General features: G+C 31.9%; 5 protein-coding genes, 1 long non-coding RNA gene and 1 pseudogene across 9 annotated transcripts; 1 reads left to right on the forward strand and 6 right to left on the reverse strand.

Annotated features, from left to right (window-relative positions):
- Positions 1–4,499: 4,499 nt before the first annotated feature.
- On the reverse strand, positions 4,500–12,009 carry LOC111018377 (WAT1-related protein At5g40230-like; annotated as a pseudogene).
- Positions 12,010–15,035: 3,026 nt separating this feature from the next.
- LOC111018345 (DNA repair protein UVH3) lies at positions 15,036–27,792 on the reverse strand. The gene is given in 20 exon segments (XM_022294389.2): positions 15,036–15,819; positions 16,493–17,035; positions 17,189–17,273; positions 18,553–18,689; positions 19,785–20,064; positions 20,163–20,248; positions 21,009–21,203; positions 21,642–22,169; positions 22,247–23,199; positions 23,202–23,251; positions 23,412–23,596; positions 23,984–24,037; positions 24,132–24,209; positions 24,676–24,790; positions 24,874–25,001; positions 25,079–25,150; positions 26,190–26,298; positions 26,384–26,565; positions 27,311–27,561; positions 27,637–27,792. Coding segments are annotated over 20 exon segments (4,737 nt in total). The 5' UTR covers positions 27,725–27,792; the 3' UTR covers positions 15,036–15,201.
- Positions 27,793–31,862: 4,070 nt separating this feature from the next.
- Positions 31,863–35,747, reverse strand: LOC148207956 (uncharacterized). Of its 2 annotated transcripts, XM_088118173.1 has the most exons (7): positions 35,424–35,747; positions 35,277–35,357; positions 35,009–35,185; positions 33,527–33,697; positions 33,158–33,367; positions 32,985–33,073; positions 31,863–32,499 (listed from the first exon to the last, which is right to left on the reverse strand). In XM_088118173.1, exons 1-7 carry the CDS (start codon positions 35,503–35,505, stop codon positions 31,957–31,959), a joined length of 1,353 nt encoding a protein of 450 aa, XP_087974299.1. In that variant the 5' UTR covers positions 35,506–35,747; the 3' UTR covers positions 31,863–31,956. The 2 variants fall into 2 exon arrangements, with proteins under 2 accessions (XP_087974299.1, XP_087974298.1); XM_088118172.1 differs by having other exon boundaries at positions 35,277–35,747.
- A 5,037-nt stretch (positions 35,748–40,784) lies between these two features.
- Positions 40,785–46,723, reverse strand: LOC111018367 (potassium transporter 8). 2 transcript variants are annotated; one of them, XM_022294414.2, is made up of 8 exons: positions 46,020–46,723; positions 45,425–45,914; positions 45,269–45,322; positions 43,186–43,446; positions 43,052–43,104; positions 42,667–42,790; positions 42,327–42,581; positions 40,785–41,990 (listed from the first exon to the last, which is right to left on the reverse strand). In XM_022294414.2, exons 1-8 carry the CDS (start codon positions 46,056–46,058, stop codon positions 40,948–40,950), a joined length of 2,319 nt encoding a protein of 772 aa, XP_022150106.1. In that variant the 5' UTR covers positions 46,059–46,723; the 3' UTR covers positions 40,785–40,947. The 2 variants fall into 2 exon arrangements, with proteins under 2 accessions (XP_022150106.1, XP_087974302.1); XM_088118176.1 differs by lacking the exon at positions 46,020–46,723 and having other exon boundaries at positions 45,205–45,322; positions 45,425–45,596.
- Positions 46,724–57,518: 10,795 nt separating this feature from the next.
- On the forward strand, positions 57,519–59,966 carry LOC148207957 (uncharacterized). The gene is made up of 2 exons (XR_015787554.1): positions 57,519–57,668; positions 59,507–59,966. It is a non-coding gene; the product is annotated as an uncharacterized LOC148207957 (long non-coding RNA).
- A 6,798-nt stretch (positions 59,967–66,764) lies between these two features.
- On the reverse strand, positions 66,765–68,079 carry LOC148207958 (V-type proton ATPase subunit d1-like). Of its 2 annotated transcripts, XM_088118175.1 has the most exons (3): positions 67,981–68,079; positions 67,254–67,388; positions 66,765–67,123 (listed from the first exon to the last, which is right to left on the reverse strand). In XM_088118175.1, the coding sequence occupies exons 1-3, from the start codon at positions 68,047–68,049 to the stop codon at positions 66,992–66,994; spliced, it is 336 nt and encodes a 111-aa protein (XP_087974301.1). In that variant the 5' UTR covers positions 68,050–68,079; the 3' UTR covers positions 66,765–66,991. The 2 variants fall into 2 exon arrangements, with proteins under 2 accessions (XP_087974301.1, XP_087974300.1); XM_088118174.1 differs by lacking the exon at positions 67,981–68,079.
- Positions 68,080–68,326: 247 nt separating this feature from the next.
- LOC148207959 (V-type proton ATPase subunit d2-like) lies at positions 68,327–70,678 on the reverse strand. Its single transcript, XM_088118171.1, has 6 exons — positions 70,489–70,678; positions 69,466–69,586; positions 69,254–69,361; positions 69,016–69,118; positions 68,491–68,570; positions 68,327–68,405 (listed from the first exon to the last, which is right to left on the reverse strand). Exons 1-6 carry the CDS (start codon positions 70,676–70,678, stop codon positions 68,327–68,329), a joined length of 681 nt encoding a protein of 226 aa, XP_087974297.1.
- Positions 70,679–72,089: the final 1,411 nt, after the last annotated feature.

The following is a 72,089-nucleotide window of genomic DNA, read 5'->3' on the forward strand; positions in this document are numbered from 1 at the left end:
TTCCCTTCTCGGTAAGGGTAGCAGGGGGTAGTGGAGTGGTGAGTGGCAAATACTGATGGAAGACATTATCTTGAAATAGAAAGAGATATCTCCGACATCGGATGAAGTAGATGTGGCTTTTCTCGACAATAACACTGCTACAGAGAAGATGAACGACCTTCGGAACTGCATCCTGGCGAAGGTTAAAACAAGTAAGCTCATTAACATTGAGGCTTTTCGTTCAGTTATGAAAGATGTGTGGAACATGCATAAGAATACCGTTACAGACTATATCGGTGATAATTTGTTCATGCGATTTATGAACCCAATAGAGCTGAGAAAGAACTGTTAATGGTGGCCCGTGGTCTTAGAAAAACCAATGAATACGTTACAGCCAGGGAGATGGAGTTTAGTCATGCAGCTTTCTGGCTGCCATTGGGGTGTATGAATAAGAATACACTTATTGCTATTGTGAACAAGGTGGGAAGAAGTACTGGAGGTGGAGCACAGTCAAAGCGGTGAATATTGGGAAAGTTTGCTAGAGTTAGAGTTAAGCTTCACATTTCTAAACCTCTACGTTGGGGTGTTTTAATGAAGATGAATGGCAGTGAGGATGAGTTGTGGATTCCACTACGGTATGAAAAATTGCTCGTCTTTTGTTACTTCTGTGGTTTGATTGGTCATTCTCATAAGGGATGTGTTGATGAACAACGACTTCTACTGTGATTTTGAAATAATACAATAGACAATATAATAATCTCTATAGAGGTATCGATAAAAGTCACCTAACTTCTAAGAGAAACATGAATGTTCACTAAATACACACGAGAAGAAAAAATAGAATGTTCACCAAATACACACGAGAAGAAAAATATGCACCTACATGTTATGGCCGCCCCTCAAATGTGCAACAACACAAATTGATTATAACCTAAAGAAAACGAATGTTTTAGCGTCACACATGAATTTGACCGCGCACCTCATTTTTTTTTTCTGTTTAATTTCCTTAGCATCTTGACGTTTTCCATTCAGCCAACTTGGCTGTTGCAGTGTCCCTCTTGACTCAGTTCTGACTGCACCAACTGATCAACGTCCTCTTGGCACCAACCAAGGCTCGACTCCCACTGCACCAGTTTCTAACATCGATCTTCTTGGCACCAACCAAGACCCCATCTGTGATTGCTCTGGGACTAAGAAATCTTAGTGGTCTTGTCTCCTAGACGTAAAAGACATAGCCACGTGCTCCCACTCTAACTAAGTGGTTCCCGACGTTTCCTTCCTCACTCGCACCCAACGACTCCTAAAGAAAGATTTTCCTTCTGATGACTTGGCACTCCCACCCAAGTCCGTTGCCACCCTAGAGACCTTACCCTCGACTTCAGCACCAATTATAGTCTTTCTCCTCAATGCACTCTTTCACCTACGCGACTTCATCAGCTCACTAATCTGTCTGACAACTGGGGCTTTATCCTAACAGTCTACTGAACACTTGTTGCGTATCCACAACTTACGTGAAAACCAGTGCAAGTGTACACCAAAATAATCAGTTGTAGTATAAAACAATGTCGTTTCCGTAGGAACTAAAGCTATACTTGAATTACTAAAATAAAATACCAAAACAAAATTTAAAACAAATTGATGAAAGTGGCTTGAATATTGTAAAATCAAATGGTAAAAACAGTAAATCATCAAGAACATAAATATTATGCAATTTTGTGCTGAAGCATCCAAAACATAAAACAAATAGAAATGCATTATGTGATGCGATATAAGGTAAAATCAAGGGGGATCACTCGAATTCTTTCACTCACGACTAACTAATGCTTTAGCAACCTATAATGCTAAATGCCTAAACATACATAGCTCTCTCTTGAGATACCCAAACATACTTGAACTCAACTCCCGATGTAGCTTAAACACGAAATACAACTAGTTTATAGGTACGAAAGGGTGAGCCTCATCCCTGAGGCAGTAAGTTACTATGCAATCACATATGCTAGAGAATCCGACAGGTTCCCACAGGCTCCAACACAGCGACTCTTCCTCTCAGGCTCCAATAACAATTCAACAATCTTTACAACTGTCAGCTTAATCATCCTAAATTCTGCAATTCCTATCCAAAATATCAGAAAATAAGTTCAACTTCATTCAAATCAGGATATTGAGAATTCTAACATCTTAGGCCCCTAATTCACTGAATTCTTTTCTTTTCTTGCTATTTTTATCCAGGACTCTTACATTTGCACACCAATATTACCCAAATTATGCCACAAAACACTCGATTATGGAGAGGTTATCGCATTCCCAAACTTAAAACATTGCTTGTCTCGAAACAAGATTAACTCTAGCATCCTTGAAATATGCAAAGCACCTGCATCTAATGAACATACATCTTGCTTCAAGCACTGCTTTTTATCTATTCTCCTAACGAAGACAAAGGTTAAAGATGTCCCATGTGGCATTAGCAAAGATGGAAACTATTCTATAAAGAGTGATTATTAGGTTTGTCTCTCAAAATGATTGGCCAGATCAGTCTTGTAGTGAGGAGATGGAGAAGTGGTGGTCTTCTTACTAGCGCCCTCAAATCCCTCCTAAAATTAAGATCTTTGGTTGGAAAGTTTTAAGGATTATATTCCTTCTGGAGTAAATTTGGGAAGAAAAGGAATTGGAGAGGCTGAAAGATGCGAACAGTGTGGACATTTTGGAGAAGATTCTCTACATGCATTGTGATTGTGTAATCATAGTAACAACCTACGGAAAAAAACACCGCTTTTTATCACACTCAACGGCCAAAAACGATTGCTACCCTTAGTGATTTGATATAGTGGTTTAAGAATAGCTGGAGGAACGAAATTTCAATTGCTTTCTAATTATGTTATATGGGTTATCTAGAACCAACGTAATAAGGTGGTATTTACAGGGAGCGCGCATTAAGGAGCAACATTGTGTGGACGAGCTTTATGGGAGTGGGTTCAAACTTATGACCAACAATATACTTTAGCTAATGAAAAATCTAGAGGAGAAAATCAAAGGTTATATCTAAAAGAGATGTGGTGCAGAATAACGAAGGTCGATGGACCAATTACCATGGATTTCTATTTACAACTCTGGGTAGCTCAGACCAGAGTCCATTTTGATAAGAGTGACAAAATATGGATACTCTCAAAGTAGGCGGAACATTTTCAACAAAACTCCTACTTGGAGAGTGGAGGCAACTGTTATGGGATAGATAAAGTCGAACCTGACAAGCTACGGAGTAAATTCAGAACAAGTCCAAGTTTGAATAAAGGAAGAAAAAGCCCAAGTCCAGAACCCCAACGGAAGCGCAGGGCTCAACCCACCAAGGTCCAACACTTGAGCAACCGAGACCACGGCTGACCAGGTGTCAGTGCCAATATCTTGTCAGTGTTGACCCTGACCAGGTCTCAAATGGCAGCCATCCGACATCCTGCAAAAATGGGCCCTGAACCCATCATTATATGATAGAGTTCTGCAACGGGTCGATGACCTTCTTCATTCAACATCCCACCCAAGATGAGCCTAGGAAGCTAGGTTTGCTGTGAGTACAAGGATTCAACCCCTATAAATAGAGGGAAAGGCCTCGAGGTACACAAAAAGAACCTTACTCTTAACTACACATCTTTTAACCTCCGATTCTAACTTAAGTATCGGATTGTGTGTGGCTAGCACCACATCGTTTTTCAGTTTTCTTTGTTTTGCAGATCATGCCGAGTCCCTGTATTGTGTTATTTGGTCAATAGATTGAACCAAATGTACGCATAAACACGTAGTCTTGCAAAATCAACCAACAACCACTTATTCAATGTTCAAATAGATGAAATTGAAAGTGAAGGATTTAATTAACTCACCCATTCAAGTTCAAGTTCAAGGGTATGAATTAAAGTTTTCTCATTTAAATATTATCATAGATAAAAGTTAAAATACAAGCATGTTCCCAAACCTTTAGAATTATGTCTAATGCTTCAAAATGTTCTTAATAGGTCCTTAAAACTAAAAAAATATCTATTTAGTTACTATATTTTTAAAATATTATAATACACCCATAAACTTTTAATTCTAGGTTTAATAAATTGTTATGGTTAACATCAGTGTTTAACGTTTATGCAACCGTCAAACCATCACATAATTCTTAAATAATACAATCAATGTGTCACATAAACATTAAATTATTGTGGTTGACTTCGAAGACTTATTAGACATAAATTTAAAAGGTCAATAACCTATTAAACATTTTCTAAAGTATACCCGGACTAGATAACCTATTTTTTTAAAATAACTCTAAATATTTTGGGTATCAAACTTGTAATTTAACCCAGAAAAATATAATTTTCAAAAGTGTTTTATAGTATTCTATATGTTCTTAATTAAGTCATCAGCTGGGGAAATCACATGATTTTACTGCACTATCTAATTTGTAATTTAAACACAAAATATAGAAGATAGAAACAAAAAAAGAATACAAAACATTATCTATTCAAACAAATCAATCCATCTTACTATACATGTAGAATCTTTGATTAAATTTTCTCCAATTGAATGGGTGACTCAATCAAAAATTGATCTTCAACTCCATCCACCATGAACACTTATATAGACAAACATATACTTACATTCTTATTGGACAGATAAATCATGTCTAATATATTCACAAAATACTTAGTCACTTTGGACTTTAGAGCTTTGCAACAATGGAGTCTTATCTTTGGATGAAGACTCCAAGCTTGAAAACCCACACTGTTCCATCAAGTCTCCTTCTTTTACTTTTCCCCACATTATAGAGTAAAACCCACTTGCTATTATTATTGCTCCAATAATACTGCCACAAACAAGAATGGAATGGAAATTCAATCCCTTCACTTTTATTTTACTAGAGAAACTCAATGTTGGAAGCATAACTTCCAAAAGTGGAGCGAAGAAAGTTTGAGTTGATAGTCTTCTTTTTTTTTAACTATTTCAAGGTATGGATGAAATGGCCATTTCCATATGTTACAATAACAAATATTTTTCTTCTTTTTTTTTCACTCTCTTAGGAAAAACGAACCTTTCATTGAGAAAAATAAGGAAAGAAAATAAGAGAACAAAGAACAAGTCAAGGGCTATGAAAAATACCAGCCTATGAACCAGGAAACCTCCCAACAAACTCTACAACAGAAAGCTCCAAATAAAACTAAGAGCTAACGGAAAATTTATAAAAGTGGAAACTGAAACTGGCATTAAACCTAGCCACGGATCACACCTCCCAAGATATCTTTTCATCTCTAAAAATTCTATTATTCCTCCCTAAGCACAAGCCCACGATAACAAAACTAATTAAATAACTAGCATAGATCTTTCTCTTTATCCTTAAGTTGAGGAATCTTTTCCATCAAAAAAGTCTTGATGTATATTCTATTTATCATTGATTTACTTGACAATGATATTCAAGTTATTGTTCTCTTTTTGGAGCAATCTATTAAAAATGTGAATACGTGAATATAGTTCCACATCTATTAGGATAGTGCATGGATATTCATATTGTATTAGTAAGGACAACATCTACATTAATACGAGGCTTTTTGGATGAAACCAAAACAACTATATAAACTTGGGCCTAAAATAAACAATTATCATATTAATATAAGGTTTGTTATCCTAACAAGTGGTACATAGCTATGATCTATGGGTTCAGCTCTATCAAAACTATCAGCCTGCAAAAAGCTATTGATATAGTCAAATGAATGACTATTTGAAGGAATACTTAGTTTTTTGTTCCAATGGAAGATTCGGTGGGGATACAACCATAGGCCCACATCGTCTAAAAGAAGGAAAGATCCATGAAATATTTTAGCTGAAAGCAAAAGAAAAATCATTATGGTTTAAGTTCAAAATGGACAATACATACCATTGTATAATTATGAAGGCGTTCATGACCCTAAAACAAGTGCTAATTTACATATTTCAAAATCAACCTAAATATTTATTGAAATAGTAAAAGAAATATTTATTGAAATAGTAAAAGTAATGGCTAACTAACGACAAATTATTGAATACGACCTCCACAGTGTAGCTATCCTAATAAGATGTAGGTTCGAAAATCTATAAACTTCCGATAATCGTTTGAAATATGTCTTGTAATTTCTCCCTCATATATCTAATAGGATAAAACTACCAGCTGCACTATTCTAGCCTACTCTAATCATTTCTCCCTACTGACGTTCCATTTTACCCATATTTGTAATTACTTTTTCCATCTCTACCATATTTAACTAACATTCACTATATGTTATATTTGCCATGAGCCACAAAATAATAGTGGAGAAACCAGAGAGAACCACAAAAAGAGAGAGAGAGGCACCTTCCAAGATAGAGATCATCCCCAAGGAAAATGACACCAGTAGCAGCTGCAATGGCAATTGAGAGTGGCCTAAAACTTGATACATAAACAGGCCCTTTGACATGTACACCCCATGTATGAATTGCAGAGACTAAGAGTTGGCCCACACATCCCTATCAAGTACAAAAACAAAAACTCCACATTTAAAGCAAACCACAATAATCTCTTCTTTTGAGCTCACCAGAAAATCTTCCAAGTCCTTTTCCCTTCTTGATTACTTACCATGTTCAAAACAGCAACAAATTCCAGACCGCTTTTTAGCTTCCAAGCATTCAAGTTTCCCTCTGCCAATAGGCATATTGGTGCAGCAATTATGGCCTCGAAAACATAGAACAACCACACCACAACTAGTTCATCTGGATACATCTTCACCGCTTGGGTCTGTAAATAACACTCGTTTAAGTATAATTATCCATTATAAAACATTAGACTCAAATTTACTTTCTCATTTCAAAAGTTAACTCAAGAGGTAAAATTGGTTTTTCCTCACACTTGTAAACCAACTTCAACGCCTTTTACAACTAATAGTGATAATCCAACAGATTTTCTGAAGGTCATCGACCGTGCGGGAAACTGTGAGGCCCCGGTTGTTAATACTTACTCTAGGAGGAGTAAAAATGGAATTTCTCACTCATAGCTAGTTACGCTGCAGCCTGCAGGAGAGTTTTCCAGCACTCTTGAGTCAACTGGTGTTTCTTTGTTGTATTGCCTATGGACTTGCTCTTTCAATACCACAACGAGAGGTTTACAGAAACTAAAGGTTCGTTTAGTAACGTTCTTGTTTTTTGTTTTTTGTTTTTGTTTCTTTATTTTTAATAAAAAACAATGAACTACATGACCTCAAGATCCATGAATTCAAATATGATAAAAGAATCTTTCTATTTGTGTTTTGCAACAAATTAGAAATGGAAACAAGAAAGAATAAACTTCTTTTGGTTGTTTCCAAAATTTCTATATAATTTTAAGAATGTTCCTAAAAAATGAGAAACATGAAACATAATTAGTTGCAAAATGCTTAAATTTTTTATGAAAATTAGAAACAAGAAAGGGAAACATTACCAAACAGACCGTAAAATGTTGCATTGCATATACATAATTTGTAAGCAGTATATGAGAGATGCTGCATATACAAAATATACATGAGAATACTTGCAAAATCTTTGATATTTTTAGCTCTTGGAATTAATAGTCTCTGCGCTAACCTCTCTATTAAGCTCAGCAAATTAACAAGCCATTCATTATTCAATGATACATGTTCTTTATTACACAAGAATAAAGGGAGGTTAGAGGAAAATTACCAGAATAATGTACCATAAAGAGTTGAGAAGGTACTGAGCAAAAAAGCAGAGGCCACCCCATGATCCAGTTTGGTTCAGAAGAGGCCAAAGGATGAGGAGGAAGATTCAATTTTGTTGGCCCAGAAAAGGGGTTTGATAGAACGACTGGACCTTTATAAAGAACCACTACTAGTGCACCTGATATGGATACTACCGAGCCAATGATTTTGGCTATGCTGCTTGAGCTTTTTATTGCTAGTTTCTCCATCCTTACCAAAAAGGAATGACACCATATTTAGTATATATTTCTTACATTTGATTATAATTATAATTCTTTCTTAGCGTAAATCTTACATTCCTACCCAAATTATAATCTTGTCTTAGAAGAAACAATTTCATTGATGTATGAAATTACAAAATAGGCCAATAGGATTGAAAAGAGCTATAGTTGTGGGGAAGGGGAGCATTTACCACACGAAATGACCAAAAAAAATAATAGATTCAAAAAATCGGTCAAAAGGTAGCTCTTTTCCGTTTGAAGATTTGCTAATTCCTATCTTTCCATGTTATTCACAAAACAGCTCTAATAACGGTAACGGGGAGTCCGAGTTTTGCTCCCTATATCCAGGGCACCTGTGCCTGCTCCAAGATCCAAATCTAAGAGTCATTAAGGATTTTGAATATTAAGCTCACTGGAAGGTTTGAACTTGAAATCTCTAAATTAGTATGACCAAAAGATCAAAAGTCCTTGCCACCAAGGCTGCCACCGCTCACAATTTATAATCTTAATTCTCTTTTAGCTAATTGGAAAGTTTTTTTTTAACCTTCCTTAAACTTGGGTTTTTTCTCCATTGGCCTTTTGTAATATTCCATACGTAAAATGTATTGTTTCCTATAAATAATTTTTAAAAAAAAGGTCTACAATTTGATAACGTTGAACTTTTTACAGTTTATTTGTAAAAAAATAAAAAATAATAATAATAATGCTGAAAAAATATAAATCAAACAATCATATAAAATGTAAGAAGGTATTTTAGGGAAGGAGACGAGGTAAAGGCAGAAAATGTATATTACTATCAAAATGTGATTGAAAAAACTCATTTGCAGACAAAGATGGTTTATTTTCACCCCTTAAAAGGAGACCTGGATAAAAAAAATTATTGAAATGATATGATTCTTTTTACCAATCCAAAAATAAAATAAAATAAAATAAAAATCTAATACATTTAAGAGCGTGTTTAGTCTAGCTAGTATTTTGGACGGTTAAAACAAGATTTGAAATGTCAATGTCAATGAAAATGTCGACATTCCAATCTTACAGAAATGTTGACATTATTGTAATTGTGAAAATTTATGGAAATTGTATGAATTAGTAAATAAAACCTTAGTTGTAGCTTAATTAAATTATAATTGATTACTTTTAACCATCAAATGTAAAAGTATGACTAACTTGCCGATAAAAATTTCCATGTCAATAGAAATGTGTCGAAACAAGATGATGAAGATTGATAGAAATTTTATGAATTAGTAAATTGAATTGTAATAATGCTTAATTATGTTTTATTGATAATATATATATAATTAATTAATTAAATTGAGTTATTAAAAATTGGAGGATATGTTTGGAAATTTTGTAATTAAATTTAAAAATAAAATTAGGTAAAATTAGGTTAAAATAAAAAATTCAAAAGTAATTTAACATGAATAAAAAAAATACACAGGTCTATTGTTACAAAAATAATCTCAATAAGACAGTGGCATTGTTGCAAATATCAAAAAAGTGGTATCTAAAAGGTTAATTTAAACAAAATACGGAGGCACAAATTTGAAAGTCTTTTAGAACCATAATTATTTTTCATAAAGGTATATTTAAAAGAAAAAATATAAAAATTAAAATAAATGAATAAAAAAAAAAAAAAAAAAGAAGTGCAGCACTCTCCATCCCATATCGAAAACTTCTTGGGAGGGGAGGGGAGCGCCTCTATAAAAAGCCCCTCCCGCTTCCTTTCCCTCATCAATTTCTTTGGTAAAATTAATGGGCTGGGCTTCATTTTTATGGGCCCGACTTTACGTTAAATTCCTTTTTTGTAAATGTAGTTGTTTTTTTCAATTTATAATTACGAATTAAAAAAATTCAAAAAAAAACAAATCAACTTTAAAATATTAAAATAAAATAAAAACACCCGAGAGTTGATCGCTAAAAAAATAATTTTAAAGTAATTAATTTTGTTTCCTTCTTTTTTTTCCAACATTAACTTTTTTTTCTCTCTTAATTATCACTGTTGTCCCCGATTTTCTTAACCTTTTTTTCTCTCAAGTGTAATGTTCTCTTAGTGATATGATGATTCTAAAATTACTTTTTAAAATAAATATTAATAATTCGTTCATCTTAGTAATATGATGATTCTTAAATTACTTTTTAACAAATATTAATAATTCAAAAGCAACTTTAGTTATTTTATAATAAGAGTGAACTTTATATGGTCTTTTAAGCACTTCTTTTTAAGTTAAAATACTTTTTTTCTTCTTTGATCAATTCGTTATTGATTGTTTGGTCCCTACTTTATAGTAAAAAGTTACACGATTTTTAAAATGTAGGACAAAAAATATGCTTTTCCCTTAATATTTTTACATCATATATCAAACTCAACCCAATCATTTGCCCTATCAAATCTAATAAACTTTGAAATTTACTTTTAAAGCAATTTAAGATTTCGATACAAAAAAAGCGGACATGTCTTATTCCTGTATCTTTTACCCACCTATTAAAACATGAAAATTGTTTCATATTTTTCAATATATTTTGGAAATTTTTTTTATTGAACTTTTTATCTAGTTGAAAGAATATTGGTTAAGTAATGACTTACAATTATTTTCTGGTATCATTATTAATTTAAATTATTAATAAGTTTTTAAAAATTTCTTCATCATCATTCTTTTCAAAAAAAAAATTAATAATAATAATAATATCACCATTAATGTTAAGAACAAAATTCAATAATATCACTGAATACTTGTAGAATTTTCGCTATTTGATTTAAAATTAAGTTTAAATATGTTTTAATTCTAAATATTTGGATGTTTAGTTTTTATTTTAGTCCCTTATATTTTAATATTTTCAATTATACCTTTCTTTTCTTTTTTTTCCATTTTGAGTTCAACCATTGTGGGTGGAGGACTCAATCATCCACTTTTAGAATAATAATAGATGTTTTATCCGCTCAAATCGGTTTCATTAATAGATGTTAAGTGTTTCGGGTGGTAACCTTACATGACATGTTACTTTGTGAATTGACATAAATTTAAAGGAGAAATTAGGTCATCTGAGAGAAAAAAAAAATTAATTTCTCCAAATTTCTAAGTTGGCAAAATTTTCGATTACTTTACTTAATTATCATGCCACGTAAACTTACCCTAAGTCACATTTAACATCTATTAACAGAGTATAATAGAAAAACATTAAAATGTAATGGATTAAATCAAGACTTTTTAAAGAATAAGGATTAGATTGAAAAGACAGTCAAATTGAGAGATTAAAACATATATTTGAAAAATTGAATAACAAAAAATTCTTTTAAATTTATTATATCATTCTTAATGAAATTGAAACTCTTAAAATAAAATATAAATAAAAAATAAAATTTATTTTGAAAATCTTTTTCAAACGAATAAAATAAGAAAAAAGAGTTAAAAATAACTTTTAATCCCGATACTTTAATTACTTTCAAAAATGTACTAAAGATTTAGTTCCTAAATCTAAATTTGTACTGATTTAGTTTCTATGCTTTTTGAATTTGTAACAATTTAGTTCTAAAATTTAATATGCAACATTGTTTCTTATTTATATATCTCTATAAAATGATGAGATACCAAATGTGTTTTTTAAGGCCCATTTGATAACGGGTGTAAAAATTATCAAAGTGAGCATAGTTCAATAGTAATTGGACTATATCTTCAATCATAGGTTCTGAGTTCGATCTCTACTCTTACATGTTGTATTAAAAAAAACCAAATATTTGTTTTGAAGGGCCGTTTCATAATATTTCCATTTTTGTTTCTATTTCAAAATAGAATTGCGTAGGCAAGGATCGTTGAAATATTTTTATTTATGTTTTAAAACAAATAGAAAACCGAACAAAGAAAACAAAACAAGTTTTCAAAATTTCACTGAATTTCGAAAGAGAGAGAGAGAGAGATATAAGAAAGGGGAAGAAAATTATACCGAAACAGAACAGCTAAGATGAAGGTGAGAGCGGGAATGAGGTTGCTAATGGCGGAAGCAAGCGTCGGCGAACTGTACTCGAGACCTTTATACGACAACAACTGACCTCCCACCCTTCACAAGCACAACAGATTCAGAAATCGCACAGAAAAAAAAACAAAGTTCGAATCGAATCGGAATCGAAATCGAAATTGAAATCGGAAGTTTGCAATAAAATTAATTCTCCGGCCTACCCGATCGAGGAGAGGATTCATTTGGGAATGAGATAATTGTCAACTTGGTTTCCAAACACATTTTTAAATTCTAATTAACTCGTAGTTTACTTCTTACCTACTTCTCTTTTCAAATTTGAATTTACACATTTTTCAAACACATTTTCAAATCAATCATCAATCAAACTTTCCAATCAAATTTACACAATTTTCAAACACCTCAACCTCGTGATTGTGTCATTCATCAAAATTATCTACCAATGAGATCTATATGTGCTTCATATTCTACTCATTTTAGCAACTACCTTCAAAACTTTCAATCTAAGAAGGCTGGGGAAAACTATTGTAATTTATATCGAAGTTATCAAGATAGTGCACTAGATCGTCTGAGATCATCTTTTTGGTATTAATTAAGTTACCTATTCTAATTCATGTTTCGCCACTATTTGTATATAATAATATTTTATTTTTAAAAAGTTCTAAGATTATTTCAATCTTTATTTATGTCAATATTTCACATATACTGTTCAATCGTGTAAGTAAAGATTAGATTGGATTAGAAATTATCAATAAAGCAAATTTCAAATCTGATTAGTTATACTTCATACAGTATTAAAATTCGAATGTTTCATTGAATAGACTAAGATTACAATCATCGAGGTTGTGAGAAATTATAGACTGCAGTGTATAGTAAGAACATGATGAAAATAAAATAACCTTAAAGAAGAAAAAAAAAAAAAAAGACATGTCGACATTTGAGTCGACATGTCGATATTTTGTCGACATTTCGACATGTCGACGACATAAGGGGAAAATCGATTTTTCCCCCTATTTCGATGTCGACATGCTCGACACGTCGACATGTCACGGACATGTCGACATGTCTCTCGACATTTTGAACTATGATTATAATATTAGTTCAAATACTATTCTAGTTCGCTCTTACTTTTAACTTGCATTGATTTGGATCACTTTTCAATCTTGTATCGTAACGTTCTCGATTCATGTTTCTGTATCTTATTTTCAATAAGGAGAAATATAATTTTTTTTTACTAAAATGAAATATTTACTAGCGATCTCTCTGAAACCATTGCCCAACGCGCAATTTCATGAGTCAAATCGTTCCCAACTCTCGCAATATGGTGAATCGAAATTACACCGGCGTCTGAAGCACGAGTTTTCGCCTCGTTGATCAACCATCGAATCTCAGTGAGGTCTTCAGCATCTCCATTCAGCAAACGAACCACCTCGAGGGAGTCTGATTCAGCTATACTCGGGTAAAAACCTCCTTCCTTCAAACCTTTAAAACCTTCACAAATAGCCATTGTTTCCAAACTCTAACGCAGCCTGGAATGATGGTCTCGGAACAGGAGGAATCGGTTGGGTGATTCGAGATTGGGATGGTCAAATTGGGCATGCAGGTTTGTCTCTTTATAGCTGACAAACGAGAGGTCAAATTTTTGGAATCTGACCCTTCCTTGATTAAAAACAACAAAAAAAAAAAATAGAAAAAGAAACATATAAGTGACAATGGAAACAACAAAGGTTCAACAAGTCACTCAAGAAGGCATCTTTTATGTTAAAGTTTTAGTTATAATATTCATAAAAATACAATGATTATATTATTGAAAAAGAGAAAAGGTAATAAAACGTTGTACAAATTAGAAAAACAAAGCAGAAATTAGTTTCAAATGTTTGAATCATTACATAGTTTACTCAATTATATTTACATAAATAACATAAAATAAATGTATATTTTCAAATATAGCATAAAATTTTATATTTTAAAAAATAACACATTCTAAATCAAACTTAAACTTAAATGTAATAAAAAATATAAGAAAAGTCAAATTTATGCTACATATTAAAAAAAATGAAAAATTATTATATTTTTAAAAATATATATTAAATGAATTTATAATATATAACGTGATTTCTAATCATACCACCAGCCCCACAACTTTTGGGCATAATAAGTCATGTGGTTCTATAACAATATTGAGTGGCTCTTCAAAGAACTAAAATGCCTAAAACGACAAAATAATAATAATAATAATATATTATCTTTTAAAGATTATTTAACAAAAAAAAATATTTCATTAGAAAAGTATCCTTTTCACCCAATTTAATGGGTAAGGTATAATATAATCTTGAACTTAATAAATGATATAAAATTCAATTAATAAAGCAATAAAAAAATGTTATCCTCAGTAAATTTAGTAGTAAAGACATGTAATTACCTTCTTTGAAATTGAAGGTTCAAATTCTCATCTCTTAGTATTGAAAAAAAAAAGATGTGGTGAAAAATTAAAATACTAGAATTCAGCCACAAAATTCAACATATAAAAAATTCTCAAATTTAGTAACAAAAACGCTTAAATTCAACTAATTATTGATGTTATATAAAGTAGAACATAAATTCAAAATTTTAGTTATTTAATATTATATCATAAAACTAAAGCAAGCTCGAACAGCCATTAACCATTTCAACATTCTTAATTCATTTAAAATTTCTAATTGAATAGTGAGAAAAATGCTGTAAAAAGTCGGAGTATTGATTAAACAAATTAAGTTAGTAAAATGGATAGAATACAACACCAAAATTAGAAGAGATATCCCTATTTCCAAGTTAATTAGGGTTTAAAATTTGTTGAAAAAACTACATAATTATGTCCCTAAAATTTGACCTATCACTAAAGTCTAAATTTTAAAATTCAACCATTTTGCCCTCTAAATTTCAAAAAAATCACCAAAAGTAATCCTGATTGCTTTCCGTTAGCTACAACAACGGAAAACTAACCGTTTGAACGCATAAATTAAAATTTCCAACTACTGCAGACTTGTTTCAAGCTTTCAACTAAGTAGCAGACCTTTGGTGCAGTCTTCTTTTCGTTCAATAAAAATTTTTAATTGACTTTGATTCAAGATCCTCCTTTCAAAGAGGTTCCAACTAAGAAAAATAGAGCAGACCAATATTTAATGAAACACAAATTCAAGGAGAACTTTACTTTAAGATAGCTCGGACAAGAAATTCCTCTCTCGGAAGTTTGGGACATGTCCAAAAGAAGAGAATGGATAAAAGGAGGTCAATGGAGAATCTGAATTCTTACCTTTGTCTCAGTACTTCCTCCTCTTCCTTCTCAGATTGGGCATGGCACTTAGAGCTCCTCCAAATGCACTTACAGAATGATCCTTCTCTTCTTCTTGCACACCCTCACCTCCCTGGGAAGAGTTTGGATTACATACACGATTTGGGTTGCCCGTATCGAGCAGAGAGTCTACACGTGCATCAGTACCCTCCTTGTTCTGGACTGAACTTGTACATTTTTCGGGATGGAAGGTTGATTGATCAGGATCATGTTCAGAGCGATCTTGGAGATCTTCTGAGACAGTTGCTCGGCCGGGGTACGCGTCCGGGTCAATGCATTCATTGTCGTCGTCTAAGCAAAATCCACCCCCCATTCTGAGGTAGTCTTCACTGTTGTTAGCCTCCAAGGAAGGATCTATATCCTGGCTCATTTCATCTTCTACTGGACAGAAACCACCTCCAGTTTCAAAATAATCCTCTTGTGGAGGTCTCTTAGGAGTTCCGAGATCACGTTCTGTTTTTTCGGATTGGTCATGGATCACATCATGCTCTTTGGCTTCATCATTGGAGAATCTATCACCATTATAGTCTGATGGTTGATCTGCATCACCCATCGTATAACTTACAGATTTTCGGATCCGAGATGACTGTATCGGTAAACATTCTAGTTAGGGAAAATTAAGTCATCTAAAAAAAAGAGATCGCTACCCAAACATCACATTTATTAATCTCAGATGTCTCAAACAAGAAAGAAACGAACAATTACCTCAAATTTATAAGCAATATACATTTCATCTAATTAAAGACCCAAAGCATAAATACAAATACAAGACATGGATACGATATGACACGAAAACGATGACACCTGATTTTCTAAAAATATATATGACACGAATATAGCAATGGCACTATTATTAAAATACATACCATTTTTGTACGTACAAAAAATTTAAAATCAATAAGTTTAAGCATTTTTATGCTGAAAAAATGAGTTTGATGTGTTTTGCTTTAACTACTATTTATGTCTTTGTCTATAATACGTTCAAGTGTTCTATATACGTGCCTAAAAGTGTCAATCCATATTTAATTTGTAAAACTAGTTTATGACTCACGTCTATTGAGCTAACAAGTGTCTAATATGTGTACAATAAGTGTCTGTGGTTTTTAGTTAAAGACTATATGCATTTTAGTTAAAGACTATATGAAAACTCAGAAGTGATGCCCATTGACCAAGTAACTGGATAGAGGTTAAAGACATAAGAACTGTAAATATTAACATAAGAATAAAAAGGAATCAGCCACTTTCAAAGTCAAACTTACTCTTCTCCTTTCTTGAGGCTCCTCCAAGTTCACAAAATCACATTTCTGGTCATCAAATTCATTTTCATCATCACTGGAGCTGGTTTCAACCAATTCAGTAGTAGGACTTCCCTTCATCTTTCCTTTCGGTTGCAATCGTCCTCTCCCTCTCCCTTTCCTTTCACCTCTACCTCTCCCATTCTTATGTGATCCCTCATTTCTATTCCGATTTCCTTTCTCCTTCATTGTTAGTTTTTGACCCTTTGCAGGTTGAGATTGCTCTCCATGTAGCTGCCTTTTCCTTGATGGTTTTCCGAGCCTCTTTTCTACGTCATCTACATTCGAACAAGAACCTTGTATTTCTGATGAACATTTCTCAGATTTCTCCTGAGGTTCAACAGAAAGTTCTCTCTGTTTATTTGCAGAAACAGCCCGCACAGCGTCATCCATCAATACAGCAGACTTGCTCCCAGTAATACCTCTAACAGCTTTCTTTATTCTCTTACTGCGGATTTTAGCAAATCGTTCGTCGAAAGTGTAAAATGTCTCTAATCGAAGTTGAGTCTACAAGAAAACAATAAATAAAAAGATGAGAGCAAAGACAACTTTTTCTCATCATTTTGTGGACTATGGGGAAAAAACATAGGGGCAAAAGCACACAAAATAAAACATCCTTTCATCTTTACAAACATGAGAGACAGAAAGTAAGTAATTAACCTCATGTTTGCTGTACTCTTTCAAGACTGGCAAAAGCAATTCATCGGCCTTTGAGTTATCCCACCCAAACTTTTCCCAGCATAATCTGCAGCATACATAGCGGGTTTACTTTGGAACTTTTCATTCAGAAAACGAAATAGAACGGATGTACAAGGGTAAACAAAGAACCAGCCCAATGGCAGGGGATCCACCTAAAGGAAGGGACTCCAATCCAAAAGGATTACACTAACTGATAATTAAAAAAACTTAGAAACCAACCCCATTAATATAATAAGCTCCAATTTTCCATCGATCCCTTCACCCTAAAGATTCTACTATTTCTCAAAATCCATATCCCTACCAAAGGTTTACTTGTAAATATATATGACATGTCCAGGGGATATTCCATTGTCTTAAATATAAAATGTAGGCTCAATCCATGAATGTAATAAATTGCAGAAAACATTATATATAATATATCATAAAGCTCAACTTCGAGACGTCAATGGACCCAGAAACATTAATGGGATTTTTTGTGATGCTTTCAAGAGATAAATATTTTTTTTTCGAGGCAACTGCCTCACCAGTCACCCTACAACCATTTAATGCCGGGAAACACATAGAAATTACTATTTCTAAAGTAGGTGGCCATCATGGGATTCGAATCCATTTCCTCCTAATTAACCCTAGTCCCTTTGGACCAATGAGCCACCCATGATGGTTGCTTCCAAGAGATAAACATTACAAATAGAAAAGGCTCTAGGTTAGAACTAAAGATAGCAGGAGACATATCCATGCTCGGCTCTACTGAAAAATACTAAAGATGACGAAAAAGAACCTCCATGTTCTCAAATAAGCAATCAACTGCGTGATGTACAGTCATCCATTCAATAGAGAAAAGAAGACCAAAAGAAACAACCGTATTTTCAAGGCCAAAGAGAAATCATTTAGTAGTTTCTTTGGACAATTTCTCCTTTTCAGCTCTCTCATGGTGTAGAAATTCACCTTACTTCCATAGCTACAGTTCATCTTCTGTTTAGGCCAATCGGAAATGCTTTTTGTACCTTCCCAGGCTTGAAATTGATTTCTCCCCATATTTGTGTAATTTTATCATATCAATTAAATGATGGAATGGTTCTCGTTTAACAAATATGTATAATAATAATAATAATAAAAATAAAAAAACAGTGTGGGTGCGGCGTGCGGGTATTCTACATAGTTTCCAATTCATCTAGGGAAAAGTAATGATGACATGACTATGAATGAATCTTTAATACGGAGATGCCTCTCTATATGAAGATTGCTGCTAAAATTGAAAATAAACAAACCATCGTAATTATGTCAAAAATATAAGATTTACCCACATTAGAAGCATATGGTCTCACCTGCGGAGGACAAAATGGTCTGGCTTTCCCCAGGAGAAAGATTCTGCTGACTTGTCCACTTGTGGGCAGGTGTAAGCAGAAATGACCATTTCACTAGGAAATTCAGAAGGGATGTGCCAGTTCTTGCTAACATTTCTCTAAATACAGAATCAGATAATGGCAACTAGGTGAGAAAAACTTGCGTATAAAATAACCTCCATTATCCCCTAATAAAGAAAATAGGCTAAATCTGGTTAATGTTTAGGCGTTTCTTTGATTTAAGTCTCTATAGTTTAAAAAGTTTCAATTTAGCCTCTCATATTATAATATTTTTCAATTGTACTGTTCTCGCTAATAAATGTTAAAATTGAATGATGATAAACTTTCATGAAATGATACTTAGTAAGTCGGCTGAAATTTAGAAGAGAAATTAGACCTAAAGAAAGAAAAGCCAATTCTTTTTTGGGCAAATTCTTGGAAATTTGGTGGCGGAATTAGCAAAATTCCTCACTTAAAAAGTGGCTTAATTCCTTCTCAAAATCTCTACTGACAATAAGGGTGAATTTTATATATCTTTTAAGTTGAGTACTTTTTTAAGTAATATCTATCAAGTGCTTAACCTACATAAACTACATGAGTGACTTTAGTTTTATATATATAAGAAATAAACTACAACAGGGTAAAGACACCCCAATCCAAGAGAGATACAAAAAGCCTCAGCAATTAGTCAATAAAGACGGAGAACTATAGTAATAAAGAGGAGAGGATTTACATCAAGTGATACCATAAATAAAAATAAATAAAAACCTACTTCAAAGAACCTTTTTGATAATCATCACACAAGTATTTCTTCAAAAAGGAATTTTAAAGCAATACAATTTTTCAAAAATATTTTTTATTTATTACCAAACATTTTAGATTTTTTTAAAATCACTTTCAATTATAAAGTCAATGTACTAAACACCCTCTAAATTAGTAATTCTTCCAAAAGTGCTCAAGAAAAAAAAAAGTTTATTTAAAATACACATTTTTTAAAGTCATCCCAAACATATCATGTCAGGTAAGATTATCGTAAGCCCATTTTAACATCCAAAATACATAATTGAAAAGGTTAACTATGAGAAACTAAATTAAAACTTTTTAAACAATTAGGAATAAATTGAAAACACACCCCAAATTTAGGTACCAAAACACATATTTAGCTAAGAAAATATTAAAAACAGAATGTATAGAGTAGGAGAGAAATATCTCACATGCTTCTTCATGAAACTCTGTTTAACATCTATGTTTTCCTTCAGATCTTCAGAAATGTCCTCTCCAGATGCAGAACCGTCCCCAACACTGCTATTTGAGCAGGTTGTGTCCTTCTCACTCGCTTTTGACCCTCTTTTTCGAGAACTCAACCCTGTTTGTGCACTAAGCGTGCCTAAGATGCTTGGATCTGGCGATTCAATCCATTCTTTGAATTTTTGGAGTCCATCTTCCTCTGGAAATGCGTTCATAACCTCAATGGCATTTACTATGCCAATCCCACTATATCATGCAATTGAAATTTGTCTTGATGGAGAATTTGTTTCCAAGCAAATGATAAGTTCTTATCAATAAGGCAGGAACATTCATGTTTAAGTTACCTAATGCCTTCTGTATAATCACTTCCAAGTAGTAGTGCCATGCGAATTATCTTGTCTCGGTTCAGACCAAGCTCATTTTCAACATCCTGAAAGTAGACGCACAATAGGCAGATTGTTAAGCAACAAACTACATGGAAATCTTTGATACTTTTCAATAACAATTCTACTTAATGAATGGGAAAAAGCAAAGGGGAGAAAAAAAAAAATATCCATTGTCAGTTCCAAAGATAAATTATTTAAAAAAAAAAATGAACACAGGTTTCATTGAATACTGAAAAGTTACAAAGTAATATCAAGAAAATAAATTCTCCTAAATCACAAGCTAAACCATATAATATAACAAAGGAAGTCCCCCCAATTCCAATCTTCGTCAATTGATGAAGAACCACAATTTTAACCCATCAAAACCTCACCAATAAGCACCCCAAATTTGAATTGATAACAAAATATTATAATTATAAATAAAAAAAAGCATTAGAAAGGGAACCCCATGAAGAGCAATCTGAATATAGGAATAAACTGATTAAAGCCATAGAGAAAATCTTTAGTGGAGGAATAAACTGATTGTATCACTCCCAGATTATAAACCTAATGATGCAGAGAACTTTCATAATCATTGATCAGTGGATAAGATAAGCATAGAAACACATTCCATCATGACCATGCTTTGTGACCCAAAACAAGTTGATCTATGTCTATGCCACCCATTAAATAGTCAAGCATCAAAATAATGGTTAAAAATAAAATAGCACCACCAAAAGTTTTAATCAAATGTGGGTTAGCATGGTAAAATTGATAACAACAATAGAGAGAGCGAGTATGCATGCAGCTCTACCAGATTCAGACCTTCATAAAATATGTCTCAACATATTTGCGGTCATCAAATATATTCTTGTAAACACTTCTTGCCCCAAACAAGAAAACGTCAGAGTCATCAGTCACCACTCCATCAACGAGATTTGCAAGTTCCATATAAGCACATTGAGCTTCCGCTTCCATAGGAGCAATAATATATGGTAAGCCAAACATTTGCAATAATTCCTGTAGAGAATCAGATGAATCAAAATATTCAATTTTCTCCATTCTCAAAAAGAGAGAACTCAAATAGCACATAAAACAGACTTTATTTGTAATAATTAAAGAATGTTGTGTTCGGTAGTGTTAAGAGAAAGTTAAGGCACGCCAAACTGAATAAATTGGGCATGGCAGTGAAAATCTCTTGGACTACCAAGAGTTAATGGGTTAAATCCCTATGAGTCCCTCTAATCACAAAAGCATTCTCACCACTAAAAATTGACCAAATCATGCAAATTACTCAACCCTTCTCATACCCTCTCAAAAAATAAATTGTTGGTACTTCTGGGAATAGATTTCTTTTAAGTGTATTATAAAATGAAAGATATAATAAAATAAACAGTTTAAAACTTACAAAAATTGACTTCTTTCCTCACTAATATGATGAGAAAAAACCACACAGACCTGACATTCTGCAAACATTTCACTGCCGACAGATTCAGCATTACGCTCAAGCCTTTTCTGCTCATCTCCAAGATTCAAACGTTCCTGCTCCAGAATTGAAATTCTATTTGTTAATTCATCCTCTGTAAACTCAATCTCTGCATTGCTTATTACTTCAACTGCAGGTTTTTGCGCATCATTCTCCTCCAGCAAAATATCACTACTAAGCTCGTCAACAGGAAAATTCTGATGATTTTCGCTGGCAACAACTTTGGGGGAGGAATCAACTTCAGGAGTGTAACTGTCTTCCATCCCAACCATATGGCAAGGAGGTTCAGTTAATTTATTATTTATCCTATCCCCAACCAGAACTGCACCAGATGCATCCCTTGATAAGGGCTTAAGAGTATCATCGTTTTCATTTGAATCTTTATGAGAAACATCCTTATAAGAAGCATCCAGCTTTTCTGTAACTGTGTGGGTTGTGGTATCTAATAACACAATACATTCTGAACATTGCTTTTCTTGAGATGAACTCTCAGTTGTCTCCTGGATATACAGTTCAGAGTAAGGACCCTGCACTTCACATAAAAGAATTTTAGATTACAAACTAGAGATTAGATTACCTTCCTCCCAGTAGAATCATTGGCTTTTGAACAACTCATTCCATCAGCACCATCCACATTTTTTAGTCCAATCACATTCTCATTTTGGACACTCGTACATTGTTCAAGCATTTTCCCAGCACTTTCTGGTTTTTGATGTTCAGATAGTACAGAGCCAGGTTTTCTATCTCCTACATCTTTCAGACTTCTTCTTATTGCCTCCTGCAAATCTGCCTCTTCCTCCAAAGAACCTTTGGAAACCGACTTTCCTGATTCAGCAGCTCCAAAAGGAACTGGGTTGACATGATCACAAACTCCTTCCTCCCATTCAACTTCACTCTCATCACTAACTCTTCCTTCCACAAACGGGTGATCATCCACTTCAACATTTTTTGGACTATAAGTTTTCCCTTCGACTGCTTCCTCCCAACCAGAATCTGTAGTACCATCAAAAGAGAGTTTTTGGGATGACTTGTCAAAAGAAGCCACTTGTATAGGATTTTCAGCGGCTAAATGAGTAAATAGATCATCATCACCATCAAAAGACTTATCACCCTCATCTTCAAGCAATATTTCTATAGCAGTGTCTTCATCTAGCATCGACCCTCGGCTTCTCAAACTCAACTGAACAGATTCACTAACACCTTCATATGGAGTATCTAAATCTTGGCTTTGAGAAGAATGACTTTTTGGATTACAAATTTCACTATTTTGCACAGGTTCATGATTCACAACCTCATTTGCACTGGCATTCTTCTCTATCTCTTTCATCAAATCCAAGTTCCTTTCTAAATCACGTGTCATGCGCATCCCCATCGCCCTCACCCTGCTAACTCGAACACGTCCTCTCTCATCCAAAAACGTCTCAATATTTTCCTCAAAAACCCCCGTCTTATCAGGGGTTGATCGAGCCAAAGCATTGGATGTACTAGGAACTTCTGTATTATTCAGGGAACTTAAAGGTTGCTGCCTCTTGGTGCCTGTAGGTCTTCGTCTCCGCTCTTCTCAATTCTAGATGCAAGTACCCTGAGAAAATCAAACACCTCATGAATCTACTATATTCTACAAGCCCAAAACAAGCAAGTATTCAATGGAAAAAGAACAACTTAAATCACACCCCAATGCACGTCCAGACGACTTTATCATGTAGATTGATCTCATAAAATACAGAATTTGAGCAACTCACTGTTTATCACCCGTAAAGGATGATGAAAATATAAATTCCCTGTTTGCTTCAGAGGCAATTCTCGATGTCTGTACACCACCAACGCCTCTCCCAGAAGCAGCCTTCTGCACTTGATCAATATCCCGGCGAAAAGCAACAGTTTTAAGATATGCCTGTATCTGTAGCTCGGAAAACTTTGCAGGGTCCTACAATAAATGAAATCAACTAGTAAGATGACATTAGCAGTAATTAGAGGGGTAATAGAAGTATACCCAAAACCAAAACAAAAAAAAATATATATATATATATACACAAATTGCAACAGTGACTTTTCAAAGATATTGAATAAACTAGCATCAAACTACAATAGATCTCATCAACAATTAAGGGAGTCGAAAAGGATATTAAATCTACCTAAAAATAACAATTACTACGGTAAAAGCGATATCTCATCTTCCCCCTTGTACTTCTCTTTTTTGTAATGAGAAGTTTCTTTATATGTGTATATATATAGATAGATAGATAGAATCAAGTCTTGCAGTTAATGTTCTAAAATATATGACAGATGCATATTGGACCATTTCAGAACCAACCTTCTTGACCCTTTGATATTTCTGTCTGTTCTCTGCCATTAATCTCTCTCTCATCTGCACCAAGAATATATTTGCATTAACATGTGCCAGCATATAGTTAGATGACTACGACAATCATAATGATACTTGATACATATCCGGAAGTTACCTGAACAAGAAGATCAAGTTGAACTGATGGTGGCAAAGCAGCCAACACAGAAGGGTCGACTACCCCGTCCATTTCAGGCTGTCCAAAGTAAACACAAACAATATGACAGTCACGATAGATAACTTATAAGTTGAGGACCCCCAGCATTTCAGTAAGCCTAAGATTCACAATCTCAAAATGATATACTATCTAATTCGTAATTGTCTGCACAAAGAAATGGAGGAAAGATTAAAGTATTGTAGTTCTAAGAATAATTGTAAAAAGTTTGTAGTTTTGAAACTATTTAAAATGAAAATGATAATTTTGAAACTATTTATAAAACTATGGCAGTCTCTGTTCACGTGTGAAATTGAAAGGATGATCTCAGGTATATTCGGAACTTTTTCTTGTCTTGAAGTCAGCGTATCCAAGTTTATTTCCTGAAGCTTTTAAGTTGGTAAACATGAGAAGAGAATTTAAGAAAGCCACCATGGTATGATGGTGAAGAATATTTTGTTTGACATAAAATCATATGAACTACAGAAATCTGTCAGCTATAGCATACCAAAATCATCTCTTCATCTTCATCATCTGTATCTTCATCCAGATTTGCAGCAGCAGATACGGATGCATTTTCATTCAAACTTCCTGCTTCCTCTGCTGCAATGGAGGCCGCCAACCTAGAATGATCACAACAGAAAAACATGCAACTAACACAACCCAATGACAATAGAGTTGTAACCCAAGTGTACGTGCACCCTACATCTCATCTAAATTTTGCTGATGGGCACCTCTTGAGGCCACTTCCATCCTTTCTGTATCACTCCCCACTGCATGAATTTCATCTGACAAAATCTTCTTGCCCTTTGAGTCATTCTTGTATTTCTGTTTCTGGATCCAACATCCTGTTCATCAGGTCTCTTATTTTTCTCCCTCCAATTTATTGAGAAGAAATATTAGACCCTAACCTGAAGTAGTTCATATTGTATTGATGAAGGCAGAGTAGAAAATACATCTGGATCAACTTCATTCATCAATGGCTGAAAATGTTGGAAAAAAAAAAGACAAATTAAAGTCTTTTTTTTTTTAGATAAGAAACATATCTGTATTGATAAAAAAAAGAGAAACAAACTAGAGGCTGGGGTAGAGGGAACCCCACCAAACAAACTAAACAACCGCTTCCCAATTGTTCATAAACATGGAAAGGTTGTAGTTACAAAAGAATTTACTATAAGTGATGCAGGGACATGCTTTGAGATCAAGAAATTCCTCTAACATCAAGAAGACAGAGCAGATAAATCAATGTAGTAGAGATACTCTTGAAGTGTAGAAAAAAATATTCCCCAAACAAGAGCAGGGACACGCTTTGAGTTTTATAACCTCTCCCGGTTTTAAAAAGGGAGTTATGTAGTTTTTTTTTTTTATGAGAAACCAAGCTTTTCATTGAGACAAATGAAAACAAAAGCACATGAACAAGGGCATACCAAAAAAAACAGCCCGCAAGGAAGAACCCCACTAAAGAAAGGGTCACTTGAGTTATAAAGTACAGACACTTGAGTTTGGTAAATGTCAACATCTGAAATACATCACCAACAATACATCACTTCTTCATATATATATATATACTCTTTTTTTTCCTGTTGTTGCAACTGAGGAAACTGAAAACGTATCCGGGCAACACACAACAGAAGCATTACAGAAAGATGAAATTTGAATAAATAAAAGTAGATTTGTTAGTTCAATTTATACTAAGTTATTTTCTTCAACTTCTCGCAGGTGTCCCTGTATTTTACATAAAAATGCTAGCTCCTTTGATTAAAAGAATACATATTCTTCAATAAAAATAAATAAATAAGGAAAACTGAAATTTCAGAGAAAAGCATCGGCATAAAGAGAATAAATGAACCAACATAATGCAATGCCCCAAACAACAATGCAAAAGCTTTACAAATAAAATTTTGAACACGAAACCATTACATTGATAAATACCCAAATGAATTTGAAGTATTGTTTTGATAAGATCAGCACGTGAGCTAGACATAATAATCATCATGTTACATCCACATGCCGGAAACTTACCAGTATTGACTCTTCACCACTGTTGTCTTTAGCAAGAGCAGCACCAGAAAAAGAGGAAGAGCTGCTTGTGAAAAATCCATTCTCTTCAGCCATGATCGATGCTGCCAACCTAATTGATCAACCAAAAAACCTATCAAACCACATTCTTCTGAGTATTTTCATATTTTAGTAATATACACAGAGACATATCTCACATTCCATCTAGTTTTTCATGATCGCCACTACTTGTGGTTGTGATGCTTTTGTTCCTTCCAGAAGTACCATCTGCAGTTCTTTTATGGTTTGGCAAGTTCTTCTTTTTTGGTACATCCTGCCTCCTCTGCTGTTTCTGGTTCTGAAGATCCTCAGCTAGTTCTTTCAACCTCATTGCCTTTAGCTATTGAACAAAAGGTAGAAATTAAAAAAGTTCAAAAATTTAACTCTCAACTGCAAGTTGCAACTTAATTTAAAAAAATAAAAAATAAAAAGGACCTAGCGGAAATACCACTATTTAGTTGGGAGAAAAACAACGGTTATGAAATATTAGATAAACTATGACTTATATCTTCATCTTCGTTGAGATGAAGATTTCACCTTTCAACTGAACACACCTATCTGGGAACATGGTAGTGATTTGCTTCCTATGTATTACTGAATGGTAAAACTGCATACATCCAAAACACTACTAAAATTTAGCACCACTACCGTCCAGTACAATATTCATTAATATAACAAGTAATGTAAAGTGAAATTCCATTTTATTTTGGTGTAAAAGACAAGTTCTTCCCATAAAATCAGAATATCAACGATGGAAATCAGCTTGAGATATTTCTGTTTAATCACACTTGGCCCCTCGAAAAACACACTTCTGAATTCTGCTAAATAAAATTTCAAAACACGAGCACGATAATTTCTGTAGACGAATGGACAAGTTCCAGCATACAACTCCAAAATTTAAGACTCACCAAGGTCAAGAACATGAATAAATGATTAAATATACCACAACATATCAACTTAAGCTTTAGGACTTGCGGTGATTTAACATCCTATTACTGTATATATAATTGAGCGTGGAAATCAACAAAAAAAAAAAAAGCGGAACTACAAGCTATAAGTTGAAAAAGACCGGAAACCAAACTCACATGATTGAGAAGCAATTTCTCGGCAGTCTTACGAACTTTAGCCTGGGCGTTCTCACGCTGCCTACGGCGCGCAATCAAAGTACGGCGCTTGAGAGCGGGGGTTGCACCATCAAAGACGAAAACAGGCTTAGTCCGCAAGAATAGAAGTTTACAAATTCGGCGAAAGAAACCGAGCAAATGGGCGTTTCGGACCATTTCCCCTCTCTCGTCGCGCATTGCCTTTATGAATTGCACCATCCAGATGCTCGCATCTTCAAAGGAAAGAAACAAACAAAACATTTTGAAAATTGCAGAGGTGTGATTGGAAAGGAGAGATTTGAATATACCGATGGCGAGCTTCTTGCCGGCTAGGGTTTCGACGGAGACACGGCGGCCGACGGGGGCCAGTAGCTCCCAAAGACCCTGCACTCCCATTTTTCATCCGCTTGACCTTCACGATTCTGCTTCAGTTCCTCGTTGCCGCCAACCGCTGGAGAGAACTCCAGCTTATTTATACGCGATACTAATTTCGCCCATCAGACATTTGAAATTTTTGGGATACAAAAACGACGTCGTCTCTCTCCCCCTAACGACGTCGTCTCTCGCAAGATTTTGGTTCAAATAATCAAGTAATATCACCAATGCTTAACTGGCAAACTCTTTTTCAATAGTGGTAAATACGAAGATATTTATCTATTTATCAGAAATCATCCGGACCATATTTAATTCAATGAAATGGAAATGAATTTTTCCATTCCGTATTTATCAAATTGTAAGAATGGAATCAAATGGCAGGACACACTCTAAACTTGATAATTTCATTATTAAAATGAACAATCTCATCCCTCTCTAGTACCAGATCAATATCATTCACGTTCCTTATTTCATGGGATCACACACGTTTATTATAGCTACTTTGCTATTATTATCTTTTCTTTATGGGCTTATAACCTTTTTATTAATTATTTTTATCATTTATATTACTACTAATTTTTCTTCCAATAAAAATTGATACAACTTCTATGAGTTATTTTATTATAGAATATTATAAATTTATATCTAATTTAATTTTTTTAATTTTACTTTGTTATTATTAATTAATTACCAATAATTTTTTTTAATATAATTGATTGGTATTAAATATTGAATAATAAAATTTAATAATATTTTTATATTAAATGATAGTTGTTCTAATAAAAACGTATCTTAATTGATGTAATTTTATTTTAATTATTTATTATTTATTAATATTCAATAAATTGTTATACTAAAAATAAAATAAATTAGAATTTATTATTATTTTAATTAAGAAAAAGATTAGCACAGTAATGTATTTGTAATTAGCAAGAAAGAAAAAAAATGGTATATTAGTAATTTTTATATATCTGATTCCGATTTCAATTTCAGAAAGTTTTAGTAAACAATATCAAAGAATTTTGATTTCGATTCTAAAAGATTTCTGGTAAACATCATCAAATGAATAATATTATCATTCTGATTCTTGGTAAACAAATATGGTCTTGTCACGTTAAGTTTTATTTGGAATCCTTCATCTCTCCCTTCCTTTATTACGGGTCAAAAATAACATTGTCATGTGGAAAATAAGGTCGGAAGGATCAAATCTCTCTTGAAGAACAAATAAGGGGAGACAACCTTCATACTTACCACTCAACGGTTGATAGACCTTCAACACAACAAAAGAAACCATTGGTCAGATAACTTGTCAGATGCACCTCCTACAAATAGAACGCTTCACTCCACTATTAGATATCACATTCTATGATTTTCTAAATTTATTTAGGTAATTTTTTCAAGATGATGACTTGATTGATTTTTTTTATAGTATTACTATTTATATTTCAAATTAAATCCACAAGAATATTAATAAAATTAAAATAAAAAGTTAAACACATAAAATATGAATGATAATAATTCTATTGTATAAAAGAAGTTGAAACACGACAATTTTATATTATAGTCTAAACTTTTAAAAGTAGTTTAAACATGACAATTTTATATTTTAGTCCAAACCTTTACTAACTATTAAATTTAAAATAATCTCAAATAGTAAAATTCATAGTATATAAGATGTAAAGTTAATAAAAAAAATTACCTTAGATCATGAGTTTCCAAAATTTCGACTCATTTAGATGATGTAAAATTGAAATTAAAATTATGCAAAATAAGAACAATGGAATATGAAAATAATGATTTTAAATAAGAAAAAAAAATCAATACAATAATTTACTTTTAAAAAATACCTAATGGTAATGTATAAATTAAAAATAAAAATGAGTCTTGAAATTGAAGGTAACAATTAGACCATAAAAGTCTTACCAATCTATATATTCTCTTCTTTTTCATTTTTTTAAATCTACATATTTGATTGTAAAAAAAAAAAAAAAAAAAAAAAAGTGGATATATTTGTATAGAAAATTTACAAATTCTTTTTTTAAAAATAGGCCTAATCTACCATCTATTTTCTTTTTTTAGAAGTAAAATTAACGTAGGCACTGACTGACATGAGGGGGGCTGGTGTCGGTAATTGTCACTATGCCAAAGGCAGATTTTTAAATTGAAGTGTTGGCTTCTCTGGTACAAATCTTCTATAATCAATTGACTCAATTGTTTTTTTTTTTTTTTTCAACTCCCATTTTGCTCCTTTAACTTTACCAAAATAGTAATTTTGATCCCCAAAACTTTCATAAGGTTTGTTTTAGTCGTTCAACTTCAAAAAAATAATTATTAGATTGTTTCTCTACCTAAAATAATAAAATTTTGTTAGTAAATCTGTGTGGTTTGAAATTTGTATAGATATCCGAAACTATGTTATTAATTTGTTAAAATCAAAATAGACATAAAGACTGAAATGATTATTTTTTTTATCAATAAAAAAAAACAATTACTTCTTTTATGTTTTGTTTCACGTTAAGAATTTAAAAGAAATGATTTCAAATTCAGGGTTCTAAATTATAGAAGGAAACGAAAATAAAATATTTATTTTACCATTACGCCCTTATAATTATAAAACAAAATCCCAACAACCTTCCTCTATATCAAAACACTAGTATGAATTTTCGTCATCCGGACTCATCTCATTGCCTCCATCTTTTTTATTCCTCCTCTTCCTTCATCTCCCTTTTATTTCTTCATCTCCTCTTTTCTATCTTCTCTTTATACCTTATTCTCCATTTTATTTCTTCTCTTTTTATCTCATCTTCTTCTCCATTTCTCCTTCTACATCTTTCTCTCTTTTCTCTCTTCTTTTTTACATCCTTTTCCATTTTTTTCTCTTTTTATCTCATCTCATCTTGATTTGCTTTCTCTCATTTTATCTATCTCATTTTGGTTTAGTTTGATTTCTTCAATTAAACTTATTGCAAGGATAAAATTGTAATATAGTCAACTTTCAATTAAAATCCTAACAAATCCGACCTATTTTGGATGATTTTTTTTTTTGGAACAAAACGGGATTTCAAATTAGATTGGATTTCAAATTCTATTTTTTTTAATCCAACCAACATGAGAAATGATTTTAAAATCATTCTGACTTGAAAATCCTCCTAAATCCGAGCTTGCAAATAACGGGTTAAATATTAGGGACTAAACATATATATATTTTGAAAGTTTAGGATCAAAATTGAATAAACGTATTCTTTTGTAGGGCCAAATAAAAAGTTGAACATTTTAGAGTCATATTTATAACTTTAAATAGTTCTTAATAGGTGGTTGAAATTTTAAAGTTGTTTATATATGATTTATATATTAGACTAAATATATATTCGAGTTACTGTGTTATACCTTTCTCATTCGTGAACGTCTAAAAGTACATTTTAAAAATTTTTACATAGAACTTTAATAGGTCATTATTTTCACCAATTAAAAGTACATTTTAGAAATTTCCATAATAAAAATAGTTTTAAGAGTTATAAAAACATATTAAAAACAGACTTAAAGCGCTTTTAAATAAAACATTTAATTAATTTTGTTTCAAAATGATTACAAAATAAATATTTCACATAAAAACAATTTTTTCGAAAAACATCTTAAAACTCACATTTATTTTAAGATTTTTTAAAAAGTAAAGACGGAACAAACAACATTCTAAAAGTGCCAAAACGAGTTTGGCTCAATGATAATTACCTCCAACCAAGAGGTTGTGAATTCGATCCTCCGCCCATATGTGTTGTACTAAAAAAATCATTCCAAAAGTTAAACAACATCGGAAGTAAAGTTTACAAACATCAATTTTTTTAATTTTTTTTAACAATATAAATAATTTTGTCTCATAACTTTTTTTTAATTTAATTTACTTTTTTTCTTGCTTTAGACGATGTTTCTATGTTAAAGTTCAGATATTAGAATTCAAATGCCAAAAGAATCGAGATTTAAAAAATATATATTTCTTTATAGATAGAGTTAGGGATCGAAACTATAGTTGAACCAAGATATTAAATGATATCTGTTGTCATACTTAAAAAAAAATATATGCGTTTTTTTTAGTATAACAATATGTATGTCTTTTGGTTAGAATATATTCCTTAATAACTTGGGTTGACAATATCCATATTAATTAAATGTAAAATTCAATATAATTTTTATTATATCATTTTGAATAAACGAATTTATGATATCATACAAGTGAGGTTAAGAAATCAATCAATTTGCTAATCTCTCATTCTCCTCTCACCACCAACAGAACACTTCTCTTCCTTTTGTTCATAGAGTTGCACTTCTTCTTGTACTTCACCGAACACAATCTCATTTCTCTCACAGCTTCTTTTGCACCACATCTTTGGACTGGATGGATATGCCTGCTCTTCCCATTGATCGCCACCATCGTCGGCCCAAATGTGCCTGTAACGGTGGACGTTCTCGAGTCCCGTTGCCGTGTAAGAGTAAGGTCTGCTGGCCATTGTATGCAGCGGTTTGCGGTCGTGTGGAACTGCAAATCTTTCCTGCACGCCGAGCCGTGACTGCTCGATGTGGGGGTGGGATGGCTTTCTTCTAGCTCCAAGAAGCAATGCCACAAATATTTCTGCTGCTGATGAGCCAGTGTTGAGGAAAAGCTTGCAGAGGGAACAAATTATATTCTCTCCTGGTTGATTATCTTCTTCCTCTTCACTAGGAATGAAGGGATGCCTGACCGATTTCTTGAGTCTCTGATATGGAGGAATCGATGTAAAGTTCCTCGAGTTAGCTCTTGAATCCTGCAAAATATAGGAAGGCATTTCGAGAAAAGAGAAACAGAAGTTCAGGAAAGGTAGAAAACTGTGACTGCAAGTTTTGTTCTATGTCAAAGAATAGCCTGGCCACTCCCTCCTAGGGACAAAGCAGAAACATTGGTAGACATATTGAAACTCATCAGAAACAAATCTTTTTGTCTTAGACTCATTGAAACTCAAATTGAACCAAATTGTAAACTTTTGGTTCATACCTCGCGTCAAACTCATTAGGACGGTCAAAAATGTCAAATCTCAAATTCATAGAAATATGAGTAAAAATATTGAAAAAAAATATCAATGTTGATAGATAATATTTTACTGTATTGCAAACATTTGTCAGTAAGGCTATGAAATATCAGTTAAAATATTGGAAAATGTCAATGTTAGATGGATATTGCACTCTATTGCTACATTATCTATAACACTGTAATAAACTACAGTTTGTTTTGTAAGATTTGAGATGACATTACATTTTTTGAAGAAAACATTGCCGACACTCTACATTGCAGACATGCCAAAGTGTAACCCGAAAGCACGGCTGCAGTTAGCATAGCCATCCCTACAACAACAGAACATAGTTTAGATTGCTGAATATGAGAGAAAAAATGGCATCCAATGATGATTTTCTTTGGCTACAATGTACCTAAGAGGAAGCTACCATCATATTCGTCGGTACAATCATCAGTGCGAAGTTGAATCTCCCGAATTGCCTGGTTTCCTCTGTCAATTACCAGAAGCGAGCAGCTTCTTCCTACATAAACTACATCAAAATCATTGGAGAACTTTGCGTCTTCACTAGGACCATCAACATGGCCACTTTTCCTCCATTTGCCACCAGCAATCGTAGTAACTCCTGCAAAAGAACTATAAACGACTTATATACAATTAACAGATCCCAAAACTAAGATGACTGAATGGAAATTCTTCGGTAAACTAAATGAACAAGGAGTGGATAAGAGGCAAGATTCATAATCGAGGCACGCAACGCTCTCGAACTGATTTAGGAAAGTACCGGCATCACTGATTTTCCTTATAGCCCTGTTCTTTGTATCTGCAATGTAAATATTTCCTCTTTGATCCACTGTTAGCCCTCTTGGATGACTCATTCTTGCATCACTTAGCTTACCATCCACGTGTCCAGAGTATCCTTCAGATGATCCTGCGAACAGCTTGGACCTGCAAACTGCATATAGTTCCTGTTTTCAGCAAAAGAAAAAACTAGAGCGACCAACAGTTCATCAAATTAATAAGAGAAATTATACACTGGCTGAGTTATCGAACAATCTTCCCCAGCGAACCTGAGTGAGATGGCATATATTTGTTCATTTAATATTTAGATACTTAGAATATCGAATTTAAATCTAGAACTATAGCTGAATGGCTTATCACTAGGTAAGAGAAAGAGTAGAAGCATTTGCAGGATATTACAAATCATTGATTGGTCATAGGTGAATTTGAAAAATATGCTATTTATATTTTTATCAATATTAGAAAAAAAAGCAGGTACATTCCATTACCATAGACTGGTAGCTAAATTTCTAAATGACTCGTCAATTAGTCAACCACCTACCTAAAATATTAAGGACCCTCTGATAACGTTTATGTCTCTAGTTACTTATTTCCCATTTCCAAAATAATATCCTTGAAAAGTATATTGAAACACAACAACCATATAGCCAAATATACATGCCTTTCTTCTTCGTGAAGCTCAAACCCATTGGATTCGTAAAAAGTAAACCTTAATTAATTAATTTCGGTACGTCAAAGACTGGAATCATGGTTGCTAAAGCTGAAAGGCTAAGGGCTAATGAAGCTTAATATTGGTATAACATCAAACTAATAGATCACTAATTATGATGCAAAACTCAAAAAAGGGTAGTTTCACATCAAAAGGTGAGTGAGTCTTCTGCTAAACAAAAGCTTATGAATAAAGGAAAGTATTCTCATCTACAATTGGAATCAACTAATACCTTAAGAAAGCAAAGAATATGTTGAAAAAATAATTAAAAAATAATAATAAGAAGATGTCCAGAGTTTGAAGTAAAGGACTAGCAGCTACCACAAAGCTAGACAAAGAACAAACCGAGCTGACTGACAACCATAGCTATAAGAATACTAAATTTCCAATTGTAATTTCTGTATTTGCCACTTTTTTATATTTTGGTCATGGTACCAATTTCAATTTAGTTCAATACATGAAATGATTGCATATATTCAATGTTATGTCATGTCAATGTTTTGTTACTATTTAGGATTGTTTTAAACGTATAAGAACTAAAACGAGAAAAAGAATGACGAGAATGCTAAATGACAAAAGTGCCAAAGATAGAGCTAACCCGTGTCTAACTTAACAGCAAAGACATTGGTAACAACCATCCTTGCTGGTCAAAAATTCGAATTCTCGCTCCAATATTCATTATAAAAGTACCAGAGCTAGATATATAATCTAAGCTACACAATTGAACTGACAAATTAGTACAGCAAGAGGACTTACATTGAGAAAATGGCATAGTTATCTTGTGAACATTACTATTTTCTGCATCCAAAATCAGAAGATCCCCACTCGGAGACACCCCCACAGAGTAAGGCTCAATTCCCAGCTTACTACCATCAAACACAGTCTCAACAACATACCCCGTCTCAAACTTAATCATCGAACGGGTAGAAACGGCTGAAAAACCAATCAAATAAATAATGCCCAAAAATCCATTAAACACACAAAAAAAAACGCTCAAAATTAGGGCTGAGGAAACGAATCGAACCAATTTTAGAGACCGAATTGATCGCCCATATCCAATTTACAAGGGCAGAAACCGCCTTGGACAAAACCCCTGCTATAATTTCTGCAACGAAACGAAAACGCCTGAACAGAGATGAAGAATGAGGAGAGAAGATTACAGGCGCCGTACCTGTGGGCAAGCCAGAAACTGAAGAAAACCACCCAAAAAGGACCGCCAAAATGGCCGCCAAAAGGACCAAACGCCTCGCCATTTTCGATGTTTGGTTAAACAGAGAGGTAACACGTCGTCGGAACGGCGGGTAACATGGCGACGTGACAAGAGTATTCTTGTTGGGAGGGAGACTGTAGAATGGATCGGCGATGATTTTGATAAAAGTGGAAGTTGTTGAGATGAAGGGAAATGGCGGCGAAATGCGCCGAGGAAGAAGAAGAAGAAGAAGAGAGAAACAGGGGCGAGAGCTCTGTAAAAGAAAGAACTATCAAGACCCGCGAAAGGTGATGGTGAGTGGCTTTTATATGTTAATTTAAAACAGTACAAAATTAAATCTTTTTTTTGTTTTTTTTTTAAATTTTATTGCTTAAAAAAACTTTTGGTCATGAGTTTGTATATTCAAATTGGTAAGTACCTATGGGTAAGAGTTTACTTCCTGCGTCAATCTCAACTTATTAAAACATATACTTTCGATTAAAAAATCACAAATTTGACTCATCACCTTACATATTTTATTAAAAAAATAATTTAATCTCTATTATAACTTTTTTGTTAAGTTTTTTATATAGGTAAATCGATAAACTAACGAAAAACCAAATGTGTTTATAAATTATAAAAACTAAATCGATATACGATAAAAATCAACAATTAATTTTAATGAGATTTTTTACAACATAGGAATAGGTTATTATAAATTTTAAACTATATAAATTGAATTGTTACATTGTAAAGTCTGTGGATTGTTACCAATTTGAAAGTATAATGTTTAGGGAGTAATCATTACTTTAGCAAAAGTACGGTAATTAAATATGTTTTGCTATTTTTTTTCTTTATAAAAGAAAGTGTTGTCTAAGTTTTATTTCGTTTCGGTCCTAGTTTTGAATTTTCTATTTTAATCTATAAACTTTGAAAATTATTTTATTTGAGTTGTTAGGAATACGTTATCAAACACAGTTTCAATAAATTCTTAAATTCAGATTCAATTTCTGTGATCCCCTACCAAACATATACTTGAAAACAGTGAATACATAATATACAATTTTTGTTTTCATTGAATCTATAATTTTCAAATTCATGTTTTTAGATAACGAACCAAACACACCCTTAAACTACTTATTGATGTTTCAAATGTGTGTGTTAACATTTTGAGGTAGGCATGTATCAGAACCTCTAGTCTTCTAGTTTAGACAGAGGTTGGATGAGACGTTAGATGACATAACAAAATAATAGAGGGTAAAACATAGTTGCCACATTTTCAACTTTGTTACACAGAAAAATAATTTCCAAATATGACAATTATTTCTCTTGTATATCATTGGTGTATTATTTTTGTATCATCGATAAATCATTAGAATACTTTTTTTTTAGTTCAACAACATTCAGGATGGAGATTTGAACCTCTTCTAAATAGTTGATGGAGTCTTCTTCAAAGAATGACCTTTTGGTCAATGATATATATCTTAATCAATTGAGTTTTGTTCAGGTTGGTAAATTAACTACCACTAATATATCATTTATGAGATAAAGTATATCATTGATAAACTTAATATAAAATATATCATTAATATACTATTTCTGTATCATTCTAAAGACATATCACTATTATATTATTTTTGTATCATTGATAAAGTATACAACGGATATATCTATATAAAATACATTACTAATACACATATATCGATCACATACAAATTCTTATATTTGTGCTGTTTTTGTAAAATTTTTTATCATGCGACTAAGTAATCTACTATTATTTAGACCAGACCTAGTGTTATCATGCAAGTCCCAAATAACATTATGAACCAAAATATTTAATTATTAAAAATTTATAAACTAAAAACAGACATTTCAAACGTTCGATAACAACAAGAGTTAAAAACCTATGAAATTTCATGGGCTAAAATGAGATTAAAACACATTTTTAGTGATTATGTATGTTGCTTGTTTTGTATTTTTTTTTCGGGGAAGTAAATAGGTTTTTTAATCATGGCTAAGTTTTAAGAAGATTTTAGCTAAATTTTAAAACTAATATATGTATATGTATGTACACATACACCGAGAAGTTAATTATTGAAAAACAAAAACAAAAACCAATAAAATACAAATATATATATATTTTTTAAATATTAAATCATAAATATTTGGTCACCATTCAAACATTTGATCTTATACATCTCAAACAAAAAAATTACTTAATAAAAATGATAACAGGAAATTAGAGCTTCAGTATCAACATTGATATATGGGACTAGGTACAAAAAAAAATTTAAGTAAATGGCTAAATTTTACCACGCTGTTTATTAGTTTATAATTTTACAAAAATGACTAAAAAATATATTTGGAATTTTACATTATTTTCCCACAATGCCTTCTTATGTTGTTTTGGGAATTTACAAAGTATTTAACAACCCCAACAAACTTTGTTATTCAATTCAAATTTTGTTTCCTACCTCCAATGATTTTATCTTAATTATTTTAATTCTTTTATTAGTAATTTCAATTAATTTAAACGTATTACCAGTGCCATTATCTTCATCTCATCTTATGTCATTCTACTGTATCTTCTTCTTTTAGCTCCTTTCTTTGTAACAATGGTAAATGTAGTAATTACAATTTTATATGGTGGTACGTGGAATGAAAAAAATGGATACAACAATTTCAACATCTCTCAAATGTTAATCTGGAAGGATGGTACGTTGTTGTAACTTATCGAAGACATTAGGAAGAATATTCATTTAACAGAAGGTGAAAAAGTTTTATGCATATCATTGGTCAAGAATGATAGTCACAAGTCTCTTATTATAAGACTAGCTAAAAATAAAGATGTCTCATGGTTTTTAACTATGTTGTCGAATGAGTTGGAGACAAAGTACTGCATTGTCGTTGATACTGTGGATACCCATATTGACTCCATATATGGAAGTGGGAAACTATTTCCGACGAATGTAAATATCGAAATTTACCCTAGCCATGAGAGTTCTACACAAGTGCACTCCACACTAGATAGTATTGTTGTAAACACTCCCATTGACCCCATGAATGGAGGTGAGACATCAGTACAGACATCCCACCATAAATGCAAGGAACTCATATTAATGGATCCGAGTCAAATTCATGGTTTCCCGTCCAACTTTGTACTGAAAAAAGATTGTGCTTTTCTAAACAAGGAAGAATTGAAGAAGACAGTTTACTTTGTAGCCTTAAAATGTAGTTTTCAGTTCAAAACAGTAAAATCCAACAAAAAACAGTTGGTTTTAAAGTGCAATTAGTACCTCCGTTCTTCTCATTGCTTAGATGGCAAAATATGGGTTATTAGGAAATATGTGGAGGAACATAGTTGTTCTATTGATGTTGTAAAGAATGATGGTTAGTTAGTGTGTGAAAACAATCATGGACATGAAAAATAACTGCTCGAGATATTATTAATTACACTTGAAAGAACCATGGTGCTAATATTACAAAGCTTGGAGAGGTAAAGAGAAGGCATTGGAATCAATTATGGGGTCAGCCGAAGAGTCGTACGCGCTCATTCCGTTGTGTGCATCAAGGTTGATCGAGAAAAATTCAGGTAACGTATATATATGTATTGATACTGTAGATCTGTTGTATATATGTATATATATCAAACGTTATCATCACAGTATATTTTTTACTGATTCTTCAATTTGGTGTGTATGTGTAGATTTACTAGTAATTATCATGCAGAAATGTATACAGCTCATGAGATCGACGTTATAAGCATATTCAAATATTTCTTTATGAGTTTGTCTCCTTCTATAGTAGGATAGAAACACTGCTTGAAGGATGCTGATTGGAGCAGCGGCGTCGAAGGATGTGGGCGGCTCTACCCTCTACAAATTGAGGAAGGTAATGTATTTTTTTTAGTGTTGATTTTTTTAAAAACAATAAAAATATTCCTCCCTAATAATATTTACTCTCTGATTTTGTAAATCTTATATCAAAGATGAGTAAATTTTAAAATCTACCCCAACACAATATTATCAATTTTAATAATATTTACTCTCTTGTTTTTTTTAGTTCTCTTCGAATTAATGTTGATTTTTTAAAAAACCTTTATTTTTTTTTAAACCATATTCCTCCCTAATAATATTTAATACCCTTCTTTTTTAAATCTTATATTAAAGATGAGTAAATTTTAAGATCTACCCAACACAATCTTATCAATTATTTTTAAATTTACTTTATTAGTAATTTTAAATTAGATTTAAGATAATTATTTTAATCTGATTTATTTTTTTTATTAGATAGGGTTGATTCCCTAATATTTTGTTTTTGTTATTCGTAAAAATCTTAAATCCCTACAACTATGCATATATACCTAATTTTGTTACAAAGGTATATTTGTCTGAACATTTTTTCAGAAAACCATTTAGCCATTATTGCAATACGTTTGACCATTTTTTAAAACGGGTTATTAAATTTGGCAATTCCTGCAATTGCCCCCATTATCTATCGCTAGTCATTCAAAATCTTTATTTAATCTATTTTTAAATTAATGGTTAAAAAATACATTTGATTTTTATACTTTGAAATAACAATTTAGTTCCTAAATTTCGGTATGTAACATTTGAGCCATGTACTTTCATTAGTTTGTACCATTTTAATCCTTGTAGTTTAAATTAGTAAAGATTTATTAAAAATATTGTTAGGACATTATCAATTACTCAAAGAGTTATAGACTAAATGTATTTATAAACAATAAAGACTAAATCATTATCTACTAAAAATTAATATTTCACTTAGATAAGATTTTTCATGGTAAAGATTAAATTGTTACAAAATATAAACTATAGAGACTAAACCGTTACATATCAAAGTTTAATATTAAATTGTTGTAAACTTAAAAAGTATATGAATTAAACTAATGGACTAAATTATAACTTTAATGAAAAAAGTAAGGACCAAAAGTATTTTGTTAACCTGAATTAAATATACCACTTTCTTTAAATATTAAAATTTAACTATTCAATAAAATACGTCAAAGCGAGTATATAGTTCAGCGGTAGTTGACATACATCTCAAACCATATGTCCAACTAAAAAATTGTGACTTTTAATCCCTACCATTATACCAAAAAAAAAAAAAATTACAAATAAACATTTGAAAATTTTTAAATAAACTAAAAATAATTAGCATCACTATTATCTTCATATTAGTGATATTTTGTTTATTTTCTTTACTTTGTATTTTTTTTGCACTTATATAAAAATGTCAATTTATCCTTCGTATCAATGTCAAACCCAAAGATATATTAAGAAATGTTGACGAAAATTTAATATTCTAATCAAGAAGGAGAAATAAAAAAAGGCCTTTTAATTCCTTTCATTGGGTGGATGTGTAGAGTTTGGGAGGAAGCAAGTTGTAAAATTACAGAAAGATCAAAGCTTGGGCAAAAATGCTTTTATTATATACAATGAGAGACTAGAGAATGCACAAAGTGGAAGTTAACCAAAAAAGAAAATCAAACTTGGTAGATCATCCCCACTTCTAAAGTAGAAGCATGAGGCACACTCCAAGCATAACTTGGCCCTCTTGAGTTCCTCCTCAAAAAATCATACCCATAATTTATCACCACTTTCTTCACCCAACCTGATCCCCTCTTTGCCTTCACATATGAATGCCCCATTATGAAAGCCATTCCTGCCTCTCTTGCCTCCATTAGCTCTTGAAGCTCCCTCCTTGCCTCTACTTCCATTCGCGGGCTCTCTGGTACGACGAACCTCACTCTTTTCCTCACCTTTTGCGGAGATTTTATCTCCCTGAGCTCTGATGTCTCCGCGGTTTCTCCTTCATCCTCGCACATTCTCACTCCATCTACTTGTGTTGAAGATGTCCCCACCACTGTCATTTTCTCGCTCTCTTCTAGATCTTCTAGTTTGACGTTGGTTTCTTGCTTCTCGGATCGGATGAACTCTGCGATACTGCACATCAGGTCCTTCTCGAACTCCATGTCGTCCTTGTGGATGTCGCGGTAGCCGTACCGTGCTATGCAACGGTAGAGACGATACTCTTTTGGCCCGACTCTTCCTACTAGGAATCTCTCTCCAGGTCTGACGTGTGGGACTGGGACGGATTTGACACAGAGGAAGACTAGGACCTGGTGGAAGGCGGGGAGGTTTGTTACAAAGTGGGAGAAGATGGCGGGGATTCCTGTCACAAGCTCGGTGTATATGAGGCCGATTCCACGTACTCGAACAATGCCTAAGCTGGGACCTAGGCCAAGGAGCCAGTTGATCGAAACTTTGTTTTGAACGTCGAATTCGTATTTCTTGCGTGTTCCGTAATGCCATACGTACATGACTATTAGGAAGATGAGCGAAAGTGCGATGGGAACCCAAGCCCCTTCTCGAAACTTGATGAGGGATGCTGAGAAGTAGAGTGATTCAATGGAGCCGAAAACAAGTATGAAGGCAATGGCAAAGAGAAAACTTTTGTGCCAGCACAAGATGATGACTACAGACATTAGGCATGTGGTCACCAACATAACAGTTATAACTGCTAAGCCTGCAATAAATTCGACACAACGATCAGTCTTACCAAGTAAAATAACCGAAACACCATAACCGCAAATCTAAGCAAGGTCGGGGGATGGTAGACTTTATATATATCACAATCAACTTGGTCGAAAGTAGGAGTTTGGAGGAGAAAGTAGGAGTTTGGAGGAGTATATGTGGTTTAGAGTAGTAAATTTTCTATTCCCTGTAGACTCAATGAGATAAAAATAACTTCAAAGAAAGACAGTTTTCCCCAAGTCAACTAGATTAGCAGTTACAACAAAAACAAAAATCTAAACCTGAATGACTAGAAAAATGAAGAAAGTCATTCAAGTGGAAATTATACCTGATGCATTGCCCATTCGTTTCGTGTCTCGAAAGCCACCAGTAATAGCCAAGCATAAGAGCATCAACGTCCAATTGATCTCCGGTATATAAATCTGACCGTGGATCTTTGAGGAGGTATGTACAATTTTGACCCTCGGAAAGCAACCTAAGGCAGAGCACTGTTTTATTATCGAGAAAGTTCCGGTAATGACAGCTTGACTTCCTACCACCGCGGCTAAAATGGCGATCACAAGAACGGGCCATCTTATTTTCTCTGAAACATAAAGATAACGGTTGAATTCCTTTGACAGTTAAATATATAACTTGTCTCCAATGCACCAACAAATTTGTACACCTACCAGGGACAGACACATAAAATCCGATTCGATAGTCGGTTTCCACGCTGTGATGTTGAGAAAGATAAGCAGCTTGTCCCATGTATGCCAGGACCAAAGATGGATAAACCACAAAAGAGAAAGCAATCTGCAGTAGAACAAATTTCTGTAAGAAGATGAATTTTCAACTCCTTTGTATCTCTTGCGCTTCAAACAGAATATGAAATCTACAAATACATATGGCTAATAGTTGACACTTATCTCATGAGATTAGTCGAGGTGTGCACAAGCTAGTGCTAGCCTCGACCCTCGTAAATATTGGAGGGAGCGGGAGAGGGGAGGTCAATAGCTTGAATGAATTTTATAGACGACAAAGATGCAAAGTTTCAGCTGATTGAAAAAGAAATACCTTGATAGATAGCTGCGAGAAGTGCCCGAGATCAGCAAACATTGCTTCCGAACCTGAATATCAGACAGGCAACTTCAGATAACTTAAAAGGACAAGAATAAAAAGGGGAGAAGATGAAAAAGAAGATGGATTACCTGTCATACATAGCAGGATCCCGCCGAGGGCCATCCAACCTCCCCTTTGGGTCTTCTTCAAAAATTTGTACATGTAATATGGGGAGAGTGCTTGGTAAACTTGGGGATTCCAGTAGAATATATTGTACAGGCCTATGGCACTAATACACAGGAGCCAGGTAATTACAACTGGTGCAAACAAAAATCCAACTCGATGGGTTCCGTAATGTTGAATCGCAAACAGGAATACCAATATGACACACGCAACTGGGACTTCAATATCTACATAAAACAAGAAAAAAGAAGGTTATCAAACAGCGCCTAAACACCAACTATTATAACTTTCATAGTTTACTGGCATGATGAGTGAATACTGATAGGTCCCTCATTAACCAGAGGAGACCGCAAAATATAGCAAACAGTGTCTAACATGATGCACTTATATACTCGAACCAAAGGACTGATTTCTACTGTATTCATTTGTTCGTTTCGTCTAGTACTATGGAGAAACAAGAAGATGCTATTCATATGATGGCCAAAAGCAAAAGCATGTTGTTCAAACAACTCTATTCTGCCTAATAAGATAAACAAGCATAGATTTAGCAAGAGAAAAGGGCAATGCAGAATAATAACAGTCATTTAGTATTATAACAACTCTGATACGGTTTCGACACTGTCGATGCAGAATCTGAGTATGGCAGAAAAGCTTTCAAAATGCAAACAAAGTTGTTTTAACAAACATCCCGAGGACACAGTAAGTAATGAAACCGAATAGCTTGTCAAGGCCAAATTAGTAATTATTTTCTAATGTCACTGTTAGCAGACAACAGCAACTCACGATCAGAAAAGAAAAGTTTACTAGTACAAGTTAAAAGGACCCATCAACAATAATGGATGCTCGATAAAAACCCGCTACCAGAACGATGTTACTTCCTGATCAACATTACTACGATAGTAAAAGAGCTAGTCGAAGTCGGGTGATATGGAAATTTCAATGGTGACTTAGAAGGCAAATAGTTTGACCAAGAGATGAATGATTGCACTGACTTGTTCAAGAGTTTTAGTCCAAAATCAAGCCTATAGCTGATTGCACTGTATTTTATTTTATTCTCATGGTCTTAATCCTAAAGCAGCAAGCCAAATAACATCAAAAAAGTTCAAACACTTTCAGTAAAAGTATTAATTTAACCCCTTTTTTATCTCTTTGCTTTTCTTCTTTACTTCACATGATAGTGATTTGACTATGATTGAAACTGAGGTGTTTGTATATCAATCATATAAGTAGAGACCCACAATAATTCATGTAATGTAATAATTGAACTATGAATCCCATGCTCATCCACTATTTCAAGTGTTTGCATTATAATAATAAACAATTATAACAAAAAGCTCCTCAGATTTGTATAGCTAAAGAAGGAAACATTTTAAATTTTCTAAAGCCTCTATACAAGCAGTCAGCAGACAAAGGAGAATAAAAAAATAAAAAAATGAAAAAAGTAAAAAGAAGCACAACCTCAAAATATTGACTACCAGAAATTGTGCCCAGACTTCTCTTCACGTTGCTAATAAAACTAATGGTTTTAAATCCCATTTTGGTCTCTGAACCTTCAAAATATCTCTTTTGGCCCTTGAACTTTTGGGTTTGTTTCATTTTGGTCTTTAAACTTTCAAAAGCTCTACTTTTGTACCTAACTTTTTTCTCAATGAAAAAAAGTAACTGACTTGGTATTTTACCTTTGTTTTGATTTTAACAAATTAATAATACAGCTTCAAGTATGTATACTACCGTTGTTTAACTTGAGAATGTTTCCAAATCGTATAGGCTAAAAATGAGTATCGGTAAGCAAATTTTAGGTGGCAAAATAATATGATAAGAACCAAATGTTACCTTTTTGGAAATTAAAATGATTAATTTTTACCGTTTAAGGACCAAAAATAGGATTTAGACCAAAACTAATTAAGAGAACCATTGAAAAAGAAGAAGAAGAAGAACCATTCATCTTCTTTCTACAAAAGATTGTTCAGAAAACCAAAAGAAACCTTCTGGGTTGATCAATTTTTTCCATGAAGATTCATCAAGCAAATTGGTAGCAGAGAAGCTTACAACGATGGTGCTCTTTAGCCATGGAAAGCTCCAGCCCAGAAACCGCAGAGAAAACTGCCATGGAAAGCCCCCCAAAACAATCAAGTTCCATCAATTCAAACTCCAAAACCACAAAAAAATCTGTAAAAACAGAACAAAATTAAGAATCCCCAATACCAGAAATTGCAGGTGTAAGAACTCCATCTCCAATCACCATACATGCCCCAATCAGAGCTAGAACCAGCAAAACCCTCTGTAACACTCTGTGCTTCTCTAATGTCGATTTCAATCTCGATCCACAAGTGTTCTTGGTGGTTAAATCGACCCCATCTTTTGTATATTCAGAGAGTTCCTCATCTGCGAGCTGGCAATTGGGCAGGGAGCTAACTCGGGCATGGCGGCAGAGCAATGAGTATAAGGCGAAAGTTCCCCCTTCGCCATTATCATCAGCTCGAAGCACAATAAAAACATACTTAATCAGAGGAATGAGAGTGAGGGTCCAGAAGACAAAAGAAAGAACCCCATAAATCTCCTCGTTGGTTTCAGAGTGTTGAATATCCTCAGCGAAAGTGCTTTTGTAGACATACAAAGGGGAAGTGCTCAAATCGCCATAAACTACCCCCAAGCTCTGGTAAGCCAAAGTTAAAACCGCTCTCCATGAATCTTTCTGCAAACAGAAGTGATTAAAATTCGAAATCAACAGAAGAAGAAGAAGAAGAAGAAGAAGAAGAAGAAGAGGAAGATGGAGATATTAGAGTGCCACGCGTTGTACCTTGAGTGGGTGGCGCCCAATAGCACTCTCCAGATCCATCAATGGCTAAATCAGAGTTTCAAAGGACTCGAAACCCATTAAAATTAAAGCGGAATGAAGACGACCCAGATGGCTAAACGCCCTCCCGAGTTCGCCAAATTCAAAATAAAACCAAACAGGTAACGTATCTTTAATGGCGGACCCAACAATGAAGAAGGCTCGGACAAATCAAGAACCAAAAACAGGAAGATGGTTGATGAAGAACACAAGAAAGAAGAAGAGTAGAAGCTTGAATTGGAAAAAGAAAAAAAAGAAAAACAGAAAAACAGAGCTACTAAGTAATGGGGGCGATATTTTGAGAGGATTTTTAGGGTGTGAAATGAAAACTGTGGAGGAACAATAACAATTATCTTCTTCTCCACTTGGAAGATTAAAGAGGGAATTTGAGTGGTGAGCTCAGGAAGCACGATTGGAGAAAAGTTATGAACCCACCAAAGAAAACCGACCCCTCCAAAAGCAAATTGCCTCACTCAACACTCACTGTAGAGTTTGAAGGCCGCATTTAAGGAAAAAAAGGTGCAAAAAAAATGAAAAATAAAACACCAAACACAAAACAAACGTTTGAATCTTGGTGGGTGCTTCTTCTTAATGGATCAAATCAAAATCAAAAGCAAAAGCTTCCTTTTTTTTCTTTTCCCCCTTTTTTCTGTTGGATTTGATGTATTTTGTGATTAGACACTTTGCTGTATTTGTTTTTCTTTTATATATAATCTTTAGATTAGGCACTGTTCATCTGATTTCGACCTAATTTTTTTAGCTACTGTACTTTGAGATGGGATTGTTTCATAAGAAAATTTGATGCTTTTCTGCAAAATATCATATATACAGATGAACGAAATTAGATTGAAATGATTTCTGGGAATTTTTTTAAATAAAAAAGTCTTAAAATAATTAATAATTAAAGAAAAATGGTCTTTGATTGATTTGAGTTTAAAAAAGTCTAAACAAGCATTGATTAAAAGGAAATTAAAACTATGATTTGAAAAGAGAAGGCAAAAGAGAGTTTGTTTCCACCTCATTTTTAACTTAACGCTTTCTTGTAAACTTTCAATTTTAAGAAAAATTTCTAAAATAGTGTAAAAATCTTGAAAACAACCAAATCAAAATTTTTTCTTCTTCTTTTGTTTCTAATTTCTTTCGAAATATAATTTTTGACTTATAAAATTACAGTAAATATATAAAAAAAGTTAAATATAGAAATTTTTTAAAAAATATTTAATTTTAAAAATTAGTTTTCATATAAAACTTTTATTTTATTTTTAAATTTAAAATTGTAACAAGAAACATGTTTTCTAATTTTTTAATAAAAAATAAAAATAATTATCAAACACCATATGTTTTATTTGATTTTAAACTGGCATGATTAAAACGAAAAATAAAATCATGATTTGAAAAGAGAATCACAAAAAGAGAGTTTGTTTCTCACCTAAATTTTAACGAGAGCTGTTTCTATTTCCCTCTAAAATTGTATAAAAAATTTGGAAACAACAAAATTAAGTTTTTATTTTCTCAAAATTTTCTTTAAAAATTAGAGATAAAAGCATTATTTTATCATTTTTAACTTATAAAAACCATAATATAATATAAAAATTTTAAAAATTATTTTCATGTAATTTTGTTTTTAAAATTTAAAATGGAGAAACAAGAAACGATTAAAAAAAACTGCTAAACGCAATTTTATTTATTTATTTATTTTTATTGAAAAAGGTGAAACCAAAAACAAATGAATAGAAAAACTAAAAACAAGATTCAGACAAATTTGAAACAAAAGAATAACGAAAATATATATATAAGAAAATTTGAAATGGAATTATTTTATAAGAAAATTTGTGCCCCAACAGAATAACGAAATTAAATTTAAAGATTACTTTTAAATGAAAGTCTAAACCTAATTCTTAATCAAAGATCAATGGTATTTGAGTCTCAAGAAGTCCAAAAAAGCATGATGAAAAAGAAACTAAAATTATGATTTAAAAATAAAAGGCAAAAGAGAGTTTGTTTACAATTATGTGACTGTAGTATAATTGAAATGATATGTTAAAGAAAATAAGAATTACAAAATCATTACAAAAAATGGCAAAAAAAAAAAAGGAAAAAATAATAATAGTTATCATAATTGTACTAATTATTGTCAATAAATATCTAGACTAACCATAATGATATAAATTACTACCTAAATTAATTATGAATCATGTAAGTCAACTGTTATATCATAAAGTAAAAGTATAACTATATTTTTTTACAAGAAAATAACATATCTCTAATTAAAAAATGGTAAATTCGAATATTCATTTCAGTATAAGTATCACCATTATAATATTGAGGTAAATATATTTTAGAAAAAGTCAACTATAGTTAATAGTAATTCTTAAAAGAAAATACTATATTGAAACTATTTATGTTAGTATGCGAAAATTATTTTAATTTATAAAAGTAGATGTATAGTCTAGAAATAAATTTTCAAAGATTGGTTTTACGGCATGTTTATGAAGCTTTCGTTTTTAAAAATATTTATAAATATGTCTGTTTCTTAAAATAGTTACAAATATATCATTTATAAAAAAGCTTATAAATTATTAGTTAAATTAAATAGTGATAACTAATATGTTTTTTTTTTTGAAATACTAATATGTTTCTATTTTATATTATAGTCATTCACTTATGTAAATTGATTATTAACTTAAAAATGGATCAACTTAATCTAACAATAGCTACTAATATTTTTGCGTCAACTTGAATATATCTCAACTTGTTAAGACATGTATCTTCAACTAAAAAGTTGAAAGTTTGAATCCCGACCGTACATGTTGAACTCAAAGAAAAGATCGTTGGTTTATTTAGTAACATTTATATTTCTTATTTTTGTTTAAGAATTACATGATCTTCTGTCTCTATGGATTAAAAAATGATAAAACACTATTTTTATTTATGCTCACTAAATTAGAAACAAAAATAAAAAACAAGAAACTTTTTTTGTTGTCGTATATTTATTTTTACGAGTTCTTTAATTTTTTTTTCTTTTTCAAATATAACAATACGTAGATAGGTGTCTTGTCTTCTGAATTACACCAGTCGAGTTTATAAGTGGCGCGACCGGATAATTGAAAAGCAATGAGACAAAAAGGGGGACCAATTCAACTCGCACGAGTTGGACTCAGTCAGAAGACACGTTGAGGAACAAATCAGAAGGCTAAAACTTGAGAAGTTGGTGTTGTTGGCCTTTATTGTTTTGTTCTTTTTTATAAAAATTTCCCTTTGAATGATAAAAATTGAGAAAGAAAGTGTTTGGGGATGAGAATACCCTGGACACGTGGAGGACCCCTATTGGTACTCCAAGATGACTCATGAGTCATGTCCAGTTCGGACCGCCGAGATCACCACCACAAGCGTTGACAGATGCTAAGTATGAGGGCCGAGGTGAACCTGGCCGAGGTCCGACCTACCGGGAAGCTCGGTAGGGGCCGATGTGAGCTACTGTCAGCGGCGTGATTATCGGGTGTAACCGTCGGTCCCGAGATTACCAGGTGTAACCGTCGCGAGATTAGCGGGACTACCACCCATAAGTAGAGGACCTCACTCCACGATTAGGTACGATGATTTTTGACCTCGAACTAAACTGGGAATCCGACCTATACTGACTTGATCGTCGGAGTGCTCACCTTTTTGTGCAGGTCTGCCCAAGTATTCAGATCGGTCCGGAGGCCGAGTTCGAGCTACAATCTGAAATACACTGTTGTGCATATCCTTTCATAAACAGAAAGCGATCCATCACCTACCAATGCATGACACCTAGAATATATAATTCAATATTTGATGAAAAATAGTTAGGTATTTATCGGTTAAATTACGATTATTTTTTTTTTATAAATAAGAGAAAAAATTTCAATTTTTTTTTATATTTTTAAAAATATCTAAAAGAACTGTCAAGTTTTTATTTTTATCAATTGATCGGTCCTCACCTTAATGTGATTAATATTTGCCACCCTTAAAACACATAATAAATTATTTCAACTCCCATTAATTATTGTTGCTTTGGCTTCTTGTTATGTTGGATGGACTTCACGTTACCAAAAAAAAAAAGTATGTATTATTAATTGTTTAAAAATTATTTTATGCAATCTCTATTCTATATACATCCACGTGGTACCAATCGACGATTTAATTACATAAATATATCTGAACTATCGATTACGACTCATGCAACAAGATCCCAAGCATATCTTCTAATTCAATAAGGCAAACGTTTTACTAGGAATAGAGTCAGAAATTTTCACAGAGAGACAAATTTTACATTCTAACTTATTTATATATATACTATAATAATAATAATAATAATAATAATAATATTTCAAATTGCAAAATTTAAAAGGGGCAAAGTAGAGAATTTTTTTTTTTTAAAATTACTCTGCCCTGGACAGAGTAAGATAGGATGAGCCATCAAACGGCCTATAAGATAGGTGATAGAGTTTGTCCTAAATGTGAATGCTACCCTACCATGCCCAAGTAGCAATGTCAACAACCCTCTTTGGAACAATCAATAAATGATAGGTCAATAGCCCTAAAATGGATTGTCCACTCTTTAGATATTTTTCACCTTCAACCAATCGATGAATGATATGATTTCTTAAATGCCAAGTCACCGTCCCCTAATAGGTTAGACATGGCGGCAATTGCAGAGTAATCATTATTCTTCGTTTGACTAAAACATTTTAAGTTACGTATTGTCAACGCGAATGTAGTTTAATTGGTTAAGACACTTACCTACAGTCAAAAGATCATGAGTTTGAATGTCCACCCCATGTTGGATTAAAAGAAACAAAAAAAACCACGCACCACATAGATGCTTCCACGTATCTCTTGTCCTTCTCATTTGATCTCCTTTAGTATTCTCTTTTGTGGATGTCTTATCCAATCTCGATATAACATGTTAATTAAGTCCCTCTTGAACCAAAAACCAACTTCAATCACTTCTATAATTTAAATCGCAACAATTTAACTATATATCAATATTAAAAATATATTTTAGGTGAATTTTCCAAAATAAGTTTTTTATTAATAATTTTAACAAAAAAAATTACATTGGTTGTTTAAATAAATAAGATATCGTACTTGGTCATGAGTGACCATTTAGAACTATATTTTAAATATTAATTTTTTTTTCAATTAAAAAATGGAGATTCGAACCTTAAATTTTTTTTATCAATGATACATGCCTTAACTAGCCAAGCTTTGGTTTGGCTACTAAAAACTTATCTACTAGAGTGAACATTGATTAGTTTTTGCCACAATAATTCTCATAATTGACTAGGATTGGGATCAAAATGATGATTAAAAATAAAAAGCTTGACATCGACCATACCCTAATCCTTGTAATTTTTATGTATATATCAATATTAATAAAATTACTAAGTACTTTTGCCAACATGAGCTTAGTTGAACGATAATTGGTACTTGTGTCTGAAGAACAGTCTACGAGTTTGAATTCCTCTCCATTCTATTTGTTGTACTTAAAAAAAGAAAAAGAAAAAAAGTACAGGTACCTTTGTAAAAAATTTCATGATTTACACTAAGGAATAAAACAAAATTAATTCTCTTTTTTTAGATTAAAAATATATAACTTTTGTATATTTGTTAACAAACAATCAAAATGTTTTTTTAATCAGATACACCCAATTTTAATTGCTAAATTCTGCACTTTTTTTTTTAATTTTTTATTTTAGTCCATATAATTTTCTCAAATTTTGGATTAAAAATCTATTTTCATCCCTATCATTAAATTTTAGATTTATCTCATTAACAAAATTATATGTGGCAAAATATAATTTCCTTACCCAAGTGGGTGAGAAATATAACACACATTGATTGGTAAGTAATTTTGTTTGACTATTCCCCTTGTGAACTCTACATCCAATTTTATTCATCAATGCCCTTATATTGTTACGAACAATAAATTTCTTGTCAATTGTCACTTTCTTGACAATACAATATGATTTTATTTGATTTTGGAGATTATTGTTACAATGAAGTAACCAATAATTCATCAAAATCTTAGTAGAAATATAATAATAAAAGAAACTAAAACCGACTCAAAATAAATTGGAAAAATATTAAGAAAGTATGTCGAGACGATATATAAATATGAAAAAAATATATACTTTGTATTTGAAAATCGTTTAATATCAAAACAAATTTTCTTCCCCTTAAATTTGAAATGAAAATGGTCCCTAGCTAGAATGAAAAAATGATGTCGCAACGTATCATACATTATTTCTAGGATGACATCGACCTAGTCAACTATTTTGTAGAGACATTAAGAGATTGAGAAAAAGAAGAAAGACGTTTAATGTTACACCACTAATATAAATCGATAAGAACGAGGGGTGTCACCCATTACAAGATTTGAAAGCCAAAATGGTAATTTTGAAGTCAAAGATTTGACAATCTCATATTCGCTCTCTACTTTCTCTTCATCTCTTCTCTCGTGTTGTTACGATCACTTTAATAAACACAAATTCTCTCAAAATCTAGAATTTGATAGCAACAAAAGCCTTCCTAAGGATCATTTGAAACCATTTCCTAAGCCTTAGGGGTTAAAGCGTAGGTTTTAAAACTTTTCAAAACTTCAGCCACCAAAAGCATATTTTTCTTAAAAAAAAAACAGCATTTTTAGTTATTTTATTAGAGACGAGAAGGAGCAACTTCCTTTTCAAGGACGAGTAGTTAAAATTTTGTCTAATTTAGATATTACGAGTACTTTCCATTTGATTGAAATTTTAAGAGAATTGTTTCGTAAATAATAATAATAATAATAATAATAATTAGTCAAATTTATATTTTTAATTTAATTTAAATACTACGCTACAAGAAATAAGATTTTTCTTGACGCTTCAAACCATCGGAAGAAACCCTTAAAACGTCGAGAGTAAACTTTTTACGAAGAAAAAAATGCGCCGGGATCGGAAAAAGTGCGTCAGGGAAGGTCACTCCCGATGGTTTTTCCACAAGGGTCGGGAAAAGTGACTTTTCCCGACCTCTTGTATACTGTCGGGAAAACATTCCCAACGCACTTTTTCCGATCTTTTTTCCATATTTTTTGTCACTATACTTTAAGCTTTAACTTATTTCAGTCCATATTCATTCAAAAGGTTTATATGTAGTCCCTGTACTCTTAAGAAGTAACCGTTTTATGTTATTGTTTGCTAAATTAAAAAAAAAATTGTATACAAAATGAAAATCTTTTAATAAAAATTTAAAACTACGTTTAAAGATTATTGAGTGAAATGTCATGTCAAAATTTTGATAAAAATAAATGAAATATAAATGACAAATGAAGGGACAAAAAAGTATACAGAAACCGAAAATAACACTATGAAAGTATATAGACTAAATCAGATGAAAATAATATTTAAATCTTGAATTTAATTAATGGTGCAATTAAAGAAGTCATAATCTACCGACTGCAGGCGTGTACGTATTAAATTAGGGCATTTTGTCAGTATTTTTGATTTGATGGCTAAACTAATGAACACCATAGAATATTCTTTATTCAAAAGTTGGGCACTTTCTTTTAAGTTTCTGGAACTTGTGGCCAAACCTTTTTTTGGCCAACTGCCCGAAGATATCAGAAGTTGAATGCTCATTCCAACGTAATCGAAAATCGGAATCAGAATCTAATTTCTTTCAAATATTTTCTGAGTCTGTTTTTCTAATGCACTTCTACCAGAAGCACGGAAATTACCTAATTTGAGTCAATGGCTTGAAGTGGGTCCTACTAATATTTTTAACGAACATTATTAAGAAGGAAATTAAAATTTTCATTCATATTCCTTTATTCTAATTCGTTTGTAGTGAACCGACTTAAGTGGACAAGACACATATTAACATTTAAAAAATTGTTGATTTCATTTCCATCCTACCATTATTAAACTCAAACGGAAAAAAAGAAGGTTCCCAAACTTTGATTGTTGTATATATTTCATCTTTGAATTAAAAAAAAAATGTAAAATACTAGTGAGCAGCGTCGATAGTTTCTACAAAACTAAAATCAAATAAATTTACAAAATATTTGCTTGCCCTAGTATTTCGCAAGTTTCAATTTATCAATTTTGTCCCTAGTATTTTGGAAGTTTCAATTTTATTCTTAATTTTACACAATTTTTTTTTCTTTATTCCTCTGTTTTGTTAGATATTTTAACGTAGATTATTAGTGAAGAGGTTTTTTTTCTGAAATAAATTTTAAAATAAGCGTATAACATTCTGAGACATATTGATTAATGAATCATATGAATTTACGTGAAAAATATATCAATTAAGTCAAATTGACACTTATTTCCAACCAAGAAGTTGTGAATTCGAATTTCCATCTCTACATGTGGTACTGAAGAAAAAAAAAAGGGTCAAAATTTTAATTTAATTAAATTATATTTTGATTTTCACTCCTTGTCCGGCCATCCATTTATTCATGTTAAATAATCTTTTGTTAGTCTAATTAGCAAACTATTGTGAACATTTAATCTTGTTGTGTTAACGGTAACTAAAGAAAAAACTATGATATTAACTCTTAAAATTTATTAGAATAAAAATCAAAAGCTCAAGGGTGTTATATATAATTGAAAACTTTTATAATTTTAAGATGGAGTAAATACAACCATCAAAGTTAAAAGGTACTAAATTCATAATTTACCACGCTAAGTACATCATTAACACATCATTTTCCAATTTCGTTCTCAATCTTTTGAAAATTTCAATATTTCTCCAATCAAATTTCTACTCAATCACGTCGTCGTTGAAATTGAATAACTAAATGTTGATGTAACGTTTTTAGGTGTACTCTACTCGTACAATGATATACCTATATTATTATAGATCGACTCTTTTCTTTCAATTGAATAAAATAGTGATATGTGTGATCATTTATTATGAGTAGGGTTGGATGAATATTTCAAGTGGGTGGAGTTTAAATGTTGATGTATATGTATATGATATACATCTAATATACTACTGATATGAATGTCTGATATACTACGGATATATGAGTATCCGATATACTACTGATATAAGTGAAAAATTTGTTATATTTGAAAATTTAATAAACATATTACATATTTTGAAATACATAAAAGAATTTTTCTACCTAGTGTAATTTTCCTTAAACCTGTTAATTATTAGTGTGTTATTCCATTTCCTTTTGCATTAGGGTTTTGATTGAAAAACTCTCTAACATGAATATACTTAAAAGATAGATATATTTAATAAGAAAAAGTGAATAATAAAATTGACTTTTGTAACAAATTTCAATTTGATTTTCAAATCACAGTTATAGAGTTTTATTAATATATAAATTATGATATATAATACTTCAATAACTATATCATCTACCCAAAATAGCATTATTTAAACTGCACGATAATTATAAACAATAACAGTTCAATATGAGTAGCTCAATTAATTAAGGTATATAACTAGCCTTAGTTTAGTTCAACTTTGATCAAAAGATCGTTAATTCGAATCTCTACCTCCACAAGTTATTGTATTAAAAAAATTGATTATGGTATACATTATCGACTACAATATTCTAGGTTCGAATCTCCACCCTACGTACTGTTGAACTAAAGAAAAAAGTTCAAGATCACGATAAACGAGTCGATGATTGCCATCTATCCATGGGTTATAAGAACCTTTCCTTATGGCTTCAGAAATAATAATTGAGAACAAGAATTAGATGCTTAAGCAAATGGATGAAGCTAGGATGAGTCATTTTGAATTATCATCTAAATCTCTTTCACTCTTTTCCACTTTATTCAAATTTATGTATGGCTATGAAAAAAGAGGTAATTTATTATTATTTCTTTCGTACTTTGTTTTTAAAAAATAAGTTTCTTCATCGATAATTTCTTTGCTTAGTAGTTCAATTTTTAAAATATTTATGAATTCTTCGCTAAATTAAAAAAATACTATTTTATATCTTGTTTAATAACAAATTTTACTTTTAGGTTCGTGGTATTTAAAAGTTAAATTTGTATACTTATTTTGTTCTTCTACAATATTTCTTAGGTTTGTTAAAACAATTTTGAAGTCTAAACAAAAAAAAAAATGCAAACTCTCGCTTTTGAAAGAAGGCTCTTTCTTATTCCTTTTTTTTTCCTCCTAATTTTCAAAATTTGACCATGGTTTTAAAAGCATTTTCTAAAGTATATTATAGGTTAAAAGAAATACTCTTGTCCCTATACTTTCACGGAACTAATGATTTAGGATCTGTTTAATAACGTTCCTGTTTCTTTATTTCTAATGAAGAAAAATGTATTGCATGGTTCCAACCTCCAACAATTCAAGTATGATAAAATATTCTTTTTGGAACAAATTGGAAATAGGAACAAGAAAAGAGAAACTTGTTTTGTTTTGACTGTTTCCAAAATTTCTGTATAATTGTGAGAATGTTCCTAAAAAAGGAGAAACAAGAAATAAAGTTAATTGTAAAATACATAAATTTCTTAAAAAAAACGAACGGGAACGTTATCAAACGAGCATTGACCGTTTATTCGTTATATTTTCAAATTGGTAACAATTTAGTTATACAAATTAGTTATAAGGCCTTTTTAGAAGTTTCTTTTCAGTTGCCCTATTTATAGTACATAAATCAAATGGCCAAATTAAGAAATTAGGTAAATTGGATACCATTTCAATTCATCAAATTTCATTCAATTTGAACAAAATAGGAAAATTTGTGAATATTTTTCAATTTGACATCAAGAGCTTCTTGTCAAAGTCCTATGGTCCATGAAATAACTTCAATTCAAGAAGTACATAGCAGAACCATAAAGCTCATTTGAAATAGTCAAATAGTTCATATCATTATCTAAAACGAGAGTTCTGCATATAGAAATGTATTAGTTAATTGGACCACTTGATTCCGCATCAGGTGACCCAAATACATACACAAGAAAAAACCTGCACACATGACAATAATGTTATCCTCACTACGCGTAACATGGTAGATTCGATTCTACAAAACAATATGGATTAAGTTTGGATTTGATTTTCGAATCGGTTAAATATCCATTCTTAACTCATCTAGAGCGATTCTAATTAAAGAAATGAGTTAGGCCACAAAGCATACCTTACATTGTTTAATCAAAATATATCTAAGCTCCAAAAGTGACAAAAGATAAGTTCAAAATGGAAATGGGAAAAAAGAAAAAGGGCAAAAAAGAGAAAAAAGAAAAAGAAAAAGTTGTAAGTGACATTTGTGCACAAAAAAGAAGGATAGAGATAAGAAAGAGTGAGAATCTAATAAGGCATATTCAAATCAACAAAAACTAGAAGATGCCAAAGGAGAAAGTGAAATAACCATTTTGTCTTTGTTATGAAAATAAAATAAAATAAACAAAACAAACTTTTTTTTCAAAGTGGGTGACCACTTCCATTACTTAGCCACTGTCCATTTTGCTGCAAAATGTGCTTTTTTAATTTGATATATATTGCTATCTCTTTCCTTGGCCTAGAGTCTTTGGAATCTCAATGGGGAAGAATATTCAAGTTTTCAAGTTGCATTGTACTAAATCCATAAATACGGAGCGGAGGATCGAGCTATCAATCTTAGAGTCTGTTTTGGTAACGTTCATATTTCTTATTTTTCGTTTTCAATTTTTGAGAAATATAAGTGTTCAATAACTGTTTCAATTTCTCGTTTATCATTGTTAAGAAATGTTTTCAAAATTACGTAGAGATTTTAAAAACAACACAATCAAGTTTCTTGTGTTTTCTTCCCAAGTTTTTTCTAAAACATAGGTAAAATCATTATTTTAATGCATATTATATATTAAAAAATATATAACATAAAAATGAAATATTTAAATAAAAAATTAGTTTTTATATAAAAATTTACCTTTTTAATTTAAAATTTCAGAGGAGGAGTACAAGAAATTGTTACCAAACGTATTTATGTTTTCTTATTTATTAAAAAAACAAGAAACAATTACCGAACATAATTATATTTTTTTTATTTACAAAAGAAACATAGAAGAAAAAAAGTAATAGAGAGTTATCAGACATGTCCTAAATTGTGGTTTTCAAAAGAGGGGTTTTGGTTCATCACATGAATTCTATGATCACAAATATATTCTCGGATTATTAAGGAAAAAAATAAAGAAAAAAGAAAGCTTTTATTGCATTATTATGTTCATTGAATTAGAATGTTGTCGGAAAGATGAAAAAATCTTTCAGCATCTTACTGTGCCAATTTATTGCCATTTGAAAAATGTGGATTCAAAGCATTTCCACCGATGTGTAAATATTCGTTTTTACTTTCCAGGAGTGAGGAGTACCAAAATAGTTTTGATGGACCGGCGTAAATACCTGTCAACATGTCGATATTTTCATCGACATTTTTATCTATCGATGGATTCGACATTAACACAAACAAGAGCATGCACCCCTAAATTTAAAATAGATAAAATATAGTACGTTGTGATCACTAAGCTACATTTGGTGTAGTAGTTTCTCCCTCCATTTACTTTAACTTTCCCCGGTCCTGTGATCGACTCTTAGTTAGTTTGTTTAATATATTTTTATTGTTGTCCTATTTTAGTTTTTTTTTAAATATTTTTTAAAAACATATTTTTTTATTTAAAATAAATCAATTTTTTAGGCATTAAAATAAATCATTTTAACTTTTATTATGTCTAATTAAGTTTTTTTAACAATATATGTGTAATTTTATTTATATTATGAAATATAATTTTTTTAATAAATTTTAATTCATAATCTTAAACATTGATAAATCCCTCTATTAAAAAGAAACTCACTAATTTATAAAAATCAAGTTTCTCGAATCAAGTTTGATTAATATACAAAATCTACCATTAAATAACTCTGCGAAAACTTATAAATTTGAATTTTAAAAAACAACTATAATATCATTTTTGTCTAAATCCTATCAATTTTTTCATTAAAAATATATTTTTTCTAACACATTTGACGCATGAGAATATTATTTCCAACAAATTTTCAAATGAAAATCTATTAAAGGATAAAATTTGCGACACTGATGAAAATCACCACACTTATCCAAGTGTAAGGTAGTGCAAATTGATACACATTACTAAGTTAAAGTTACGTTTATATGCATTCGTGTCCCCCTGACATGAAATTCTGGTTTTTTAGAACAATACGTGAATGTGGGGATTTGAACTCACAACCTTTTAGTTGGAAATAGATGTCTTAACTAGTTGGGTTATGCTCAGGTTTGTAATAATTTTTTATTTTTTATTTTTATTAAAGATGTGAGTAAATAGTCTTACATCGGTTGTAAGACATAAAAATTCATGGTATATGAGTAAACGACAACATTAAATCTCTGAGACCTCTCTAGTAAATATTCAAAGCAAATTCATGTGAGGTTTAGGTTTAAAATGGATAATATCATCTCATTTCTCTTGTTGTTACTGTAGGAGTTGCTTTCCTTTTGTCTACTAAGATGTGACAATTCATCGGGTTGTCTCTTTCCTATCCATGGATTCAAGAACATTTTGAACGGTTGACCTCTTCAAGAATATCTACGTTTATTTTTAAATCTCCAAAGCATCACTTACTACGTCTTTCCTCATCTTTGAGTTTCTAATGTATCATCCACCGTAAATCTTTCTTCGTTTGAACTTCTCTCTTAACGTTATACCATCTTAATCAGGTACTACTAATTGGAAGGACCTTGTCAATGTCCATGAATAACATTGTGAAGAAAATAGAGATATGTTATCTTTCACATTTCTTATTTTTTAGTTCAATTCTACCTTTGGAGAAGTAAGTATAACACTTTTACTAGTTGAGCTACGTTCGGTTAGGAGGGTCGAATGTTGTTTGTATCGTTAAAAGGTTATTTAAGGAAAAAGAAACATGTGCATGTGTGTGGTATTCAATGTTAATCATGAAACACAAGAATCAAGCCACACTAGCCACTAGCTGGGTTCCATATGGCACATAATTAGCCAAATCCCAAACCCATTTGACATTAATTATATAATAACAAAGAGAGAAGAATCTCAAAATATGCAAAAGAAAAGTCTTGGAAAGTTCTCATTATAATTTATTTATAAGTCTTAATTACCTAAAAATCTGCCATAATCAAAGCATCATCAGCTTTGAAATCTTATCTGCAAAACATGTGCTAACCTTCTTAATTATTTATATAAATTTCTTTGATCCCTTACCCATTTTTCAGTCTGCCCCATCATGATTCTGCATCCCTAAATTTAATACTTGTTCTTTTTCCAATCTAGAACAAATATATGTGGAATTTTGGATCTGAAATTATTAAATTTACTAATATTTTGTGTTTTAAAATTAAATTTATAAATATTACTTTTGTTAACCTATACTCAAGTGATCTTTTAGTAGAAGATAAGTATCTTAAGCACTTGAACTATGTTCAGGTTTATTTAGACGAGTTTACTATATTCTCGAATATCTAGGTTTTTTTTTTATTCTTTTTGTTAAAAAATATTATATAATTTTGTTTTAATTTTTTTGAAAAATATATATACGTGTATGTATATAAACTCATTTTCTTTTTACTGAAAAAATTCCCTTCTTTTATTCAAGTAAAACAATTTGGACTATCATTCTAAAAATGGAAAGAAAGAAAAAAGCAACTCCACTCAATATTTCAAGTTTCAAACTACTCATTCTTTCATTTTTGTATTTTATGTAATCGTGAAATCGTATCTTTACCCAGTAATGGGTGTGGGTAGAAATTAGTTACCAATTAATATTAATTAATATTACTTCATTTGAATGTGTGTATGTATGGATATGTGAAACTTACTTTGTAAATTAAATATGAAATCATAAATTATTAAATATAAGTTACATAAACTTGTTTATATATTTAAATCTTAAATCATTAAAACCGTCAACATGGGCATGTCTCACGATGGAGACGTTTTGCTCATTTTCTAGAAGTCGAAAATTCAATATTTCATCCTTACATTTGTTGTACTAACAAAAATCATATTAAACTAATGGTAAAAAATCTCCAAATTGAATCCAAAGTTTGGCAATGAAGATAAAAAAAAAATACATCTTTAAAAAATAATTTGAAAAAGATAATTTCACCCTAATCTTCTACACACCTTATCATAGTATCAAAAGGAGCCAATATAAATATAATAATTGAGCATGAGGAAATTAAGAAATTCAAATAATATAAGCTATCTTGTTTTCTTCTCATTACATATTGTTAATAATGATCAATATATTGGAGACTTGATCACATTACCTAGCAAAACTATTACCAAAGTCCCCTATATATGTGTGAGAGAATACAAAATATTGATTTAAATACTCTTTTAATCTTGTAATTTAGATTATTTTGATCTCTGTGCTTTTAAAACATTTATTTTGGTATTTATATTTTCTAAAAGTATCATTTAATTTATTTAGATCAATTTGTGTAAAATTTTGTAAATAGTGATCCCAAATGGTAGCTTTTTAAAAAATAAATGACCGAAACGGACATTTTGAAAGTACATGGACTAAATGAACAAAAATTGAGAGTACAGAGATCAAAATAAACCAAAGTTAAAATATGGGACCCAAATAATATTTAAATTTACATTATATTTTGTTGTTTATTTCTGTTTTAGTGCTTTTATTTACTACCCATTTCTTTGTTTAAATTTTTACTTCCACAAAACCCTTTTGAATTCTTTATCAAATTCAACAACCAAGAACAACCTTTTGAAAAGAAAAAAAAATTGGAAAAGAAACACCATTTCATAGAAAGCATGCGTATGAAGAGACTGTAAGAAAGCTCTTCAGTTTAAATAAAGAGCAGAGATATCATAATAACAAAAGAAGCGATATTTTGAAAACTGAGAAGAAGTTGCAGTTTTGATGTTTATCCTAGAGATGAATTATAGACGTGTGAGTGTTCATGAAGCATCTATTGTTCCTCTCCAACCTAACAAACTAGAGAATAACACTGAGGGTCGTTTGTTTCATGTGAATCTCAGATTCCCATGGGATGGTCATCCAAATGCCCGTGTTTGTTTAATAGGAATGTTGGATTTTCGGACATTCTTAGATGCCCGAACATCCTAGAATGTCCATATAGGAGGCATCTGAGCAATTTTAGATGTCCTTCTGTAACATGGGTTTCTAAGATTCTCGTGTTGAGTTCATCTTATTTTGACAATTTTGTCCCTCGTCGTTTTTGTTCTATAATATTTTTTCATCAATAATATTTATTTCTAATTTATTTTATCTTATTTTAAAAATAAATGTATGCACTAATTCATTGATAAATATCTAAATATAATTTTATTTATATGCTACATCTAGATATAAAATAAATATCAGTCAATGCTATAATATCTTAATTTGTTTTTAATTCAAATCTAAGGTGCAATATTTTGTTTATTTTTACTCTTCCAATAGTTACCAAACATAAACTAAAATTGATATAAAAATATAATATTAAATTAATAAAAGTACAATTTTATATGTATTCAAATAATATTAAATTTAACATATAAATTATATGACGACCACTAAGGACGTTTCTGTAACATTACATAAATTTACAATATTCCCTTCAATAAATCGTGCAAAATAAATGTGTTTATAAAAAATATTTCTAGATACCTTTATATCTTACCAAACAAACGTGGTTATTTAAAATTTCGGACATATGAGATTCCAGACATCTGAAGATGCCGAACATCTACCTTTTCAAAATGTAAACTTAGAAAACTAAAGAAACGATTAATAAACTAAAAAAAATTCCAATAATGGAATTCTCATAAAACAAGTTGAAATTTAGATCCAGTGAGAATCCAATGAATTAGATGAATATGGAGATGCCCATTTTCTTTTTCTAGTGATCTGACTTTGACCTTTTTGAAATAATTGCTTAGTTTAAAATGGAGAAATTAATTAATTATTAGCTTGATATTGCCTCCATGCATGTATATCTATATATATATATATATATATGAAATTTCTTCTCTCTTGAGGGCCATTTTGGTCTTCTCTTACCCTTATTCAAGCAAAACCCATAAATATGAGAACCTACCTTTGACTTCTTGTTTATACTGAAAAATTTCCCATGATTTTTTCTTTCTTTTCTTCCTTCAATCATTGAGATTTTGGCCCTTTGAATGCATATTTTCAACTCTTGAAAAATGCACTCTATAATCTTATTTTTTTCAACACAATACAGCTTTCCATATTTCAAACTACTACATTTACCACAGGTAAAAAATTACCCTGGTTTGAATATTATTCAAATTTTGACACATATAAAAGAATGTGATGAAAGTCGTATGTGTTAACGAGGTTAACCATTGATCAAATAGACTTATTTTAAATTCAAACTGAAGCATGGTCAAAACTTAAGTGAAAAGGTACATGAAAATACTTTGATTCCATCTAAAACATTTCATACACTACAAGAAATAACACCTTCGTTTTGCGATATTTTACAAAAAATGTTGCTAAAACTGAGCTAGTCATAGTTATTTAATTTGTTAGAATAGAACATTGGTACTAGCATACGAATAAAACTAATCTATCATCCCCACTTAATTTTTCTTTCTAATAAAAATTATACTAATTTTTTAATTGATGTGTGATTTTAGTATAAAGTGTTACAAATTTCTGCATTGATAATAATTTTACTTAATTATTATTAATTAATGCCAATTAAATTGTTAAAATATAATTCATTATTACTAAATATTATCAGTAACATTTCATATCAATAATCCTTCTTATAATAAAAACTATACATCCTTTTTTTATGTAATTTATTTTAATTAATCAGGTAAAATATAATATGTTTCTAATTAAATATCATAATAGTCCCAATTTGATAATATTTTATATCAATACTTGTAATTTTAATAAAAACTTGTATTAATCATGTAATTTTATCTTGATTAGTTATTATTTATTAATATCTAATAAATTGATAAAATAAAAAATGTTAAAGTTAAATTATAAGTTTAATCTCTAGACTCTTAGAATTAGTATCAAATAGATCCTTTAACTTTAAAAATGTCTAATATATCCTAAGTTTGATATAGGTATCTAATTTATTAAGCAATTTTTAAAAATACATGAACTCTTTAAACATAAATTAAATTAAAATGTTAAGATTCTATTAGATACAAAATTCGCTCTCGTGTCTAAAAGATTCATGATTTTAAAAAATCGTCGAATAAATTAGAGACCTGTTATATACAAAATTAAAAGTTAAGGAACTAGACACTTTTAAATTTAGGGACTAAGTAAACAAAAAGTTAAAAGTTTAGAAACCTACTCGCCACCTTAATTTTTTTTTTTTTTTTGATAAATCACCTTAAGTTAGTAATATAGTGAATTAAAATATTTATTGTAATTTTAATTAAAAATTATATAATAAGTAATAAATATGAAAGGGTATTATAGTAATTAAAATATGTCTAATTCCTATTGCATATAGTTTGATTCTCAAATAGTTCTAGTAAACAATATCAAATAGGTTCTTTAATTTCGAGTAAAATCATGAAAGAAATAACATTCTTCAATTCTAATTTCATTACAGTTGATTTTCATTCAAATTCATGATCGTATAATAGAATGGATATCCACTATCTAGATTCCTACATTTGTTTTGTAGGAATCAATGATACCTAGGTATTTGAGATGCCGAAAGATACCTGAGATTTTTTGACGTCCTTTTGAACATTCATGAGTTTCTGATATTGTCATATTGAGGCATCTTCTCATGACATTTTCATGGACCTTTTATTCAGAGATAGGTTCCTTAATTAGTTGTGCTATGCTCAGATTGGCAATACAAACTTAAGTTAAATCATACATTATCTCCCTTTATTTTCAATAGAAATATAGAGCACCATTATAGTTTATTTAATTTTACAATAGTCCTCAAATATTTTTAAAGCAAACACACTTTTGATTCGTGAGGTTTGAAGTAAATGTTATTTGGTCCTTAAGTTTTAAAAAGGATGCTAGTAATCCCTAAAGTTTGATAAATGATTCTAAATTGTTCTTTTAACTCCTTTGACTGGTAATTGATACTTGATGTTTGGAGGTTAAGTTGGTGATTGTACTTATTGACTGGACCTAATAAATATATATTTTTTTTGTGATTAGATTATGACATGACATTTTCCCTCCATATTCTTCCCTCTATCTCCTTATTCTTTCCTTCTTCCCCTCAAACTTCGTCTTCCGTTTCAACTCCAATCGGATCTCTAATTTAGTCTGCTCCACTCTATCGAAGAACAACTGAATCAATGCTAATTTTAAGTTTCGGAAAAATCACTCTCAAGAAGAATCATTTTCAGAGTCAACTATAGAAAAGACTAGAGAAATATCTGTGAATTACCATGGAACGTGCATGTTGAAAGTAAAGTACTATAAAATTTATTCTTTAAAAGGTTCCATCAACGTAAAAAGGTTCCATCAATGAAGATAGCTAGCAAACAATGTTTTCACCTATTAATAGACGTATATTTGAACCTCCCTTCAGAATCATTAATCTCAAATGCGGAGTATAGGTTCCTCAAAGAGGTATTGTGATTGTTAAATATTAAATATGTAACTACATGTACATATATATGTACATGGTATGTGTAAGCATTCATAGTATACAAGTTAACAATTATAAGCATGTAGCTTGATTCTTCAAAATTAAGCAACTAGGAAATGATAGAATACGAGCGTATGATTCTTCAGGAGACCCCATGATAGCTTTGAGTGCATCCTCCCGTCCTCTCCTAGCTTTACTATAACTAATATTAATGTCATGCTTTCTATGCATATAATTGACAATATATCGTGGTCGATATTGTATCTTAGTATTATTCTTTAGAAAGGATTTAACACACTCACTAACCATAAATGTGTAGATGAACGGATATACCATTTGCAATTTGTATCAATACAATCATTTTCGGGACAGAGACTTAAATCTTCTAGCTACATACCCTGTATTTATGGTATTGTCCACTTCAATATCATTAGCATCTACGATACACAACAATCATTGCATATATCACTATCAGTGATATGGGTCAAGGTAAATAAAAAACGTTTAGAGGCGTGACAATAATGGATTATAAACATAGGTTTGATGGGACTTTGAGACTCATAACTAGGCTAAATTTTTGTTGAAATTAGCAAGTCTACATATATAATTCAAGAGTTAAAGAGTTAATTCCGTAGCTTGATTTAATCACTTTAAATTAATTTTTAAGGCATTAATTGGATGATAAGTTTGAAAAACCAATTATATTTAAATCTCTCTTTTTTTTTTTCAAAATCATTAATTCTACCATCACTCCCAAACACATTCTAACAAATCCAAAAACAAGTCAATGCTAAACTCAATCTTAAGAAAGTTTAAATCTTCTTCATTTGGTCCTTAAATCCCACCCCATGAACTTGGTAAGTATTTGGCACTATATCAAGTAGAACAAGTGTCATATTTTAGAATGATTTTAATATTTTTAGTGATTAATTAAAGAAACAAAGATTATTAAAAAAATAAAAAGGAAACAATGTAAAGTCATCCTGCAAAGGGAATACAGTACCTTTCCATCTGCGTTACCCTTCTTGGCCTCTGAATCACAGACATAAAAAAGCTTATTTATACAAAAACTTATTACATAAACTCAATTTCGTCTCTTCTTCACACCCACAGTATCAGTATCTGATGATTCTTTTGAGTACAATAATTTCTCAATTTTTAACTTTAAACCAGTAATACATCGGAAAAAGCACTTATTTAGACATGAATTCTTGCAAGGAATGAATGTATGAACCCCCCATCTCTGCAGCACAGCATAAGATAAGATGGAGCCAAGATTTTACAGTAAAGTATGCAAAAACTGGAAACAAATGTGATTTAATTAGACGGTTTTCTTATCGGACTAAAATATGAAGACAACGCTGTCGTGAACCCTCGACTTCTGGTTCTGGGCGACGCATTCCGAGATCCACATTAGGTTCCTAATCTCCTGTTCCCTCAACCTCATGTATGCAAAGAAAATACCATAATGGAACTGCAAGGAAAGAAAGAACCGAACGATATGTTACTTGATTCAATAGTGTAGAATTTGTGTAAGGAGACATAACCGCTCGACGTCCAAGAAGAATCGGAAACAGGATATTGAATGGCGAATTGGAACAAACCTGTTGCTCAAACGCTAGGCATAGCCTTTTCACCTCCTCTTCATAGAATGCCTTGTCAAGCATCTGGCTTTCCCCATATGATAACTTCGAAAAAATTGACTGGTAGGGAGGGTATTTTTCCATGGCACCACGAACCTAAAATACAAAGTGAAAGAAGCTTCAATTTAAGATACACTACACATGGGAAAATATCTATCAGGTAAAACAAGGTCAAGTCACCAAGGTGTACATTGCCCACGAACTCATCCAAATTGTCAAACTACATTATCACATAATTTCTTACTGATGAACATCTTTTTTTGTCGCAATTTCTAAATAACAAATCATTTAAATTAGAAGTTTAGTCCTTAAACTTCGGTTGTGTCTATTAAATCTCTAGACTTTAAAAACTTTTAACTACATCTCTAAAATTTTCATTTCAATTCAAAGAAGTCTCAACCATGAATACTATTACATGCCCTGTTGAGTAATGATTTCACATGGCATGACATAACGGAGTAAGTCAGATAAATAAGAACAGGTGGGTCAAAATTTAGGAACTAATAAACAGATCCCTATGATTTAGCCAATAATCATTTACATATTTACATTCGTGTTATTCATCAGAAGTCAATTTTCGAAGATCAATCTTCAAATCAGTAGCCCAGTGTCCAAAACTCTGACATAATGTTATTAGTTGTAACTCGAATTCATGAGTACCAAATGTTATAACTCAAATTCGAAGTACCTGATCAATGTCCTCACAGATAGCGAGTTCCTCATGGCCATAGGGGTAACTGTAAATATGGGATCTCATTAGATGATGGTCCACTCGGCATGTGTGAAGTTTAAAAAGAAATTTGAGTTTGAGATTAAAGAATTGCTTACAGTAAACCAAATTGGAATATAACTTCCTTCGGTCATCTCGGGTAAGTTCAGTGCCAATACTACAATATATGAAAAGCATTTAATTAAAGAAAATTCTGAAGCATAATGACCACCACAAGAGCTAATAAATAAGATAAATCCAGTGAGCCATGACCATAGAAACTAGTATCGCATACTGTATCTCGACACAGCAACAAGATACCTATTTAGGTAATATTGACAGCCCTTCTATCAGCCTCAAAAGCAAGGAGGTCAGATGATCTCAGCTGTCGCACCACCCAGTTTCTACCTCAAAAATCAAATACAAATAGATAAATTTGAGATATTTATACTGAAAAATAAGCTTCGTAACTTATAAGTCTTCATTCACCTGACAAAACCTGTAGAATCCTCTAGGTATGCCTTGTAGAGAGTGTTCCTCATTATTTCAATGTTCATGTCATCCAAATCCTAAAAAAATAATAGAAACCAGAAACCTGTAGCTTTAGCCTGAATTTAACTGCACTGTACTTCTAAATAAACTAAATCATTCCAGGACAATACAGTTTGTACAATTGTTAAGTTGTGCATCAACACCATAAATGCAACAAGGTTTCAATCATCATTCAATATGAGAAGTCATTATGCTAAGGAATCCAGTTTAACTCAATGCTATTATCGATACTCCAATTCTCTAATTGCATGCTCTGGCACCAAGGGCTTTATAAAACTAAAAGCTCAGAAAATCTTCTATTTTAAAAAAAATAAAATGAAACTGAAAATGATACTATCAATTATGCATTAAATGTTGTAAAAATAATAAAGTCATCATATCCTGCAACATATGCTCTGCTGCTTCAAAGTGAAATGCGAAAGAAAGCCAATAATGAAAAATGAACGGAGTTATGGATTAAACCTCAGATGTGATACACTCCGAGAAGTATGGAGCCAAAGGAGTGTCAACAAGCACCAATCTATAAAGTTCGCGCATATTTTTTGCAACTGCCAAGGTAGCAATGCTAGCAAAAAATAAAAAGAAAAAATGAGAAAACATCTAACAACACTATCAGTTTTGGGTAAGATATCGAGTTTTTCTTTTTTGGCAAATACCATATGATGGTATCGTAACACAAAACTCTATCAGCTGACAATACCTGTCAAACATGCCCAAAGGGTGGCACTTCTCCAACAGTTCCTGAACATCTCTCTCGTGCAAGGTTCCAGTAACGATAAGTACAACATTGTCTATCATGTGACCATATCTGAGTAAAGATTCCATCAAGTTGAAAGTTTATAATGATGAGAAGGTAACAAATGATGAACGCTCAAAAGATGCAAATAACTATCAGAAAGACACTCAACATACGTGATATACTCTAAGAAGGTAGACAAGGGCTCTGTGGCTTGGCATAACATGTGTTTATACTCGTCGACCAGTTTAAGGGTGCATTTCTCCACAATTGTCGTTGTATGCAATGGAGATGGTTCTACAAATACTTTGAAATTAGCATGCATAGAACAAGATCTGCCGACTTCAAGTAAGAAATGTAACTTGTTCATGTAGGTAAAGGATGATAAGTTAGACTAACATATGCTCTGATCACATAATATATTCATGAAGTAAGGTAGATTACTCTTGAACTTATTTGATATGGAATATTCAATTTCTCACATTATTAACTATAGTTGTGATCTCTGCATGGTGTCCTATTCTAAACAGTCACACAATCCTTCTAATCACGAATATTAATCTCCTTATCCTCAGTGAGCTCTGAGGTACCACTTCCCATGGTAAAATATCATACAACAGCAAAGCCACCTATTCCGGTACTGCTTTTTCTATATGCCTATCCCCATCCTTGAAATGCAGGGATGGATTCTAGCGAAGGTCAATTCTCTGCATTTACCACTTTCAAAATATCCTCCAACTCCACAACTCATATGTCTATCGAAGAGGCTCCATTGTTAACTATTGTTACAAGTCAACTATATCATCTTACAATCAACTAGCATACCCACCAGCTACATTGTAAAATAGAATTAATTTAAATGTTAAAGCATAAACAGTTACTTAATGTTGTACATTATAGTATATAGACATGTAATTCTTATATTGCGAATCTGAAGTCAGATGCTTAGCTTAAAGCTTCGAGTAGCATAACATAGTTGAGTCAATTAAATTAAATTATTAGTTGAGTCAAAATACCAATAATTCAAACTCTGTGAAAAACTATTGCAAGATCCAAATTTTAATCGGTAGCTGGCACCTCAACAAGGCAACTCCTATACCAATTATCTCCTCGTACATGTAATCCAATGATATAAGGACCACTAAAATTTCCCCAACATCCATATTCAATATCATAAATCATCTGGAAAAACAAAAAACCAAGACTCACCACCGTTTGGAGATAAGGGCCATACTCGGTGGCAGATAGGTGCATCTTGATATCGTCTAGGGTTTCACACTGACACATTGTTGTAGTCAGCGGCGGTGAGCAAGCCCCCCTATGCCCCCGCACGATGGCCTCCAAATAGCCTCCATGAATGTTAAATGTAAGCGCTTCGAAACCATACATGTCTCTGCAATTGAAACCAAACGGGATCGAAGAGGAAACGGAAGGTAACAGGAGAAGATCTAAGGGGAGAGCAATGGCAAGAATTAATATCCAACATAAACTTCAACCTCATAAACTTCAGAATTAATATCCAAAAACTAGTAAATTTAAAATCCATCACCAACTAAGTTCTATGGAAAATCCATACTCAAAGCATCAAATAAGAACCAAATAACTCACATCACTAATTTTGTCACTCTATTGCAATATTAATTAATATTCACAACATGAACAAATAAAGAACTTCAAGTTAATCTCAATCCTATGAACTCAATTCGATAGTTGCATTTAATTAATATTCACACGTGAAGAAAGAAAGTTTAAGGCTGCCGAAGAACTTCAAGTAATAAGCTTAAAACCGTTATCTTCTCAAATAGTTCAATCTCAATCCTATTTTAAAACCGTTCTCAATCCTTTCTAAAAATTACCCATGAATTCTTAGCTAAATTTTTAATATTAACAAAACAAGATTTTGTAAACTAATTTCTTGGTTATCAATACCACCATTTCAAAAAAAAAATTCCAACTTGTGAAATGTACTTCCTGCTCTAGACATCTAGTCTGATTTATAGAGGGGTCCCTTCGGCTGGAAGGGTTTGACTAGGTCTGGTCAGATATTGGGTGGTTCGACTCGGTCAACTTGACCCGGGCGGCTCAACTCACGTGCTTCTTTGACCTAACTGAGTGAACTTAGCAGTGATTTCGAGGTGCACCCAGTGCTCGCCTCAGGCAAGAGGCAAGGCGAGGCAATTTCGCCCAGGTGCACCTTGCAAGGTGCCCAAGCGAGCGCCTTCAACCGGGTGCTCGCCTTTGCGTGTCTCTCACCTGAGACAAGGCGATCGCCTCATTGAAGGCGGGTGCACAAAAAGCCCACCTCAAATGAAAAACCCAAAAAATTATTGACTTGATCAACTTGACCCGGGCAGTTCGACTACCGTTGCTTCATTGACCTAACTTGAATGAACTTAACAGTGATTCGAGGCGCACTCGGGCGCTCGCCTCCGGCAAGAGGCGAGGCGATTTCGCCCAGGTGCTCCTTGCAAGGTGCCCAGGCGAGCGCCTTGGCACGCCTCTTGCCTGAGGCAAGGCGATCGCCTCGTTTAAGGCGGGTGCACAAAAGCTCACCTCAAATGAAAAATCCTAAAAAAATTATCCCACCCTTGCAATTATTTTTGACAATTTCTTTCTTCTTTGTCTTTTGTTCGCCTTCTTTGTCTTTGCCAGCAACTGTTTGCCTCCGTCGATCGTCGAAATTAAAAAGAAAAAACATTAGGATGGAAGAAGAATGAAGAGTCGAAGAAAAATAAAAAGTAGAAGAGTGAAGGAAGAAGAGTCGAAATTAGGAAGAAGAAGATTAAGATGCAAAGAGAAG

The sequence above is a fragment of the Momordica charantia genome, unplaced genomic scaffold (assembly GCF_013281855.1).
Source record: "Momordica charantia cultivar OHB3-1 unplaced genomic scaffold, Mcharantia_2.0 BLBB01000014.1, whole genome shotgun sequence".
NCBI classification, from domain to species: Eukaryota; Viridiplantae; Streptophyta; class Magnoliopsida; order Cucurbitales; family Cucurbitaceae; genus Momordica; species Momordica charantia.

Excerpts from the sequence above, each read along its gene's own strand:
- LOC148207959 (XM_088118171.1), bottom strand. The coding sequence starts at position 70,678 with ATGTATGGTTTCGAAGCGCTTACATTTAACATTCATGGAGGCTATTTG. Across the intron at positions 68,571-69,015 it reads CGGAGTGTATCACATCTGAG|GATTTGGATGACATGAACAT; the intron begins GTTTAATCCATA and ends TTATTTTTTTAG. Across the intron at positions 68,406-68,490 it reads GATTCTACAGGTTTTGTCAG|AAACTGGGTGGTGCGACAGC; the intron begins GTGAATGAAGAC and ends TTTTTGAGGTAG.
- LOC148207958 (XM_088118175.1), bottom strand. The coding sequence starts at position 68,049 with ATGAGATCCCATATTTACAGTTACCCCTATGGCCATGAGGAACTCGCT. Across the intron at positions 67,389-67,980 it reads TCTGTGAGGACATTGATCAG|GTTCGTGGTGCCATGGAAAA; the intron begins GTACTTCGAATT and ends TTTGTATTTTAG. Across the intron at positions 67,124-67,253 it reads GCCTAGCGTTTGAGCAACAG|TTCCATTATGGTATTTTCTT; the intron begins GTTTGTTCCAAT and ends CTTTCCTTGCAG.
- LOC148207956 (XM_088118172.1), bottom strand. The coding sequence starts at position 35,505 with ATGGCGAGGCGTTTGGTCCTTTTGGCGGCCATTTTGGCGGTCCTTTTT. Across the intron at positions 33,698-35,008 it reads AACTATGCCATTTTCTCAAT|TTTGCAGGTCCAAGCTGTTC; the intron begins GTAAGTCCTCTT and ends AACTATATGCAG. Across the intron at positions 33,074-33,157 it reads TGATGGTAGCTTCCTCTTAG|GGATGGCTATGCTAACTGCA; the intron begins GTACATTGTAGC and ends CTGTTGTTGTAG.
- LOC111018367 (XM_022294414.2), bottom strand. The coding sequence starts at position 46,058 with ATGGATCTGGAGAGTGCTATTGGGCGCCACCCACTCAAG. Across the intron at positions 45,915-46,019 it reads TTGGGCGCCACCCACTCAAG|AAAGATTCATGGAGAGCGGT; the intron begins GTACAACGCGTG and ends TTCTGTTTGCAG. Across the intron at positions 41,991-42,326 it reads ACGAATGGGCAATGCATCAG|GCTTAGCAGTTATAACTGTT; the intron begins GTATAATTTCCA and ends AATTTATTGCAG.